This window comes from Prinia subflava, chromosome 11, assembly GCF_021018805.1.
Source record: "Prinia subflava isolate CZ2003 ecotype Zambia chromosome 11, Cam_Psub_1.2, whole genome shotgun sequence".
Taxonomy (NCBI): domain Eukaryota; kingdom Metazoa; phylum Chordata; class Aves; order Passeriformes; family Cisticolidae; genus Prinia; species Prinia subflava.
The window spans coordinates 20,871,307-20,932,254 of NC_086257.1; the positions used below are offsets into that span (position 1 = coordinate 20,871,307).

At 41.4% G+C, this 60,948-nt stretch overlaps 2 protein-coding genes and 1 long non-coding RNA gene across 7 annotated transcripts; 1 reads left to right on the forward strand and 2 right to left on the reverse strand.

The window, feature by feature from the left end:
• Window positions 1–10,037: 10,037 nt before the first annotated feature.
• ECT2 (epithelial cell transforming 2) lies at window positions 10,038–40,771 on the reverse strand. 5 transcript variants are annotated; one of them, XM_063408396.1, is made up of 26 exons: window positions 39,582–40,771; window positions 37,956–38,161; window positions 34,108–34,265; window positions 33,033–33,115; window positions 32,839–32,931; window positions 31,777–31,959; window positions 31,172–31,261; window positions 30,160–30,267; window positions 28,980–29,053; window positions 28,726–28,856; window positions 28,447–28,562; window positions 28,206–28,268; window positions 27,632–27,854; window positions 25,973–26,109; window positions 25,150–25,269; window positions 24,049–24,117; window positions 23,015–23,125; window positions 21,976–22,072; window positions 21,193–21,274; window positions 20,191–20,269; window positions 19,896–20,015; window positions 18,477–18,615; window positions 17,383–17,537; window positions 15,347–15,454; window positions 14,580–14,726; window positions 11,386–13,011 (listed from the first exon to the last, which is right to left on the reverse strand). In XM_063408396.1, exons 3-26 carry the CDS (start codon window positions 34,235–34,237, stop codon window positions 12,712–12,714), a joined length of 2,958 nt encoding a protein of 985 aa, XP_063264466.1. In that variant the 5' UTR covers window positions 34,238–34,265; window positions 37,956–38,161; window positions 39,582–40,771; the 3' UTR covers window positions 11,386–12,711. The 5 variants fall into 5 exon arrangements, with proteins under 5 accessions (XP_063264462.1, XP_063264461.1, XP_063264464.1 ...); XM_063408392.1 differs by lacking the exons at window positions 11,386–13,011; window positions 37,956–38,161; window positions 39,582–40,771 and adding exons at window positions 10,038–11,369; window positions 36,641–36,778 and having other exon boundaries at window positions 33,033–33,112; XM_063408391.1 differs by lacking the exons at window positions 11,386–13,011; window positions 37,956–38,161; window positions 39,582–40,771 and adding exons at window positions 10,038–11,369; window positions 36,641–36,778.
• Window positions 40,772–41,086: 315 nt separating this feature from the next.
• Window positions 41,087–60,407, forward strand: NCEH1 (neutral cholesterol ester hydrolase 1). The gene is made up of 5 exons (XM_063408238.1): window positions 41,087–41,381; window positions 49,950–50,178; window positions 52,080–52,149; window positions 54,081–54,252; window positions 55,662–60,407. The coding sequence occupies exons 1-5, from the start codon at window positions 41,244–41,246 to the stop codon at window positions 56,277–56,279; spliced, it is 1,227 nt and encodes a 408-aa protein (XP_063264308.1). The 5' UTR covers window positions 41,087–41,243; the 3' UTR covers window positions 56,280–60,407.
• Window positions 41,392–46,603, reverse strand: LOC134556057 (uncharacterized). The gene is made up of 3 exons (XR_010081545.1): window positions 46,229–46,603; window positions 44,129–44,218; window positions 41,392–42,522 (listed from the first exon to the last, which is right to left on the reverse strand). It is a non-coding gene; the product is annotated as an uncharacterized LOC134556057 (long non-coding RNA).
• Window positions 60,408–60,948: the final 541 nt, after the last annotated feature.

A 60,948-nucleotide genomic window follows, 5' to 3' on the forward strand; every position in this document is an offset into this window, starting at 1 on the left:
ACAGAAAATTATGAATGCTTGGTATTTACAGAATACCTGTACACAGTACTATTATTCCATCTTTTTTCTCTCTTTTTTTTTTTTAGAAATCACTTCTGCAAGGAAGACCAGAACCTGAATATGCTCTCTATTAGGTTAATTACTGTTTTATTTTGGGGAGGATGCTGAGGTCATTATTCTTTTACCGTGTTCTCCAGTGTATTCTATTCACGGGAAAACATATTTATTCAGAACTTCATTTTGATTTAATAGAAAAATGGTTCTTGCCACAGCACTGTGGAATACTCATTTTTCTCCATTTGTTGATTTTTTTGGCATATAAATGCCAGAAGCCTCTGTTCTCTTTTCTTATCAAGAAAAACTTGCCTCAGATTAATTTCCTCATCATCCTTTCCTTTTAAAGTGGCTGTTTTTCAATGCCATTTAAAGGCAGAGTTGTGATAAATTCCTGGTTTCAATGTACAGATTTCAATGAAAGAGTCTATTCCACAGCAGTAAAGTCATTGAATCCAAATAGAAAGAGAAAAAAAATAAATTATGAAGTTGGGTACTGCTAGTGCAGCCAATTGTATGAGAGATGCCCTCACGTGTTTTGCTTTCTAATGACAATTAGTTTTGAAATAAACTGATTTCAAAAGTTTTTAAGATTTTTTATAGAGGGGAAGGGACATTCTTCTGGCACAACTTCTTTATAATTATATATTGGATTAATTGAAAACTACTCAAGCACAGCAGAAGATAATTTCTTAAGGAACAAAAGGATGAGAACAGCTGGGATGGAAAACATGATTTTGACTCCAAACCTGTGCATTTCTGACCCTAACATTTAGCTATAGAGCCAAAGAGAAGATTTATAGATTTTATAGGTATGGGGTACATAGGCCAACCAGAGTCATCTTTCCACTTAATCATCCTTCCCCTTTCTATAGGTTATCTTCAGCAAGGCTTTATCCTGTACTTCATTAGTCTGAGCTGTCTGTGAAAGGCTTATTTTAAACTGAATTAACTTTAGGCAGTATTAATTAAAATTTAAATTGCAATAATTTTCATTACATTTCAATTGCATTCAATTGTGTTGCATTTTAAATTGCAAGTCACACCCAGCCAAAAAAATTCCTGCTGCCAGAATATTCTACATCCAAACTCTAAACCCCTGCTGGCTTCTCACCCAAGCAGCATGGAAAAAAGGGATCCAGCAGCACAGCAGAGGTGACCTGAGCAGGTGATGCTTGTCCAGCATCCCCAGCTGAAGTTCAGAGGCTCTGCTGAGGCTGGCACTGCCTTCTGGTGCACTGTGTTTACTCTGTTAGAAAATAAAACCAGCATTTGGTTCACTGATCTTTCTTATTCAAGGGTGATTTTAAAACAAAAGGACAGAAAGAATGGAAGAATCCAGCCCTAAGATTGGAATAAAAATCCAGGACCTCAAAAAGTAATTAGCCACTTAATTCCCATTATCTGATTATCACAGACAGGAGTCTAAGTTCTACAGGTTTTTGGCTGCTAGAGACCACCTTCCAGGCTCTCAAAAAAGATTTCTGAAAAACAAGAAAAACTGGCAAAAGCTTTGATGGCCCTTTGTTCATTGTTAACAGAATAAAGAAATCTTTTTGAGAAAAATTGGAGCTCCTTAAATATGTAGGACAGAGAAACGAAGAGTTATTGCCCTTTGGAGACAGCATTATTTTGCCATGGAGTTGGTTTTGTCAGATGAAGTTTTATGACACATAGTGGCAATCATCCATCTTTGATGAGCAGACACGCACTAAATCAGAGAGACTGCTCTCCACGGATCACCGAGTCACAGCACACACTTTGGTAAATCATGAGGCTCTTAAATAAATACTCTTAATGTGTTCCAAGCTGGCTTAGAATTCTGCAGTATTTAGTGAAATCAGGTGGTTTTTATCTGGAATGCTGAAAAACAATAAAGTGCACTGAAAGCAGGTGATCCTTGGGAAGAAAAAAGCAGCACTGCCAAGGAAAAGCAGTTGTGTGTGCAACATGAGCACACCGAGAGAAACGTTCCAGTCTCGTCGCAGAGCTTTGTGAGAGACCCAGATCCAAGGCAAGATGTGACATTTCACTTCTCAGATATCAAGTAGGGCAGAAAACCTGTCTTACACTGCAGATCAATACATCACTTAGAGAGGGAGAGAGAGGCCACGGCCCAAATCAATCTGCAAGGTGTCACAAACATCTAGGCCGACACCTGGCCACTGTGCCCTTTAGCCCCCAAGAGAGCCTCAGACGAAAGCAGTTGTCAGGAGATGAAGTCAGCCAGGAAACAACACAAAGCTAACATGAAAGGAGCCTCTTGTCATGGAGAAGGGCATTGCTGTTTTCCAAAAATACCCATCTGTAATGCACTGATCCCCAGGCCTAGTATGTGCATAGGATTTTACTCAAGACTATTCAAGTTGTGGGGGAAAAAAAGGCAATTATTTATTCCATGGGTGTACTAAATTTTGGCTGGGCAATGAGGAAGTTGAAGGAGGGGGAAGTAGATAAACTTGCTTTTTAAATAAACTCCAGACTGGGTTATACCAGTACTCTGGCCACTTAGCTGGCAATTTCTACAGGGTGAGGACATAAACCACAGCTTCCCTCATTCAGGAAATATTATTACAAGCTGGACTTGATTCCTCATCCTCATTTTTTTGCTAAGGGCACATTAAAAAGCCTGGCCCATGGTTTCTGTGGCTATTTTAGTCCCATGCACAAGGACACATCTGAGACCACTCCCCACGAGTTCCAATTCCAGGTCACTTCTCTTTCAAAGACCTGTTCCCAAATGAATGATGGGGGCTTGTTTCCCTCCATCACAGAAATTTTTTTGTCACAGAAATGATTTATCTGTTGACAGCCAGGTTCACTGCCCCCAGGCAACTGATGGCAGTTGAAACCACTCAATGAAAAACAAAAGAACACTATTACCACTTTTGAGAAAGGCAAGGAAAAGAAAAGGTGTAAGTAGTCCTTTCCTCTAAGGCTGCCTTGTAACTCTTCCCTCCAAAAGACACAAGGAAAGTCAACTCCTCCAGGTGCTAGGTATGGGTTACAACACTAATTACAACTTGGAGAAGGTAGGCCAGGCAGTGGTTGTTCTTAAAAAAGAAATTCCACTACTTGTGAAGTCTCTCCTGTCAAAGGGGTGTGGTAAAAACACTTGAAAAATACAAGGTTATGGTTCAAAGTAGGTCTACCCCTAAGGTGTTGCATGAAACACATCACCAGAGGAACAAGATGAGGTGAATTCATGACATCCAACTGTAGGGACTAGACAAGGACATGCACTAATGAGATCCACTGGCAGGGATTAAAGCAGTGCCCTGCTTGTGGCTGAGCTCTGTGGGGTCAGTGAGAGGGACTGCACTCACAATAAATTGAAGCACCTCAGGCACAGTGCAAGTATCTCCTTCTGTCTCACACCCAAGATGAAGGAAAATATAATGGTTACATCAAGTTTTCCTTCAAATTTGACTCTACAGATTGCAAACTCCTGAGACTAGGAATCGTCTTATGGTCCACAACTGAGGGCCCCTTGGGAGCAAGCATATTAATACTTCAAAACAAAATGCCACGTAACAGAAAAAGAGTCTGATATTAAGATATCTATAAGCTAGTCATGAGTTTATGGACACGGATGATATAGAAGGGATATTAGGCACCACACAGGACTTCTAAAACAAAGTCCATGGCTGAAACAAGAAGAATTAGGACACATGATAATAAATTTATAACTCAGCTGAGAAGCCATACAAATGTAACCTGCTGCTCACTCTGTGGCTAGATGTGATCACACACCCTCAATCTCAAAAACCAGACGAGCAGCAGGCCAGAGTTTTACATTTCTCAATTTGAACTACAATTATTGTCACAAGAGCCAATTTCACGTTGGGCCGTTTCTTGTTCTTGTTGTAATTCATCATGAGAAGACGTGAGATCTGAGATACCTCAGCAAGGCAAAGTCCATGAATAATACAGCACATTGCTTTGACCTTTTCAGTTTCCTTTGTGGTGTGATTGGCCAACTGTTCCTGTCCTCCCCTGTTAACCACCCCATTAACCTGGGACGAGAAGGTGGAACGGACAGACAATTAGCCAGCAGAATGCTAAAAAGGTTAATGCAGGAGCTCACAGCCTTGGCTTTCTTGAGCTTCAATGGGTATTAAGATTCTGCAATCTCTTTCCTCTTTCAAAGTCTGCAGGGAAAAAACAAGAATTCGCACAAGATGAACTTTGTTCTCATTTCAGATCATAATCATGTAGCTCCTCTCAGATGTCACACTTGGATGATTCCAGCGTATGCGTGAATAAACCGAGAAGAAGGTTTATTTTTACTCCTCTCAATATGGAGGATACTCAATTAAAGTGGTGAACCTTTTCTCTGGCTATTCTTGAGTAAGGGAAAATGGGAGAGTACTGGCAGAGCAGCTCCATACGACAGCCTTCTTCCAAAGGTCACTCTTGCTACAAGCTGAGTCATTCCAGTGATTTCCTACTCAAAGAGAGCAAATGCTGGAATTTTTACATCCTGTGGGCTGTCAGCTGCAGAAAACTTCATCTCAGTACTCCCCAAGACTACGAGGACAGGCAGAGCTCACATGTTCAGGCACATGGAGAACGTGAGGCACAGTAGGTCTCAGTGAAAGTGCCTGTTCAAAGCAACTGCCCCATTTCTCTGGATAGCTACACATTTTTAAAATCTCCCTATTTTGTTTTTAATTTTTTTTAAAAGATAAAACCATTATGAATGGCACAGAGTTATAGGTAAGTACCAAAAACTGTTTTCTGAAGCCTTGTAGTCAAAAGTCCTAATTTCACAATTTCACATGGGCTTCTTTTGCTTGTAAAGATTTTCTAACCAACACTCCAGTGGTTTGTTTATGATGACCTGGGATAGTTTGTTTTTCAGACACTGCCATATTCTTGTCCTTTTAGAAACGTGTTGCTCTGAGTTACTATTACTAGCAATGCTATGAAATACTTTAGAGGGAAGCAAAGAGAAAAGGACCTCTTTGACACCCTTTGGAACACCAAATTTCACATTTATTACGGGTATTGACTGCAATAACGCAGAGTCCTTTTTATTACCTTCCACTAATAATATATTCTCTATTTTGCTTAAGGTGAACAACGATATTCAGACAGGAAGAATTACTAACAAGGAAAAGATAAAGCTTTAAATTATAAAAATGACTTGATAGTTTCTCTCTGTAATACATTTTAAGTCCAGAAGGGACCATTAAGATCACCTATATGCCAAGGATTTTTACACCGTGCTTTTTGATATATGGGATCTCCAGTATCATACCATTTCTTTTGACCCTTGCTCTTGAGCACTATCTCTGATGGATTTTTACAAACTGCATATTGAAATATTCACATGCTTAGGGGCCTGCTCACAAACTGAAAGAGATTACAGAAGCATAATTTCTTTTCAGAAGAAAAGTCCTTTTCTTATTTTTAGGATAAAAGTTCTGCTGTGTTTCTGTAACAGGTGAAACCAGCATAAATAGAAGTTTATCAGGCTGACATATCTTTGATTTGAAAAGATTGGTGGCAATGTTAATGAGTTCTAATTCTATGTCTGAGCTAAAACTGAATATTTCTGGGCATTCAGCAAGAGTTTTAGCAGTTTTGCCATTTACAGGCTCTCCATTTCTCTACCCACTGCCATTCCGCAGGACAGACACCATCACAAGAAGAATTGCCAACCTCAACAGCTGATCTCTACAGACCACTACCAGAAATTAAAACATATCACAAATTAGGAGAGTACTGATCCTATCAAGAATCAGATTAAATTCTGGGCATGTTGAATAGAAAAGGCAAATAAAGAGAAAGAAAGTCAGTCCATTCCTGCATATGTTCAGCTGTCTGGGTGACCTGGGGAGTCGCTGTGGCTGTGAATGAAATATCCCCTCCTGCAGATAGAGGATTACAACTGTCTTTGTTCTGAGTGCTCCTTTAAGGAGGGCTGAGGTGGTCCACAAGGGAATGAGAGTGGCAGGAACCACGGAGTCCTTGTGCTGCTGCCGTGGTTTAACTCGGCCCCACGCAGCCGCTTGCTCGCTCTCCCAGTGGGAGGGAAAGAGAATCAGAAGAGCAAAAGTGAGAAAACTTGTGGGCTGAGATGAAGACAGTTTAATAAGGGAAGGAAAAGCCATGCACACAAGCAAAGCCAAACATGGAATTCATTCCCCACTTCCCATGGGCGGGCAGGTGTTCAGCCATCCCCGGGAAAGCCGCAACAGTGACTTTCCATCACACGCAGCAGCACCTCGGGAAGGCAAAAGCCATCACTCTGAACATTCCCATTTCCTTCTCCTTCCTCAGTTTTATGCTATCATACAGTCTGGAACATCCCTTGGGTCACTGGGGTCAGCTCTGTCCCCTCCCAAATCCTTGTGCATCCCTCCCCATCACTGGTGGGGTTGAGGTGAGGAGCAGAAGAGACCTCAGCTCTGTCTAAGCCCTGCTCAGCCATTACCAAAACATCCCTGAGTTACCCAAACTGCTCCCAGCACAAATCCAAAACACAGCCACACATCAGCTGCTCTGAAAAGAATTAACCCTACCCCAACCAAAACCAGCACAGCTGCCTTGAAATGCTCCCTCCCCAAAGCCTCATTTATAGCAGGATAGAAGTAACTTTACTTTTGAAGCACATTTATCAACTGATATTGTTAAATGTGCCCAAAGAACTTGTGTTTTCCAAAGGGATGATAACATCAGCTTTTACACATCAACAAACAAGCAGAGAAAAAGCTTTTTTTTGTTAAGATGTGGAATGTCATTTTTTGTGGGGATAATAGCTGAAGGTGCATAAAACCAAATTCTGCCATTTAATTAGTAATCAGCAGTGATCTGTTAGCCAGAGTTACTGTAATTCATGAACTGTTAAGTCAAAGCAAAAACAGCAAATAATTAGACTGTATCCATTAAAGCTTCCCTAGCACACACTCATACAGCCAGGGTTTCAATTGGAGACAGAAGTGGAAGTGTGAAACTCCTTAATATATTCCAGTTTTTAATTAGCAATCAGTGCTGATTTGTCAGCCATGACAGCTCTAATGCATGAGCCATTGAAACACAGAAAAAAAGCACACTTTCAAACCCATTTATGCTTATATTTACATTCCTTCCAGGCTGAAACATTGGAGAAACCACTGAAGTGCCATCAGAGAGCAGCAGAAAGCGTGTAGGAGCTCACGGTCCAACACAGCCACTGCATCACTGATGGAATGGGTGAAGACACAAGCTGAGTATTTACAAGAGGCAGTTGGCATGTCCAGACACTTACAAATAAACATTAATAAGCATTACCTTTGTAAACTGTACACAACTCAAAACCTCCAAGAGCTCAGGCAGTACTGTTTGTATTCCACTCAACTCCATTTTAAAGAATCCATTAATAAAGTGGCAGTGAACTTACCAGGTTGTTGCATTTTGGATGGAGAAGGAGGTGAGGGAAGTGTAAAAAATCCTCCTTTATGTGATCTTCAGAGCTGCCAGAGAAACCTGAGCAGGAGCAGCAGAACACAGTCTGCTTCTGGGCTTTGGGAGGTGCAAGATTTTACTTCCCCCAAGCCAAGCTGGGCTCTACAGCGCTCCTGAAGCTGAGCAGCAAAAATGAGCATTAGGCCAAGAGCCTCTTCCTTCTTCTTCAGCCCTTCAAGAAATTGAGGAGCTGGGGGACGAGGGGAAATGAAGTGTAGAGGTTCTTTCTACCCATGTTAGCATAAATGTCAGAAGTTTAACTCCTTAATTTCACTCATATAAAGTACATGCACTAGACCTCCCTACAGGGGATAAAAACAAAAGGCTGCTTCATGTATCTTTGTAAGAACCTTTTGTTTCTCTAAATACACAAACACACATATATTTTTATATATAATAACTTACTTCAAAAACAGAGGGTAGCTCTCACAATAGTCAGGCTCTGTACTCGAAGCCGGTGTTAGTGTATGGATCAGCAGATAAAGGCTCCAACACAGCTTAAACTAATTACAATTTGCAGGTAGGGTGGTAATTGCACTTCTAACTGCCTAAATTAAGTATACAAAGGCTTGGTTGCATTTGTATAGGGGCTGACAGGATACTCTGTGCCAGCTGAAAATTCTGCCCTCAGTAGTGGTAATGTTCCTAACAAGAAATTGCTGTTGTTTGCCCAACGTCTGACAGTGTGACATCTATTTCTCTACATGTTTAATTAGTTTGTTTTCATGGTGTTCCCGTTTCCATTTCAGCTTTCTTTAGTGACTGGAGAGGGCAGGATTCTGGCTCTGCTCTTAAAAACCAGTCCCAAGGCAAAGAAGGTGGCACCAGTTTGCCTTCCCCTCTCCAATGTCAGCTGCGGAGCACTCAGCCAGCATTTTCAGCTTTCAGCAGTTTTTGTTTTTTTAAAGTACATTCTAGCTGCCCCTCTTTGTCTCTGATGGCTGGCTTTCAGGGGCTGCAAACATCCATCTCGCAGAGCAGTTTGCAGCTCCTGCGTTTGAAACAGCAACTATTTCTCTGCAAAGCACAGGTCAAGCCGTCCTGTTGAATCTACCACAAATTTGCAAACAGGTGCTCTGGAGCAGCTGAGAGATCGCCACCTTTTCCCTTAGGAAGGTATAAAGGAAGGTATAAAGTATATAAGGTATTTTATACCAAGAAGGTGTAAAAGATTAATCGTGTTGGCCCACTAATGCCTTAACAGTTTGTGAATGCACATTTACGAGTTCTAGAAATGTGAATGGCTCCAACCTCTATTCCACACTTGCTCCAGTCTCCTCCTGAATATCTCATTGAGGGTCTTTAATATTTTTTAACAATCTCTTGCTTCCTTCAACATCACCCCACCAAACACCCACCCAAAAGAAGACCCTTTCCTTTGACAGCTGTCCTTCAATTACCAATTTAGAGCAATGGTTCAGAGGATTCTTGTAGCACTGACAGCAGCTCATTAAATTGATTTGTACAGCCCAGGAGAAAAGGTTGTTTTAAATGAAGACTATCCTTTACCCTCCTCTTCAGAATTCCAGTTTTTCTGAATGAAAAAAAATCTGTATGTTGAACATGTGTTGGCTGACTGTAGCACAGAGATGTTAGAAAGGAATGTCCTTCTTATCCCAATTTTTTTTTCCTTTAAAGAGTTGTAGAACAGATCCCACAGCTTTACAATTCAGAAATCTCAACAGCAAGACTCGGGAAATTATACTGAATTCTACTAAACTGTCCCAGGTGAAGTTTAAAAAATTATACAGGAGATGTGAATTGTCTGTATGATGACTGAAGGTAGGTGTTGTACAAAACCAGATGTTTATTGCAACTCAGTAAGTCAAATCTCATGAGGTGAGATGGTAAAAGTAATATTGTTTAAAGTTCAGGTTTGGGGAAGCAGTCTCACCTCAGATTTCAAAGGACACCAGCCAAAATACCTTCCAAAATGTGTACTTATTCCAATGCTACAAGTACATGTAGTATTGGAAATGGCAAGGTGGTGCAAACTTCTCATTTGAAAAAATTCCTTGGTTTTGGCTTGTTTCTGTTACTCTAGATCACCTTTTCAACCCAGAAAGTTCATTTCCACCTCCCAGCCTGTTCTATCATCTTACTCAAGATCTGGTGCTGTGTGACAGCTGTAAAACACTTTCCTTTCCCACCCTGTCAGGAGAAATACTGAGCAGACCCTTCTGAATCCTAACAGTTGTTAATAGTACACCTATTTTTTCCATAAAAGTAGAAGCGCTCTTGCTGAAACTTGATGAACCAGGTTAAGACAATGCATATAAATATAACAAAAAAAAACCAAAAAACAAAAAACCCAGAAACCAAGAACTGTTGTTGGATTTTTAGCATAGTATTTATTGAATATTTATTTTCTAGAGCCACTTTTTGATAGAAGTATCAGTGCATTTTCAGCTCAGATGCTTATTTTGAATGAAAAAAAAAAAAAAAAGAAACAAACCATGGACTGGATATGCAGATCTGGGGGAGATTCATGAATATATTAAGAAAAAACAAAAAAAAAAATCAGGCCTATCAAGTGTTATACTTTTTATTAGGAATAACTACACAGATAATCAGAGTACAGTTGTAGGATGGAGCCCACAATGCTTTTTTTTTCCCCCACATAAAAAAGTAAACTTTCATAAAAGCTTGTTTACCAAAGCTAGAAGCAGTGTTATTTTAAACAGTTTATTTACATTGCGCACATTGGCAAAAAGAGATATAAAAAACAGTGCAGTCTGACACATTCCAAAGCATCACTAGTTACATATAGATACAAGACAAAACACAGGTGGTTAAAAAGAAACCAGAAGTTGTGAACTCCTGCTAATACCAACAGTTGAACTGTTAATGAAATGCAGAAATTTACATATTTAGATAGTTTGTGAGAGTGCATTGCAGGAGACAAACTGTTCAGAGATGACAGAAGTGAACACAGAGTTTAAAGGAAGACATAAATACATGAGAAAGCCTAAAAGCCTTAGGAATAGTACACTGAAATTCCACACGTCAAAATTGGACCCTGAAGTTACAATGTCACACCAATAATCCCATGTATTAAATAATGATTTGTTAACCAAGTATGGGGAATGTGTGGGGGGGGTTTTAACAACCCTACTAAACAGGAGTGTAATTAATTTCCTCAGACTTCCACTTCAAAGCAAGACAAAGAATTCAATCGATCATTTTTGGTGGTCAAGGCTCCTCATAGCACTGTGTTACAGTGAGGCTGCAGGAGATCATAATCACAAAACTCAATTCTATTTAATTATAAACAACTACATTTATAAAATATCTAGAATAAGCAGCTGTACAACAGGGTAACTGTCATACTTGAAAGGTCAGGTACTTCATAATGTATCTCCATTTAAGAAATCCACAATTCAAATATTAGAGTGTTCTGCCAGTAGATGAAGTTAGGCAAGCATAAGAGTCATCCCAAAAAATTATGCGATCATCTTCATTTCAAGATCTGACAAACCAGTTTATTGCCTGGAGGGGACAATTTCCATAGAAAGTGTTTCAGTTTGGCTGGTAAGGAAATAAATCTGTGCAAGGGAATACTGTGTTTAAATGAAGACCATGTTTCTTATTCCACTGATTGGCTGGTCTGCCTCAGCACACCTAAACGCCCCATGTGATTAACTTAGTGTTACCTAACATTCTGCTAATCATTGCTAAGTGCTAATGACTAAGGTACCATTAATGTCAGGAACAGGTCACTGCCCAGCCACCTGCTTGTCAGTCACTCCCACAGAGCAGAGCCTTCCCCTGCCTCATATCAAGTGGGTTGTTGATCGGCTCAGTGTGTGACTCCTCCTTTCAAAGATCGAGGGAAGGCTGACCAGGGAAGGAGAAGGAACACCCTGTTGGACAAAAGAAAAAAAGTTACTGATCACTTAAGAGCCAATCTCAATAGCGCAGCAGTCATTTCTCAGCCTTGACATCTCATACAAGGAATGTGTGAGTGCAGAAGATCTCAAGACTGGCAGCTTTTGAAATGAATGATTCAGCATTTCTAGAGTTTGAACAGGAAACTTGACACATTTCAAAATTTGGAGAAGAAAGGTTTTTTTATCCTTGTTACCACCCTTGAGAGATTTGGAATGCAAGATGTTTTTGAAGAGTAGCTGTTAATAAGTATTAGTGTACATCTTGCAACACATTTTACAGTAATAATCTCCCTCCAAAATGAAGACAAGATACACCACGATAATCTCTTAGAGAAACAGAGCTCCCCCTCCAATCCTACAATCTTCTGTGTTATCATCAGCTCTGAGCCCCAAATGAGATGCTGAACACATGTCTCCTTGGCTGCAGGAGGCAAGAGGCATCCCAATGATTTGTCAGAGCTTGCTTTAGCTCTGCCTGGATGGGCACACACCAGGCAAGAAGCTGACTTTTCTGATGCTTGGAGAATAAGCTGCTTCTGAGACTTAATTACAGTGAAACCAACACATCAATATGTTGCACTAAAAGTAAACCTCTTTGGATTAGCTGAGATTTTATATTCTTTTCACATTAGACCTCAAGATACTTTCACAAGCAATCCTCTGTTGCTCTTAACAGCCAGCCAAGCTTCTCAGCACATCAACAGGTCACGGCAGTTAGGCAGCTTGTGCACCTGCATGCCTCAAGAACCTTTTAAATATTTTGGGCAGGTAAGGATATACACACTTCACTGTGAGCAAGCCCTATGCCTGCTTATGGATGGCATGTCCTCCCTCTGCAGTCTTTGGCCATATCTGAAAATTTAACCCTCAGCTGTTGTTAGACTCAAGTATTTTATACCAGATATTTTATTTTTTGTTTTTAATTTACAGATAGAGAATAAAAAGCTAAAACCGCAGGGAAAATATGCTGCTCGAGACTTTGTTGCAACCAAGTTATTGAAGTCCTCAGAACTCTGGCCAGTGAGCTACATGGCCATTTGGACAAATGAACTGAAATAGTGAAGAATGCAACTGTATATCAATTAAGAAAAAAAAAACACAAAAAAAACCAAAAAAATTAAATTTAAAAATTGCTGACAAAATAAGTTTGCACCCAAAACCAGAAATAGAACCACATGTGAGTGCTGACTCCAACCCTGTGCATTAGAGGATGTTAAAGAGGAACCCAACACCATTGGAAGCCCTTTGTGCATTAGAGCTGTTTAGAGTTGTACCATGCTCTCTAGCTTAGAGAACTCAGGATTTCTGGCTCACTTCAGTCAGGATGTGATGCACAGAATTTCCCAGCACCACGCTGGTTATCATCTCCAGCATCAGCACAGGTAACAACAGGGAAAGCACATGCTCTGTCCAAGGCATGATGATTTAACCTTTCCAAGTTGGAAGAGGCTTTTGCTTCTACAGCATTTGAAAGATGAATATTTGGAGAGCCAGGACACAGCACAGGTCGAGGCTTGGAATTTTGAGAGCTCCACTCAACAGAACTGGAGCGATGGACATTAACAGCACATTTGACAGATCCACTTAGGCTGCACATGGAAGAGGAATGAGCAATCTACAATTAGGAAGGGTTCAAGAGTTAGTTCAAACAAGAAAAACCCCCAATAATCCAAGTTTTATTGATATTTTTACTCTATGGTTTTTTTCTGCACCAAAAATTTCTTACAGAAGCATAAGCCAGCATTTAATTTAAATAAAACAGTATGTCTGAATAACAGCTTTGACTCCTAATAGACTCAGACTGGTTTCCTGCAGTTTTAGTTTCCTATCAACAACTGCACTGGTATTCCAACTTGAGGGGCTGGAATCCAAACCTCTTTTTCCCTCAACCTTATCATTGAACCAAAAAGGCTTTATGCAAGTTCAGTGGTGTGTGGCATTGGTTAAAAAAAACAACACATGATTTGCTGCCAAGCTGCAGCTCATTACTGCAGAGGTGCAAGAGCTCTGGGAAGAATCTGCAACAGGGACGTGGCTTTGCAAGTTTCTTTGTGGAAAACAAGTATGTTTGTCTGGGGTAGATATGCACAAAAAGAAAAGTATATGACTTGCAAGTTCATGAGAAAGGAGATACAGTGCTGTATCAAAATGATGATTAGAATGCAAAAACAATGGTTGCCATGATCAAATAGAAGGAAGAAAATCTCTCTACAGAAAACTAGGCTATAGCCCCATAGGTAGATTTTTTTTTTATTTCCTCTAAAGTGAGGGAGTCTGCTGTGATACTTCCTCCCTTACTGCTTCATATTTTCTCATGTGGGAGAGCAGGGCTATATCTTTATGTTGTACAATTTAATGGCCACTCAAACATACTGAATTACTTCAATATTAAAGTACTGACACATCAGTCAGTAGTAAAAAGATGAACAGGATTCCCTTTTCTTGGCCTTCTGTCCTGCATACTACAAACTATAAAGCAGGTGTTTACTCATCAAATTTACTCAAACACTATAATAAAAGCAAAGATTCCTCCAAATCTAGTCTGCTTTACTAGACTGTGTTAGGAAATTGAGTCTGGCCTAATGTAGCAGAAGAAAGCTGTAACAGGCAGCCAGGCATAGCAGAAGAGTTGCAATATGTAGAACAATATTTTACCAAGTTTTCTTAAACATTTACAAGGAGATAATTCCCTTGTTGTTTAAGAACTTTCAGACTGCAGCATCTATGTTTCTCTACCCTTGCTTCCCAGTTTGCTTCACAGGATGTCTGTCATCTCACTACTTTCACTGAAACATTCACCATACTATTCAGGACTGTACACTACATTTCTATTTAGTATTCAAAATCAAAAGCATGACCCAATATAAGACTTGTGTCGAAACTTTCTCACTCTGTCAGAAGAGGAAACATATTCCACCTCAAGCAAACAAGACTGGTGGGGTTTTTCAATTTAAATGTATAAGGCAACTCCCAGTTTCTAGTGCATCAAGATTTCTCTGCATTTTCAGCACGTAAGGTTTCTCATTAAACAGTTCTTGAAAATAATATCCCTACGAATGCAGTTAAGAATCATTTTTTCCCCAGTGTGGATGCTGGAACTGTTAAAGTGAGAGCAGCAGCAGGCAGGAAAGGGGTGTGATGTGGAGCAGGTTCCTTGCCCTGCCTGCACCGCAGCTCACTCACCGCCAGGGACGAGGTGCTGGTCAGGCGGCTGCCGATGAAACTCTCGCTAGCAGAGCTGGGGCTCCGCCCCTCCGTGGCGCTGTGAGACATCAGAGCCCTGCGCAGAGCTCGCTTGGGTGTTTTGGAGAAAGAAAAGGCTCTTGTGACCTGGGGAGTTTGACACGTGGTTAAACACGGACAAAAACCAGGCTGGGATAGCTACTGTTACACAGGCTGCCGTTCTGAACACCTCTGGGATGTGTATCAAGTGCTGGTGGTGGGATCACAACCAGCCAAACACCCACACCTAAAGTGAGCTGACTTTTAAAGGCTCCTCATCCTCCTTGCTCTTCTCATTCTGTCCAAATATGAGGACAACACAGGAGGGAGAGAGGAGGGCAGAGATTCAGGGAGAAGTCAAAGCAAGGTCTGGTCAAACCAAGGCTTCCCCAAATCCCTCAGTCCTGCACAGTAATTACACATTACCCCTCCTTTAAGTGGCTCTCAATTTTGCATTATATTTAAAAGACACAAAGTATTATACAGCATAAGTTCCATAACAGACTGAAAAATGACTACATAATACTTAGGACTGTAATTCTTAAGACTATATATACAGATATTCCAAAACCTTAAACATCCCTCACCTTCTTCCTTTAAGGAGATTATATTTAAGAGTTTTAGTTCAGATTAAGTTTTTCCTGTCACTACTGTAAATACTACAAACCACCTGAAAGAGGAATCCCAGCACAATTCTCTGACTAAAAAGCACTTTTATACTATCTTACCTTTTTTGATGTTTTCTTTATTGCCCTGGATGCTCTGCTTAAAGTACTGTCCATATCTTTAGTATTTACTTCAACTGAATCAGGATCAGCAACATAAATGAGATTTTCCTGTAGACAAAAACAGTCTTAATAACGGCCAAATATCAGCACTTGCCAAAATATAGTTTTCTAGTCCATTAGATCATATTTAGAGGGTTTAATTGCCATATTCTTCCATATTTAACTCTTTATACAGTCCAGCAGCTATTTGTTTTCAAGCCACTTCATTAGATCAACAGCTGGTGCAATCAGGTTGTGAAACCACTTCATCAGTAGTTTTACATTCAGTTTATCTGATTCAGTTTCAAGTCCAGGGCTGACCAAATTAAAGGCAGTAGTTCTGAGGCATCCCTAGGGAGTTTCCAAGATAAACATTGCTTTATTCCACTGACACGTCCAAGCACATTTCTCAAGTGAAATCTTGAGAGCTCCAGCTGTCAAACCTTAAGACTAAAGACTTGCAGCTTAAGTGCAATACATGTTGCAGAACAGTCACGAGTTTGGGTTTTTTTCATGCCTCATTCTTAAACTCCAGCATGTGCAAAGCAGTCTCTGGCTACCTACTTAAAAACCTTGGGGGCAGAGGGGGCACACATGGCAGTGGGAAGCTGCTGGGATGATTTCTCTTTTCTTTTGCTGTTTGTTGTCTGCATTTTGAGAAAAGACATTTTGCACTTCAAAAAAATCTCAGAAGGACCAGGCAGCAGCTTTATGGCCATTCCCAGGGTCTAAGGAAGAGTAGCCAAAGCTTTTGCTGCCACCAGGTGGCAAAGTCAATGTTATCTTATTCACAAGATGCTCTGTAAGTCTAAAACCAGGCAAAAGTACTTAAATTGAAGCTCAATTTGACATTTAAATCAGTAAGAAAGGAGAATTATATAGTTGGTACAAAGCAATAGGTACAGAAATTATAACTAATGGCATTCAGCAAAGTAGGTTACAATTTGTCATTTGGATGTCTTGGGGCAAGAGGGAATGATACATTTATTACACAAAGGTTTCATTTCTATTAAAAATCCAAGTTATATGTGACACAAAATACTGAAGATAGGCAACACACAGACTACAGTAAATTAACACTTCCACATCAGCACTCTTCCTACTCAGTACCTAAAAGGGAAGGGAAACCACACAGCCCAAGTCTCTTATTCTTAAGTCCCTAGATCACAAGACACACAAAATAAAACCAAGATGCTGTTTTCATTAATTACCTCTCCTGTAACAAGCATGCCTTTAAAAATCACAACCAACTATTGCACTGTAAGAATACACTGCAGAACATGAAGCATTTCTAGTTTACACCAAGTAGCTTCAGCTACATGTACTGCACGTATTTTCAGCCAATTGAGATGACTGATATGCATAGACTTTTACATAATTAAAGCATCAGCTGAAAGCCTCTTGCTGTAATTGGAGAGGATCTACTCCCCAAATTAGTGGTTTTCTGTCTACAGAAAGCCCACACGCTGAGTTTCCAGAAATGTGACAATGCCAGTGCCTCCTGTATTTCACTACTTTTCTTATTTCCTTGGTTTAAGGTTGTAGATTTCTGTCTATGGAAGGAAGATGTTTCATGTCTCTTCCATTATGGTGCAGATATGGCATAGAACAAAGAACTCCGCCTAACACAGAGTCAATCCAACACAAATGATCAACACCACTGGGATTGTAAATTCAAAGATAGCTGTGAAAGAAGCAAGCTGAATACAACTCTTGTTAGAACTACAATGCTGTCCTGGTTGAATCCTACCCTTTCACCATTACAAATTGTTATAAATAACTTTTGATTTTTGAGCACTACTTAGCTTTTGTACAGACTAACTTCCAGGCTGTTTCCTTTTCTACCTTTTAACCATTCACTTTCAGGCAAGTTAGCACAAACGTTTTCTGCTCTACTTTACCTCAGGCATGTCCACTAATAACTTCTTTAGCTTCAGGTGCTTAAAGCCAAAAAGAGGGGAATGTTTCAATCAGCAGCAGAGTTCCAGAGTACTTACTGCATCTGCTTTACAAATAGTGTTGGCCACGTGCCGACACAGCGTCTTCAGCCAGTCCTCCTTGCGAGGCTCCTCAGTTGTCATCTGGAAACTGAGCAGCTTGTTGTTGAGCTCTGTAGGTGGCCTCACTACCAAGGCAAAAGCTTTCTGGCAATCTACAGTTTATTGAAAAACAAAAAAGCAAGGAGTTAATAAAAAGAATAATGATTTTTTCATATAATTCAGGGGGAAAACTTCAGAAGGGTCAACCCTCTGTCTGCCAGGAGCTGGAGTTACAGACAACATGATTTGGCACAATGATTTTGTCTTTATTTACACAACAGCTGTTGTATCACTTGCAAGAGCAGAGTTCCACACCCATCATCAAGAGGCTGCAATCAGCTGTTCAGGCAATAGCTGATTATTCACCAAATCATCTGCAGAGCAGTCTCACCTACCCTCTTTGCCATTTTTCTCTTCTCTAATTTCATTTCTGTGTTCAGGTGCTTCAGAGAACATAAAGCAGAACACAAGATGTGCATATCATCACTTACAGTGTAGCACCAAATCTTGCCAGGATAGAAATCTAGAAATAGTGTGACTAGATTCTTTATAAGTCACTATCAAGGCTGGAGCAGTATGGCAAAGCAGACAGAGAAATTAAGTCATCTTTTAAGATGCCAAGCACAGCTCCTCCTGAGAATTATCATCACCAGTTAGAAGAAAATTTGGTTTCACACCAACAGCACTTTTCTCTGGCCAGTCTAATGCTCTGGGCTGAAGTCTGAGGTTTGGTTTTTATTTGTAAATCCAGAGCTGTCAAGTGTTTAACTCTGTTTATTTCACACTGCCAACTGGTTGGCTTATGATAATGCCATCTAGTAGTTCTGCCAAATTCAGCATCCTGCAGCCATCCTTGAAAAGCCAAAAGGCATCAGTACTAGGAATTCTCAAGCTCATACAGAGATTCAAAAAGAAGCTTTTACTAAAATCACATATCTAACATATCATACAATAAATACACCTTAGCATTCCAGCCCACAAGAGCAGAGCTTCCTCCTTCACACTCTGAAACACTTCAGTTTAATTAGTACAGCACTTCAAAACACACAGACCTTCTGTCTCCCTGATGTCCAAGACTTTCTTGATCTGGGAGAGAGGCATGAGAACAACATGCTTGAGAGATGCAGGAGGCCTAGTGTGGCCATGGGGACTCTTGAAAGCTCCAATAACTTTATGCCTTTTCCTTGCAATCTGCAGTTAAATAGAACAGAAAGGGTCAGCTGGAAGATCTCTTGCCATTGCTTCCTTCCCTTTTGACATTTTTTACCTTCTGCTGTCCAAGGAGGCACAGAAAATCTTGCCAATCTACAGCATAAATATTAAAGAAATTCACTTATCTCACTATTCACTGCCTACAGCCCAAATGGCCCAGCAATATTTGTTACTTGGCATCAAAACACCCAGCTGAAAAATACAATAAATTTTTAAAAAATACCTAGAGAGGAAGTAATTTTGCATTTCAGACCTCAATTCTGCCAAGCATAACAAACAAGGGTCCTTTGAAATCTACCACAAGGCAGTCTAGATTTAAACAGAAAAGACAACATCTATATGCATGAACCAAGCTAAGGTGTGGTGTGTTATGTCCTAGAAACATCACTTGCTTATGCATGCAGCCATTGAGCAGGCTTTGCATAAAAACATATAAGGTACTTGTATGTTAAAGTAATGCATCTTATTTGTCTCTTGTCTATGAGAAAAGCCAAGAAGCTTTATTAAAAGTGGTTTTATTTCCCTTTCCTTCCTTTACAAGAAGTGATGAAACTGAGTCAGCTTGACTCTCGGGGAAAGTTCATCACTAGTCACAAGAACAGGCTTTTGTCTCTAAGTGCTGCTTAGGACAGCACTAATTTGGAATTATTTTAGAGTTGGTCTTCCATGAAGACAATGTTCTTCACTGTTGCAGACAGCAACAAGTACTTTATGAAAGTGTTCTTTATAAATTCAGTTTTTCCACATTAGTGTCCAAAGCCCAGTTTGATTATTCTTCCCCTCTAGTTCTTCCTAACATATTTTTAGTTTAAGACGTTTATTATTATTTTGGTTTTTTGGTAGCCTAAGAACAGACAGATCTACCAAGGCCCACTATTCACTCCCATTATATACAACTAAACTTTAAAAGGACAAACAACCTGATGAGCCAAGGACTCCAGCACTTTTTCATCCATTGGTGCTATGCAAAGTACCATTCAGATAAGCATTTTTTAATATATTAAGGTGCTTTTATTTTTTTACTCTGCAAGACATAAAGGCTACATTAACATGCCCCAGTCATGCAGACATGACTTACTAACTATGTTAGCTAATACAGTAGTTAATGGAAAGGAAACATCAGCATGTGCTGACCTATCAGCAATCTGTCACTTAGAATTCTGCCTCTGAAGTTCTTAAATTTTACTTATTTATATTCATGCGTAGTGTGCAGCCTTTTACAATTCAGTTCCTGAGGTGTGCTGGTACAGTCACCTTACCTCCAGGCAGTCATTGAACAGGAAGAGCGTGACCTGCTCTCCCCTGTCACAGAGGTCATCGCCGAGCGCGACGGTTTCTAGACGCTGCACCAAGCTGCGGTGGGAGGACAGGAGATTGGCCTGGGTGACAGAAGCAAAAAGCTCATTAAGCATTGACTTCAGGGGCTGGATTACAGCTCATCACTGGCAATCTGTTTAAAGCAGCACCGTTGCATTGCAGCCTCACACTCTTCTGCAAAGGGAACAAAGTGCTGCAGTCGTTTAACAGATCTGCAGCTTGGGAGGAATTACTTACTGGACATCCATCCACTTCATAGACAACGTCAAAGAACTGCCTTTGTGCCTCTGTTTTTCTTTTGTCTTCATTAATGTGTCTAAGGAAAACACATATTAATCTTCAATACCGTGCAACACTAAATGGATGCACTGCATTTAAGACATACAAAAATGATAAAGCTAAACATTCAGGGATAGAATTTATACAGCAGTAATTGCTACATTTGCCTGAAAAAAAATCGCCAAATACCACATGAAATCACACAGGAAACTTCAGCTCTAGAACACTGTTCTTGTCACGTTTAACTGATTGACACACCAATCAGTTAAAATAGAATTCCCCTCCCCTGCCCTGCAAGATTTTGAACCAGAGACTGACAAAACTCAGTTCTTTACAGCCTGCATTTTGCCTCCCCCAAATCAGGACTACAGCTCACCAAGCAGCAGATGTAAGAATAATTACAATTTGAAAGTTGTTGTTAAAACTGGGCAAACATTTACCCAATTAACGCAGCAGTTCTCCTTGCTGGAGACATATGCTACACTTCAAAAGAGGTGAGACTTACAATCTAAACAACTTCAGCTTTCAGCTAATTAACTCATGGAACCGTGCCAAGAAGAGCTAATACAGGACCAGAAGAAAAACTCATTCCCACCAGAAGTCTGTCCTTTCAGTAGATATATGTACAGAAGTAAGATTTAAAGACAAAATCCACCTGTTCCATTCCAGAGGGAAGAGATGGAAATAGGAGCTGGAACAGAACAGAGGACTGGGGACAGTCCCTGCTGGGGCAGGCAGTCAGCAGAGGTTCAGCTCCAAGCGCTGGTAATGTCACAGACTCCTTCAGGGCTCTGGCACAGAACACCCAAGTGGCAACAGCCAAAAGGAGGCTGAAGAACATCTACAGTTATGTTTACTTACTGCTCCTTGTGGCAACAGAACACTGACAACTCAGGAGTAACAGAGAGATCTAAATGCAGTATGTTTAACAGTATGTTCCATAAAATCAACATGACTTACGTCATCACCTCCTTTAATGACTCAATAGCTCTCTCTAGAGTTATTTTATCTGGGTTCTCTTCTGCTGTATGTTTCTTAATATCTACAATTAAAAAAAAATAAAGAAATAAAAGCTCCACACATATTACAAGTGCCTGAAAAGAAATATGAAAAACTCAAATTTAAACTGAGTTAAGATAAGCTGACTGAAGAGCTACCATGGAGTCCAAGTAACACTGATTAAGTGAGGAACTAGGCTCAACAGAAGCTGTCCAGTCATCTCATTAAGGAAAAAAAACCACATACAATACAGAACCCAAACCCTTAAACTAATAATAAAAGTTAAATTGAAGTGCAAAGACAAGCAGAGAAGTCTCTTTCTACCTGAAGCAAAGGGTGACGTGGATTTTTTATTATTTTTATTAACAAAATCATTGTTACAGTAAGTGGTTGATGCCAGGTGGAACACATGAAACTGTGAGCCTTGTCAATATGAACTGCTCTCTAGTTTATGTTAGTTTCATTTGAATCTCAATTATACTCTTGTTTGAAGAGACAGAATTGTCAGTGCAAACTGTTCCTCTATCTGTATCCTGCATACAAATGTATGAACAAGTGGAATTTAATCAGAATTTATGCTTTCTTCAGTAGTGGGTCTCACTGACTGCCAGGAATCATGGTTAACTCACATAACCAGGCTTGTTTTAGATGAGAAAACATGTTGCTAATGATGACAAAAAGTAGACATCTTGTGGTTTTTACACCTTCACAGACAAACTAATAAAGATTACATCACTTGGTTACCATTTAGTAGTAGGGCAACACTGGGCAGCCTTTGAACAGGACGGATAAGGAGCTCAGCGAGGCTTTGGCGGCCACATTCAGGTTTAGCTTGATTTATCTGGGGAAAAGAAAATAACATTCACTTTTTTTTACATACATACACAAGAAAAGCACAAGATCAGAGAAAAATTGCCTTCCTTGAAATTAGCATTGCTATACAAGTGTGAGAATCATTTACCACAGTCATTAACAGAGCGTGTTAAAAAAACACATTATATTCAAAACTGCACAGTGTTCTCAGAATGTCTTGTTTTAAAGGGTCCATATCAACCCTTCAGCTCTTGTTCCAGCTGCTAATGTAGAGTGGGACGGGGAATGGACTGTTCTCTTGTTTGTCCCCAATCTTTTAGAGATCAGTACTTGGATGTAATTCCTAGTCCCTCAAAAACACAAGTTAAAACTGTCAGTGTGATTACTTGACTATTTAGATATAGCTACATGTGACCATTTAGTTGAAGCTACACTGCACTATTAACAGTACACACATATCTAAAGAGATCAAGAGTCTTAAGCTTCATCTTCAGATAACTTCCTTTGAAGATCATCTTCCTGCTAGATCTCCACTGTTAGGCTCCTATTCATTAGTCACAAGAATGCTGAGAAATTCTCCTTCCCTGGGGCTTCACAGCTGCCCAAGGAAAGTTAAAAGCTGTTTCAGAGTCTCACAAACACAGGGAGGGGACCAGTCAAAGCAGCAGCTCCAGTTATCTTTATAGAAAAGAGGAGACCTCTATTTGGGAGGAACATTTTCCAGCAACAAATGCATTTAATCAAACAACTTTGAAAGCTGTTTAACAGAGGAAGAACTCAAACTTTTTCTGAAAGTCTTATGAGGAGCTTGAGGGATTGAAGTTCAAATCCTTCCTATTTCTGTCTCACCAAGAGATGTTTGTATTCCTTCAAGCTTTCAAAATTTCACCTTCTTCCATCTACTGCACTCAGTAGCACATGGTAACAATCCCTATGTTCCACTCATAAACTTAGTTCTGCAGACATTTACCTTTAGGAAGGCATGAAACCTTGGTTTCTGCTTCTCACATCTTGTAATCGTCTCCTTGCTCATTTCAAAGAAATTCACAAACGGAGGGTATGTTTTCAACAAGTCTTTTGACTGAAAGAAACAACTGTTAGGGTTCTGCTTTACATATTATGTATCATTGCACATATGCTCATATGCCCTGAGCCATACAAAGCTGCTCAAAGCCACATTGCAATAAAGAATAACAAAAAATGTGTTGTAAACCCATACGTGTTCTCAGAAGAAGTTAAGACATTTTTGCATGCCAGATGCCCCAGACTGATGCTGCTGATTAAACGCAGGCTGCTCTCAGCAGCACCAAGCAAACGTGACAATCTCAGAAGCTGCTGAGCAGCTCAAGGGGGAGGCAGGTTCTCACCTAGCAAGAGGCTTTTGGTGAGAATTTTGGAAGTTTAGACAGGTGTTTTTGCCAGTTACTGCAATCACCTTTAAAATCACCAGAAGCAATACCTTAGACTGAAAACTTTTGAATGACAAGAACTATTTGCCTCAAAAGCATCAGATCAGCAAAATGACAAGATGCCTAGCAGCCTATTTATATTAAAATACTTTGCAGTCCCAGACTTAGCTTTCCTGTTCTACACAGGACTCCTTATTCACTTACATGTTTCAAGTCCTGAAGAAAGAACATAAGAAGTTTTCATGAAAAGTTATTTTCCTGGTTCTTTATTATTGATTAGAGGCAACAGATGGCTAAGGGTCCAGGAAGTGGCTTTTAATGTCTAAGTAAAAAGCATGTTGTGCTGCAAATTACAGCTCTCAAACTGTAGTTATTTGTAGTTTTAATCCTTCAGACCTGTGAACAGACATATACACTAAAACTTGACATGGATTGTATCACCTAACCCAACTGAAAAGTCTAAATAAAAAAGACAATTATAGAAGTTGGAGTTCTTTCTCATCAGTTCTTTGCTTGTGTTTGCTAGCTCCTAGCAAAGGATTGTTTGTAAGGCAAGATAATAGCTGTAAGCATAAAGAAAGAAACAGGAACTCACATATTTGAGAATGATATCACCAATACTTTTACTTTCAGTCCAGTTTATCATAAGATCTTCCAGGTCTTCCTAGAATACATGCAGGGATGGGGGGAGAAAACAAGCTGAACATACACTGCATAAAGCCATTAAATGGGATCAGTATTTTGTCAAACACATCATTAGGTGTGTTTTTGTGCTGAGCAAACAGGCAATCCTAAAAGCTGTACAATTTCACATCCAGCCCCTCCAGTCTACTGAGGGCTGGAAACAAGAGATCTCTGGCATCCTGAATATGTATATATAGCTGTAAATCAATGCAAGTAGAGCCTGGCAGCATGTCAGGACTAGCCAACTCTGCAGCAAGATGACACTGCTGCATCCCACACCATACACAGCACAGCCATAGGAATATTGAAAAAGGATACAGAGAAGGCAGCTGAACCAATTCTAATTAAGACTGCACAACTTATCTAGGACTTAAGTCCATAAGATAGGATTGAAATAGAACTAGGATAGATTGCACTTACTTGCTATACCAGGGTGTCAAGGAAAGTGAGACCAAGCCTGTTAAGCCTATATGAGCTTGATAAGGATCAAGCTCAATCACCTTCAGATAATAAGAGGGACAGGAGGGCACAGCTGAAGGTTCAGGATTCACCTTAAGTGAAAAGGATTTATCCCTAATATTGGTTTGTTGCTGCCACCGCTCATATCTTTCTAACACCAAAGATGAAGGAAAACACAACAACTACATCAAAGCAACCCTCACTGCACTGCATGCTGCAGGTGACTGATCTGCCACAGACACACAGCTCTGCTTTCATCTCTGACTCAGTGGGCACACATCAATAGCTGCTCTGACTAACCAGACTGACCCCACTGGTAGGAATAAACAACAACAACTGTACAAACAAATCACCAAGTTGCAGGTAGCCTGCAAGTCTCTCTATTTTAAAAGTCTCCAGTGAAATGCTGCCAGGACAGGCAGATGCCACTATTTGAAAGAGTATCAGCACCAGGAAGAGTTTATAGCTATCCAGCAGACACAACTGAAAACGTGCAGAAAAGATTCGAAGTCTCTAGGAAAGCTTCCCCTGCAGGGGAGAAGGTGCAGCTTGCCTTGATTTTAGTGTGCACGTCAAGAATATCTGGAATGCTGCCAAATATGGTCTTGATCTCTTCCTGGGCAAGGATTGGTCCCCCAAGTTGTCCTTCCTTCTCCAGTGGAACTTGAAATAACTGATGAATTAAGAGGAAAAAAAAGTCAATGCTCTCCCAACTACCAACATTGTGTTAGAAACAGCTAAGAAATCAACAGTGTTTTCCTTCTAGATCATGATTTCCTGCAGTCACAATCTTGAGATGTCTCCATTCAGCAAGAGTGGGTTTTGGAGAGTGTTTTGAAGATACAAACACTTAGTTTGATACATCTCTACAGCATAACCCCCTTTCATCTCTTTCTACTCACACAAATCTTGGCTCATTCTTTAAGTAGATAATCAGCTGCAATAGAAATAAACTTTGAAGAAATTAAGCTCTTCCTGTAAGTTGTTTGCTATGCTGCTCTTCTTGGAATAATTTCAAAAAAAAAAAAAGACTTTTCTCTCTGCCATCTCTCTCTATTTATTAATATCTAAAATATTAGTCATAAAGATCCTATTTTCCTGACACTTCCAATTTCCATAAATATTGCAATACTACTGCAAGTCCCAGATTAGAAATTGTATTTTACAACCTGAAACTGCATATTTGTTAAATATGTCAGTATTTTTACTATATTTCAGTAAAATTACATGAGACTGTTTATATTGTCATCTTCCTATGAAGCTTTGATGCATCCAAGCCCTCAAAAGCCTGCAGATCACAGACTGAAAATAAAAATTGATGTAAACATTGAATATCTTATTACAATTAACCTGCACTGGCTTTATAACCATCTTACCTGAATAATTGTTGTCAGAATATCAACATAGTTACTTTCTGTCTGATACAATTCCTTTGCAACCTGCCACCTTGCAGACTGCTTGAGAGGAAGAGGAGTTGAATTTTTGGAAGGTCTTGCACAGGATTTTGGTGTTTCTGATGAAGAGATATTCCCAAAAGAAAACAGAGCTTTATTATAATAGAGTCCTTAAAAAAAGCTCACCCTCAAAGGAAAAAAAAAGAAACAAAAAGCCAAATTCAGAATTTTTAACTTAAGATAAGTTTGGGGGTTTTTCTAAAGCCTATATTGTAGTTACCAGGGCTCTTTCAAGAAAATAGCTCTTTATTACAGCCTACTTATAGAACAATAGTAATATATTATTCATCCAAATTAGACTGAAACTAATAAGCCATTTATGGGCAGGTCAATGACTTGACCCAATTATTAGTACCTTATACAGCAGGAAGCAAGGATTTAGGTGCTGAACATTACTTATTTATACACTAGTACAAAAGTGCTTTTCTACTTTCACTTTGTCTTGTAAACAACACTCTCAGCTGCCTACCATCTTTGCATTAAGTGTGTAGCTCAAAACCATTTACTAAAATCAGCCCTTGCACACAATTCTTACATTTCATCCCATAGCAGGAACAGGGAAGGCTCAAAAGAATCATTTCTCTTAAAACTCAAGCCAAGCTGGACCTGGAACAGTTTATGAGTTTTAAACACGTGCTCATGTACTGGATCTCAGAGACCTACATTGACTTTTTTGATATCAAAGCTCATTACTGCCATAGTTAACAATGGAATAAGTACCTTATCTGTTGTTTCCAAAATAGCACGTTCTGAGACTGCTGCTGTTGGATTAGAAGAAAATTCCCTACCAGGGGTAACAAGAGCACTAGCATCATCTAAGAAGGCTGATCTTCCCTAAATTCCTTCTGAATTATGACTTACAGGTTGTGCCTCATTGGGAGCTCTTATGTGATTTGAGTTTGCCTTTTTAAAGCAGTAGCAGCTCCTGATACCTCCTCTATATGATGGAACCAGACCTTTTAAAAACACTTGGGGTATCAGCTTTTGGCTAACCCAAAATTTTGCAATTCCTCTCTTCACAAGAGCCATGTGCAGAGATATTTAAAACTCTGTCCATTTGCTCAAAACCTACCGATGATTTATATTCTTGTGAAGTTTTAGACATGACAGTTTGCTGGCACAGTGTTGCCTTAAAAGAACATTTCAAAGACCTAGGAGTGGGCCTTGAAGGCATTTTCCGTTTAACTTCTCTAGAAAAGGATCTTTGTCCTCTTTCCTCCAAGTATCCTGTGGAGAGTGTTTTGGATGATTTACTGTTGACTATGCTGCTAATTTTCTACAGATTCCAACAGAGTATTTGAAGTATTTTGGAGTAACACACAACTGTACTCCCTATTTATCACCTCTGTATCTAATACTTCAGCTATGAGCACAGTTACTGTGATGACAAGAGGCAGCTCGGCCTGTGTCTGAACTCTTCACTCCAATTTTTTCCCCCACACTTCAAAAAGGCAAAAGCCTGGAATTATTTTACAGATGTGTAGCAGAACCTGTAAGATCTCCCTACCACCACCATTTCCACTTGCATGCAAGGGCTGTGAAACACCGTAAGTGTGGCTGAATGGAAGGTTTGAGCTCTACCTCCGTTGGCAGTGCTTGACTCGGGAGTGTTGGAAATATCCAGCAAGGAGCCAATGGAGAGGGAATGCTCGGCTGAGGGGCGTTTCCGAGGTGGGAACGGGGACATGTCTGTCTCCCTGGTCAGCTGAGCCAGAGTCTCTTTCAAGCGGCGCCGCTTGCGGTTGCTGTTGGGAGTGCTCAGGGAAAGCAGCGACACCGACTTCTTGAAGTCAGGGCTCTCCGACTGCAGGCAAAGAAAACTTCCTTCAGTGGGTTTATCCTCTCAGCTCAGTGCAGAGATCAGTGAATTACAGAGATCCACACACAACACAGAAAGAAACTTCTTACGGAAGACAAGGCAAAATGGGTGAAGCTATTTTCCCTCCCTTTTTATAACAGAAACCACAGTATTGTTTTGTTTGACTAAAAGTAAAATCTTTGGGAAGTAGAAAAAAGCTTCTATTCCAAATTAGTATGGATTATCTGGAACTTAAATGCTGCTTTAAACCATCTCATCTCTGGCCCCACACACACAGTGTTGTATGCTCATTTTGCCACCAAAATATACTGTGCATTGTGTGAGTGTTCAACATACCTTCTCAAATAAATACATCGACTCTCCAGCTCTGGCATCCATTTGAATGCTTCCCCAAAACCACTAAAGGAAAAAAGAAAACACACATTACACAGCTTCACCCAAAGTTAAAAATACTCAAATAATCTGTAATAGTAACACAGTTGAGATGGAAGATGTTTTTTCAGAATAAGCCACATGCTTGCATGTGGCACACTCCGTTCTACACAGCAGCATTCACTAAAGAATTTTCAGCACTAACCTCTTGCTTTACAACATAAAGCTTTTTTAAAGGTTCAAATGGAAGATCTTTCACTGTACTTTCTTCAACCACCAAGTGCGTACACCTTTCATCGCCAACTGGTAAATAATGTCCTCCTAGATTAAAAAAAAAAAGGAAAATTAGAAAGAAAGAATACTCTTGTTAGAAAATAGAATCTCACTTAACAGTTCTGTTATCTAGCACCTATCATTATCTATTTAGCACCTATCATTATAGACTCCATCCCTTTCTTCCCATAGTTTTTTCATGAACAACCACCTTGCATTTCTGTCATTTCTTCCATGTTAGCTTTCTCATCATCAGAGAATCCCAGGAAACTCAACATGCAATCCTGAAACGGAGGAACCTTGAACTGGTTTCTAAAGTTGTCATCAGCTGCACAGAAACCACTGAAAGAAAGAAGATGCACAAAATGGTCACTTAATACGTGACTCATGTCAGTATTTAAGCAGAAGCTCACATTTCAGGTGAACAGGATGCAAGGTGAAAGCTGAAGGAAAATAAACACCTACATTTCATTTCTTTTCTCCCATGCCTTATAAATCCACTCAGCTTTCACGATAGGAATACCAAGACTCACAGCAATCTACAAAAGAGGAAAAGCATAAGTTGTACCAAATATTTCCATTTAAATCTTTCCCACGTCAAGAAAAATTTGTAACCTTCCTTTTACTTTTCAAGACAGATACTGCAAAAAGTGAATATATTCCTTCAAGAGTCATATACAACTGCAGCTCCCCAGAGCTAGAATGTATGAATTCAGTGAGGAGATCAGATCAATAGCTATTTTGACATTTCCTCAAAAGTGCACCATTTTGTCAGTCTGATATCACATCACTCACAAAAACACAAAATCAAATCTCTGTTCCAGTGGAATATGGGATCTTTTTTTCTCCTTTTGATACTTTGTATGAAGAAAAATACCCCTTCCTGCTTTTATCAAAGAGAAAGTGACTATTTGAAAGAGGTAACTGCTATGACTGCTTGAGAGATTGTACAGTTTTCCTACATTTTCTCCTTTGAGCTGGCAGAAAAGAGTGTTTGAACAAAGTAGGACTTCTCTTTCAACTGCAAGATTATAAAGACAAACAGGGGAAAAAAAAAGGCAACATCCTACCAACAGTTCAAACAAGGGAGAGTCAAGGGGCATAGACACTGCTACATCATATTAGATAGTACAAAAACCTATAATCTGTTCTTTACTTCTCAACTGAACAGAAATGTCCCAAATAATTCTCTTTTAGAATCAGAAAAAAAAGTACACTCGTTTCTGTTTATGCATAAATGAACATTTGAATCCTCACTCATAACAAGTTAAAAATAACTTTTAAAAGATATGCACCAATTAAGGACTAAAGGTTTTTGCAAGTTAACTCAAAGCTTATTGTGTGAACAGACAAAAGCAGGCATTTGTTCATCACTGTCTTAACTACTGGTAGCATCAATATTTAACCATTTTGAATCTTGTTATTTACTATACTTGTCTATTTCAAATTTATGTTATTTAGCTCTCTCACAGAGACAAAAACATGCCAAAGCTGGGCACCAAACAGAGATGAATTCACCATTAGAAGTTATTGCTGTTAGTACAAGAAAAAACTGCAGCTTCTGCGCTGAAGTATAATGAACAAATTTAGTCTAAAGAGTCAAATTCCAAAGGTTTCTGTGAAACACCAACTCAAGCTTACATACTCTGAATTTGTCTCCATGTGTTGAGTTTGCCACCAGATGAGTAACTTTTGAGCTGAAGTCCCTTCGAATAATTCCACCCATATGATGAACCAAGGTCACGAGCTTAACCTGGAAAATGGAGATGAAAAGTTGTCAGGATCTTTTGAGGAGCGAGTTCAGTACAAAAGGGGTTTACAAAGCAAGTTGCAGAAGGTTACATTAAATGTCTAGAAATAGAAATACTCTGATCTGTTCTTAAAACAACTTGTTTACATCGACAGAAGATACAGCTCACAGATCAAGAACTATTAAGATTTATTTTTATTTCAACATTTAATACAGCCTTGCTGTGTAGCCTGAAGACTATCCAAGCCACCAGTACCCTCATGATCATAATACATAATGCCTTCACCTTTTCACACGTTAGATTTTATGTTTTCCTTGCTGATTTAGTCAATTCGAAATCAAACCTAAGTAACCCCAACACCAGGCAAAGGCTTTTGGTTTGGATTTCTTTTTTTCAGATGAAAATGTGGAGCCATATTGTTGACTCCCAGGAGTCCAGCAGGGAAATTAGATGGCAAAAGCCTACTGAAATGGAAAAGCCAAGTGCTAGGGTATCAAACAAGGAGTAAAGTCCTGATAACACAATATCATGACATGCCTGAGAATGCTCTGAACAGAGCTTGATTTATAAAGATTTACTTGGCCATTCTACCACTTGTACAAAAAAAGAAGACACTGTTGGGTAAACATCTTATCTGAAGCCTCAGCTTACAAATCCCTAAGCCCTGTTGAATTAGAGCAGTTTACGTCACTTGACAAAAAAGAGACCAAAAATGACACAGATAAAATGACTTGAACAAAGTTTTGTTCCCATCCTCAAATATCACTGCCTCTGGACTTACAAAAGAACAAACAATTCATTGTCCCCATACAAGCCTGAGCCATGGTTAAACCCTACAGGTGATAGAAGAGTATCTTGAAAATATACTTAACATGGTTTTACCAATCCAAAGAATAAATTACTTACTAATTCCTCTTTCTTTCTGAATCCTGTAAAGCACAGTACCAAGTTTAACATACTTGCACAGTACAGTGGACGGCAGGAGAAAGGTAAAGGCTGAAAACAAGAAGAAAGCTCATGAGTCAACAGCATACTGCTTTCTTTAATGCTGTTATTTCTAGCATTAAAAATGCATCAGACACTAGTCCAGGTCTGTTTATTCAGCTATACCTTAGCTCCAGGCCTACTGAAAAAGTAACTAGAGCATCCCCAAGTTCTACACCTAGAACTCCATCCTTTTATTCCCTCCCCAATCCATCTGCTCTACATTACAACTTTTGGAAATATAAAGTCATTACTGGAGAATCATTTGTATGGTGCCATTCCTAATGGCACAATCCCAACTGGAAATCAACCACTCCCACAACTACAGCAGCAATTGTAGCTTTATCACTGCCTGCCTGTGCTCTCTCACTACGTGCAATATTCTAACACAGCATTAGAAACATTGGCTTAAAATGCTCTTGCTAGGAATGTTTATAACCGATTGGAAAAGCAGGAGTTTTACTGTGAACTCTCAGAGCTCACTGCAGCAGGGAAGTGTTCATGTGATTTCAGCAGGAAGCACACACCTCTCCTCTCTGTGCACAGTGCAGCACCACCGGCGGCCCGATGACTCGGCAATCTGCCTTGCAGAGGTTGCTGAAGATGGGAGCTTGGAAGTCTGACACGACGAAGATGGTCTCAAATTCTGGGGAATCAGAATCTCCCAGCTCTTCTATCGTGTCTGTCTTTATGTAGGGCATTTTAATTTCCTTGATGCACAGGGGTGAAAAGGAAAGCATTACTCAGGCAACATACTTGCACAAGTGTAAAATTCAACTGATGTTTATTTTGGACCATTAGAAAAATGTGTGAGTCACATTTCAGAGACAGAGTTAGGATTTGTGAAAGCTGAATGCAATGCACTGTTCTCTAGCATAAGAATAGCTATGAACTGCTGCATGCTTTAAGACTGAATGTCAAAGTAATTCCTGCTTTTGAAGAATCAGACTTCTGGTTGCTTTAGCAGTTTACACTGATATGTAGTATCAGTTCACACTGATAATGTAGCCCTGGAAGTAGCTAGATAGAAAAATACTCTAAGTTCAGAAGAAAAATGAAATTTCAGACTGTCAAAAGAGCTTAGGGTACTTTGGGATGCTGCTTAAAAGTAGCATCCAGTTTGCACATCTACAGAACGGAAATAGATTTTGTTCATTGCTTGATATTTTTAAGAGGTTAAAAAATTTGGTCCATTCCAATTTCAAACATTAGTTCCAAACTTTATCACTTATGTCTTTCACATCAAGAAACAGAAAAGCATTGCAGCTTTCAAGTGAAAGAAGTCCATTGACAATTACAAAGTCAGTTCATAGCACAGACTTATGTGTGACTGAACAGAAGCATGCAGCTGGACAGCCCCATGGATGTTTTGATGCCCCTGTTAGAAAACACCACTAGGTAAGAGCTGCAAGTATTACTCCACATTTTTAAAAAGTGCTAATTTTGATGAGCTGTGACACCATCAGAACCATTAGCATATATTATGACCATTATGCCCAATTAACACAAATTAAGGAGTGTGCACATTCCAGACCCAGTGAAGTGTAACATGCTGCATGCAATTACGTGAGCTGAATTGCATGACATACCATATGAATAATACTTTTTATTAGTTTTTCTTCTGATTTATCAGGACTACTTTCCTTTATCTTTATAACAGGTACTTCCATTATCTTAATGGTCTGTGGAAGAGGAGAACTTTAGTACAGGAGCAAATTGGTTACTAGAAGTCTGAAGGCATAACATGTCCTTCCAGTGACTGTTTTATCTCAGGCCCACGTACCTCCAAGGCTTTCAGAAGCTCCTCACGTTTCCCTGCTTCCTGAACCAAAACCACTCTTGTTTCTATTTGAGGCATTTCTTCTGCTTAGAGAGAAGCAAGGATAATATTTGTATTTTAGCAGAAAAATCCATGTTATGTCTAAATCAAGCAATAATGCATAGAAGCACACAGGCAGACAGTAGCCTTTCAAGACTCCTTATCGGGAACAATCCTGAAAATAAATGTTACTTCAAGAAGAGTGTCCTCTAATTAAGGCATACCCAATTTACTTAAAGCCCAAATTTTCTAGTATCAGGTGAAACAAGAATCTGCAATTCATGACCAGTCAAAGCAAGAATGTAAATCAAGGACTGGGGAGGAGGAAAGACAAGCAAATGAAAACCACCCAAAAATATTCTTCTAGCAGAATTAGGTACCAAGATTTGCTGGAAAATAGACAGCTGGTGTCATTTCTGGTTTCTGTGTTTCTGACTGACAAGGTTCATTGCTTTCTTGGTAACTGAGCAGTTACCAGGAATATCACAACTGAAATTAGATGTCTTGTTCTTTTTTTCCATGTATTAATAAGCCTTCAAAATATTAGGAGGAAGAAAAAGTGTTGCCTCCACGTCACTTGCATCAACAGACCACCAACAGATTTTGGCTACTACCTTGGAGGAAAACATTGGAGGTTGTCTTTTAATTTCAAGATTTGTTCTTGAATTAATTTTGGGCTCAAGACTATTAATCTCTCCACCTCTCTACCTTATACCTGTTGTTCTGTCCACCTGTACACAACAGAGCAGCTGCAGTTTCCAAACACTGGTGTCAAAATGTCACCTGGAGTGATTTGTTCCACAGAAGAGGCACCAAATGGAACTGACAGCTTTCTGTACAAAAGCCAGAAAATTCATTCAATTTGGGCTGTAACCCCAAATCTTCTTAATGAAAGGATTCCAGATCAACACCCTTTTCCCTACTGTACATACAATTTTAGAGGTCAAAGTACTTTTAGTTTTACAGAACTACTAAATCCCAACAAAGCAATCAGTCATTGCAAAAACAGAGGAACCTTAAAATAAACTTCTCCCATTACCTTCAACATCCAGAACAGTTGCACGGAATACATTCTCTTTGGAGGTTTCTATAATTTTTGAGTCAAGAACAGAAGAATCAGCCAAGAGGCTCCTCCCAGTTTCGGACACCAGAGCACTGCTGTCAGCCATGATTACGCCTTGTTTCTTTCTTCAACAGCTGCAAGGTGAAGGAGCCAAACTCAGTTACAGGTGCACGAAGCTCATTCAGAAGAGCCCTACGACCAAGGCTGTCAGAAGTGACTTCAGAAAACAAAACATTCAGGCTCTGACTGAACTCCCACTCACACTGATAGAGCAGCTCAGAAAGAGCATCAAGAGTAGCACAACTGATAGAAAGGACTGACAACAAAGCTGTTAACAGAAATGGTTCTGTAATTCATCTGCAAGAGAGCTGCAGAGAGAATTTCAGCTCTGAGCACAGGCAAGCACAAACTCAAGTGCTCCTTTAAAAAATCTTAACCACAAAGCACCAAACTAAAAGCACTTGTTCTTCAGTGAAAAAATGTTATAAGCTACAGTTAAGACTAAAATTAGCATTGTTGATTTGAAACATTAGCAGAAGAATTATGGTAAGCATAACATCTCGCTAAAATCTGATTTTTCAGAACTGGCCATAGATACTGTAGTTAGAAATGAGTACCCAGAGAGCAGAACCAGGACTATTTACTCTTAGAAAAATTAAAGAAGCTTGAGAGTCTCTGCAAAGTTGTTATGCATATGTATGTCTAGCTGCATGGTCTGGTCTAGTGTCCTGCACTAACTGTAACAGAGTAGAGGGACCCTTTCATCATCAGACAGAGGCCTTCTCTTTTCTCAAACAGAATGACAATCTCTTCCCTGCCCATCATACTTGTCACCTACTGGAAAAGCAGAATCCTTAACCCTCTCATTTTCTGGGAGCTTCCTACCCAAATCCTGCACCACAAAGATTGTCCTAAGACCCCTGCCCAACACGCAGCCCGTTTTCTCTCCCACACGAGGCAAGCAGGGTGCAGCTCCTGTGACTCATCACACACCCAGATTGCAATGTTTGCATGGTGATATCAGAAGTTACCTAGAGCAGCAGCTGCAGCTGAACTGCCGTCAATAATAACCCTTTGTAGCACTTAACTGAAATTGTTCTCGTGACTGTAAATGCCCTTTTAAAAACCAGCTACTCAAATACTGCACTAGAGCATTGTCTGGAAGAGGACTCTTGAGGTAGCAAAACTCCTAGAGAACAGCACATATTGTTTCTCAAATTGTGTAATCACCATCCTGTTACACAGCAAAGTCAGAAGACAAAAAGCAATGGGCACTTTGGCATATCAGCAATACAGAAATTATCTTTATCTTCCAGAGATCACATCTGGGACTCGTGGAAAGGATTCAATAATATACAAGTTCCTAATACAGTGATGAGCAATAATCAACACTACAAATCTATCACTATTCTAGACATATTCAGCTACCAGACTTGCCACTTTTGTTTCAATTCCCAGGTCACACACAGCATTGCATTTCCCAGACCTAAGTCCCAGTCACCCACCTAGTTTTTCTCAGTGCAGTTTAAGACATAGCAAGAGAAGAGAGTAACCTCAGTCATAAGGAGTCTTTGGGAAATCACATGGCCAGAGTGTTACAGTGTCAGCACCAGGAACAGTTACCAATTTTTTTGGCAGTGGTGGAGGGAATTATAATCTTGGCAGACTCAAACCATATTGTTAATAATGATTACCACAAGGACAGGTAAATTCTGAAGAAAACAAGCCCTCCAGTTAAAGGCACAACTAAATTTAAATCCTAGAGATTATTTCCTAGCAGTCTGAGACATCCGTATGATTACTATTATACCAAATAAAATGTACATGAACTTATAAAGAACTTCATGGCATATTTGAAGAAGCCCAGACATTAACCTGGGCATTGATTTTCTTTACGGATTTTCCACTTTATTTATTTTTGAGGTTCCATCCTGAGTGTACTTAAAAATATTCCTTGTTTTAATTATCCTATAATATTAACAATTTTTGTCACTAAACTTACGGACTGAAAGTGCAAGGATACAGAGGAGAACAAACAGCACACACAGACACGAACACAACAGTTTTCCTCACTTAAAGAGCAAAAGTCAGAACACCACCACTAGAGGCTTCAGGCAGAGCTAAATCCCCCACAGCATCACACTCAGAAATGACCTCCCAATCATTTGTGGAAAGCCTGAAGGACACAAAACACCCACAAACCAAAATATGTTTGTTAAAGCAAGGAAAGGACAGTAAACACCTCCCACGTTTCCCATTTCCCTCTCGAGGAAGGTTCCCGAGCCCTCTGCAGGGAGGTGGCCGAGGGCAGGGCAGGACGAGGGACCGCCACAGCCTCTCCCCTCACGGGCCGGCAGGTGCCGGCGGGCCCGGGGCCCCGCCCTGCCAAGGAGCACGGCCGGCGGCCTGAGGAGCCCCGGAGCAGCGCTGGGGCCCGGAGGCCCCACAGGTGCCCGACACCGGCCCCGCTCCGAGCCGCCCGCACCCCCCAGCCCCGGTGTCCCCTCACCGCCGGTGCCACCCGCCGCCATCCGCCATCAGCGGCCGCCGCCAATTCAAAAAGCGAGCCGCCGCACTCACGCCGCCACCCATTGGCTGCCGGCCCCACCGCCCTGCTGTAAGCCGCCCCCTCATTCGCCACGGCTGCGAGATGCCCCGCCCACTTGCCCTTCCTTTTTGACCAGCCCTGCGCCCCTGTCCCACTCGGATTGGTCTTTGAACCTGCCACTCAGACGGAACGAGCTCCCATTGGCTGTGAGAGGTTTCCTGGACAGACGCACAGCGCTTGTTGCGGTACAGAGCGCAGGTTACTGAGTGGGCGGGAGGGAAGGGCTCTGCGTTGATTGGCTGTTTAGAGGGGCACGCTTTCGCTGATTGGCTGCCGCGGGGTTTGAACGCTCCCAACGGCCACGCCGAGAGACCCGGATGGAGTGGGCGGGGCGGGAGCGCTGCTGCCCTCATCGCCCTCATCGCCCTCATCGCCCTCATCGCCCTCATCGCCCGCATCGCCCGCCGCACCAACCCAGGGCACCAGGAGAAAGTCGCTGTGGTCACCGCAAAAAACATTAATGCTGCCAAAAAATAAAAAGATATTGGTGTGCATCTCTTATATTGAGTTTCAGAATAATCAGTTCGTAGGAAACAGAAGCTGCCAGGAAAATACATCTGGTCAAGAGAAAATCAACCAGCTGATCCAGGGCATCAGCTCCGAAACTAATTAATTATGCCAAAAGCTGATCCAGGGCATCAGCCCCGAAACTAATTAATTATGCCAAATGCTTAAGCCGTCCTTTTATTTTTAATTTTCCATAATACGAAAGCTTACTGGTACAGAAAGGAATTCTGTTATAAGGGCTCAGCATCCTGGAACCTGATTTAGCACAATGTTTCACTGAAACTCCCAGCATGAAAACAATGAGAGATATATTTTCTATTTCTAGAAAGTTGTACTATCTGCCACACTGAGTTATTAAATCTTCCAAAATTTTTAATACAATATTTTTTTTTCAGTTCAGGCTTTTTGATGACTGATCTAGCAGCTGTAAGCCCATAGACTTTTTATGAGTTGGAAGAAAAAATAGGAAAAAGTGTAAGAAAATGATTACAGGTGTTCTTCATGTGGATATAGATTTGCTGATGAAATACACAGAAATTAGGACTATTTTCCTGAGGAAAAGATTTCAGAGTAACAGCCTGGAAAACAAGGAGGTCATTTCCATGTTGACACTTGTGTCAAATTATTACACAATTACACAAGCCCTATAATTAGTTTGTTTCACATTGACTAATTTCAATAGTAACTTACAGTCAAAACACACCCTTACCTGATATCCTTTTGTCATCTTTAAGTACCTGCGTGGGCCATCATTTTGCAGTTCCAGGCCAGGCCAACTTTCACTGGCTTTTCCACTGGCCTCTCCTTTCTCTACACTCTTAAAAAAGTCCTTTTCAGCCAGGTTTCCCCCACACCTGGAACCAGGGGCCAGGTTTCTTCTAGGTTTGCAACATTAGGAGTCAACATTACTTGTTTCTGGAAAAGATATTGGTGATTACATATTAATTTTCATTTAATGTCAAGATCTTAAAAAAAATGTATAAAATGTTGTGCCTGCAAAGACAGGAAAACCATATTTATTTGGACAGGGGATTAAGAGGTGATAAGATGCATCAATTCTCAGTTAAAGGATTAAAAAATAATATAATCAATACGCAAATGTTCAGCACAGAAATGGAAGGTACCTCTGCATTTGGGAGTGACTTGCATTAGACATTTTTTTAATATACTTGAAAATCCAAAATTACAAAGTAATAAAGCAGTTTGGTTATTCTGGTGAACCTGGAGTCCCAGGAACAGAATGTAGATAAATTTTAGGTATTAATCACTTAAAAAAACGTGTTGTTGAGTTTCTTTAAACCAAATAGCATTTATCCTTACTAAAGATTAGTACGGGACTGATGACAAAATAATTACTATTCTCCATATGTCTGACATTTAAACATCAAAGCCCTTTTCTTATAAAACGCTCTGAAATAGAAACACCCATTATTTTGCCTTCTGTAAAATGTTAACATGCAGCTGAAACCTGCCCTTCCTTCCAGTTACCTAGGCATCAGTAACACAGGAGTATAACATTTATTTTGTAGCTAAACAGTTTCTTCAAGCAGTGACACCCACGAGGAGAAAGTTTCAGGAGATGAAGTCATTAAGTGAATCCTGACAGGACGCCCACGTGAGAGCAGGGATCTCACACCTCAGAAAAGCTGATGGAACCCAGGAGGCCCGAGGAGACCTCGGTGAGCTGGGCTGTCTGGAAAGTTTGGATCCACCACCTCTTTCTTGGCTTCAGGGTGTGAGTTTACATAGGCAAACTGCCCCTAGATGCCTTGCAAGCACCCTGGGGTTTCATTTATCTCTTTTATTTTTTTTTTAAACAAAGGGATCTTTCTCAAATCACAGTGGTACATTGTTGGTTTGCTGCCTTTTTTTTTTTTTTCCAATCAACTGACTTCTTTTTAAGCACCTGGAAAACAACAGATTCCTCAAAGAGCCATTGATTCCGTTTAGCCAGAGCAGCAGTTTTCAGAATGTGAGGAAGGGGAGAGATTAAGCACCAGACGTATGTGGGGGGTCAGCGGGAGCATGAGAAACCTCAGATAAATTCCATCCAAGCTTTTATATCTCTACTTTGAGGAGATAAGTACCTGAGAGAGGAGTGGGGCTCAGTTTTGCCAGAGATTTGGGAGCAATGAGTTTTGTTGGAGGAGATGGGAACCAATTATTACACTTAGGATGCTGGGTATGGGGTTTAGGGGCAGGAGCTCAGGAAAGTAAAGGAATGGGGATATGCAAAGCAAGGGAGGCAGGGGAGTGGGGCACAAGATGAAAGAGAAGGTGTGAGCACAAAATAATACAGAAAGGCACAACTTTGTTTAGATAAAAATCTGGAGACCCTGTGCTGCTTTCTTGGCAAAGTTTCTACCTTCTGTAGTCTACCCAAATGGACTGTGAAAACCACAGAAAATCCATCTGCTGTTGTTAAGGTTAAAGATGCTTGAGGATCTGACTTCCTCCACTCATTCCAGAAACTTTCTTCTGCAACCTTTAGAATCAGTGAGGTGGTACTTCAGTTCCAGGAAAGCTGGACTAAAAGCTGACCTTTTACTTCTTAGAAACATATTTTTCTTATATTACATTTTCATGTCAATTTTTAAAGGAAACTTGTGCTTTCCAGGACTGTATTTATATTTCTGTGTGACTTTTTAGTATTACGAATTCATTTTTAATTATTGTCATTGTTAAGTTTGGTGCTTTTTTTTTTTTTTTTTCTGCACTGGATTCATAATGTACGTGAATCTGGCTATTTAAATATTTTAATTTGCTGACGATGGGACTGTGACTAAGTAGTGACTTGTGTAAAGGCTGAACTCTTTAGTGTTTGGGATGAAAAAAAATCTATTTAATTTTTTTTTCTTGTCTTAGGTACAAGAAATATTCCTGTGTTAACCCAAAATTTGTTACTGACCCATGGTAAAAGAATGAAAACCCCAACAAACTCCCAGTCCAAAACAAAATTACAAAATAAACATACCTTAAACAAATAATCTTTCTGGAATAATTTTGTGATGGTTTCTTCAGGTAAAATAAGGGTGTCCCTAAGTTCCTGGAAACACCTTGAATGTGAGATCCTCTCAAACTGACTAGAACTGATCCGTGTTACAGCCTTCATCTCACCTCCTCTGCCTCTGGGCTCAGTGGAGAAGAGCAAACCCTACCTGAACATTGATGTTCCCATTCTCTGCTGGCAAAGAGCTGCCACCACGCACATCTGCTGCTGCTACAACCCCTAAATATGAAAATTAAGGCCACATCTGACAGGGCTTAGAGCAACTTGCTCTAGTGGAAGGTGTCCCTGTCCATGGCAGGGAGTGTGGAATAAGACGGTCTTTAAGGTCCCTTGCAACCCAAACCATTCTGCGATTCCGTGAAACCGGTGGGGTTTGCTTGGGGGTCAGGCTGGCTGCTGCCAGGCCAGCCCCCACAGAACCACTGAGCCCGAGGTGGGCAAAGGGGTTGGCTGTGGGTACAGGGGTCAGGTGTAGGCACGGGGTGTGAGCAGTGGGTGCGGGGAGTCAAGAGTGGGTATGGGGTGTGAGCAGTGGGTGCGGGGAGTCAAGAGTGGGTATGGGGTGTCAGCAGTGGATAGGGGGTGTCAGCAGTGGGTGCGGAGTGTCAGCAGTGGGTGCGGGGTGTCAGCAGTGGGTGCGGGGTGCCAGGAGGCAGCATTGCAGATGTGGATGCCTTTGTTAACCCAGCTCGCGATGGCGGAGCTTTGTCACCCCACGCCTCGTGTGTCTGCACAGCCCCTTCCCCCGGGCGCCCCCGCGATGCTCCGGGGCTGCTGCCGAGCGTGCCCGGCCCCGGGGCGCGGCGGCTCCACGGGGCAGGCGCGCCCGGGCGGGGCGGCGCCGGGCGGGCTCTGGGCTCGGGCCGGGCACACGGCCGGCGGCCCGGGAGGAAGCGCCGGGACTTCCTCCGGGGGAGGCCGGCCCGGGGGCGGTGCGCGCCCCGCGGGGAGCGCGGCGAGGCGGCCGCACACGGCGCGGAGGAGGCGATGCGGGCCGCCTGGGTGCTGCTGCCGGCGCTGGCCGCCCTGTCCGCCTACTATGTGTACCTGCCGCTGCCCAGCGCCGTGTCCGACCCCTGGAAGCTGATGCTGCTGGATGCCACCTTCCGGGCGGTGCAGCAGACGGTAAGGCGGCCCCGGCACCCCGGCTGTGGCTCCGCGGGCGGACAGCCCCCGCTCCGATACCGGAGGCGGGGGGAAGCGCGGTAACGGTGCCGGCCCGGGGCATCCGCGCAGCGGGAGCGGCCCCCGCGCAGCGAGAGCGGCCCGGCCCCCGGGGCTGGAGCCGAGCGGGGAGCCCCCGGGACTGGAGCCGAGCGGGGAGCCCCCGGGACTGGAGCCGAGCGGGGAGCCCCCGGGCCGGTGACATCGGTGTGCGGCGGGCCGGAGCTGGGCCGGTCCCGCATGCCGCAGGAGAAGCGGGCTCGTGCCCCTCTGTTACGCGCTGGCTCCGCGGCGACAGCGGCAGCGCCGTGCGGGACAGCCCCGGGTGTCGCCGCTGTCCGCCCGGGGCTCCTGGCACGGCCTCACCGCATGGGGCTCGGTCTGGTGTGCGGCTTGCCGGCTCTTGGTCAGGAAAAGAGAATTAGTGGGTTTTAATCTGATCCGTTACGTATGCCTTAGGGAAAGAAGACATATGAAGCTCTTTCAAATATTAAACTGCCTTGATTTAGAGTCTTCTTATTAAAGAAGACTCTGAATGCTTGCTTTTTGTCACAAAGCAGTTGTCACTTAATGATTTCTCCCTTATTTTCTGCCAGTGTTTTTATGCTGACGTGAAACAGAACAGAGATGGACAAAATTTCTGATAATGGCTTTAGCTGTGAAGTTTGTTTTCTTCCAATATTATCAGATCTTTCACAATGACTGATCAGTCATGGACAGGACTGATGTAAGGCACTACGTATGTGAAAATTGAAAGTTGTTTTGATTCGCATTTCAGTTTACTGAATTGTTTTGAAATGTCCAAAAGCTTGTATTTTGAGCAGATGATGATCCCTTCAGAAAGGGATGAAATGAGTTAGTGGACAGAGGGATCATTAATGGACATGAGGGGAATGTACCTGCTACGTTCTTTATGCAGCAGCGGGGGATAGTGGGGAAGCATGAGGACAGTGGAGCACACAGTGTCCAAACTTGTGTATTCTACCTGAACAGCTCCTCGGGTTGTCACCTTCGGAGACAGAGGCTGGAACTAAATGGATCACTCATCTGATCTCCTGGGACATCTTATGGTCCAGTTGTATAGCTCAATCAAAGCATACCTCTAGGGTGAAATGATAAAACCTGGTCACTTGTATATCCTCCTGTATGATAGAAAATTATGCAATACAATAGCTTAAGGTCTGCAGTAAAATCTATGGCTTGACATTCACATGCTCCATGTTTTTACCTCGAGTGACTGAACTGCAGGTGCTCAGCCTGCCCAAATTCATTGGTAAGTAGGGACAGAAGGGCCATGGTGCCTGCCCAACAAAACACAGTGTCATGTTTGTACAGGAACACCTGGATCAAGGCCAGAACCTCTGGCTGAAGGAGACCTCACTTTAGAAAATGGTATGACTGTGACTATATATATATTTATTGCTGCTGCCTCAGCTACACGTTCAATTTGTTAATGCGATGAGTTGGGTGTAGGTGCATTCTGGTGTCTCTAGCTTGGAGGCTGAGGAATATCACTTTTGAAATATTCCAGATAATCCCAGGAGGAGCTGGCAGGACAAAGCCTGGAGGGTGCCAGCTGGAGCAGGCTGGCAGCAGGGCTGAGGTGTCCACATTTGCCCCGCTGTCTGGGGCAGGGAAGACTTTGTTAGGGGAAAGTGGTCATTTCTTAGTTGTTTACATCTCTGGCCTTAGAAATAAAAACTTCAATAGTGAGAAAAACTACTAAGCAACTAACAGTTGCTGTAATATCACTTGCAACCCAAAGGGACAAGTGAGTTTTACACAGAAGCCTGAAGGAGGTGAGTTTTTAGAAGTGCCCCAGTCACACTGCAGGTGAGCCTTGGGGCATTGGTTTCTGGAGAGAAGGAGAAGGTGCTTTCCAAGTGTTCAGTGTCTTTCTAACACTGAGGCAGCACAGTCAGGAATAAATTACTATAATGTCATTAGGAAGGAACTCTTGTGAACGAAGCTAAAATAAAAGGATTGTAAAAGTTACGCTTGTATTTACTTTGATAGGCAGCTTTTGTGTGTGTGTATATATAATAAAGTGTATGTCCTTTTCTAAAGCTCAGCTTCCTCTTTCTTTCTCTATCAGCTATTTCAAGGCCAAATGGTGTAACATTTCTCTCAGTGTGACTGTTGAACTTTCACCCACTTGTGAATGTATTTCAGCTTGCTATTTATTACTTCACTTTATAGATCTGATAGCCAACAGAAATACCTTTCTAATTCTAAAATCCTGAAATGGACTTTTCCCCCACAAACTTCACATGCTTCAAATAAATTAATTGTCTTTTGCTTGTTTTGAAATGGATTTGGATGACTCTGATGATTGTGACCATTTCTTGTTAGGGATAATTTGTTTGTTTGCTCAGTGCATTAATAATCACTGTGAATGAAACACAACAGGGCTGTCACTGGCTTCCAGCATACTAATGATAAGGTTTTTACTTTTCCATGTAGAGAGCTTTGTCCCAGTCAGCTATAAATTTCTTTACGAGCTTGGGACTGAGTCAGTGTCCTGGCTCAGTGTGGGACTCCCAACAAGTGTCCCACCACTCCCACCAATCAGGTGATTTAAAAAGTGTGTAATGTTTATAGGGCAGTTTCTTTAAGCAGGTTTCAAAACATACTACAGAAGGGAACTGATACTGCTAACCTAGTCTTAAACTGGGCTGAACAGATGTAGGAAGAGCTGGACTGCTCACCTGAGGTGACAAAAATTCCAGTGAAGGAGCTGAAAACTGAGATGACTTTTCAGAGCATTGTTCCTGTGCCCTCTGTTCCAGCATTAAGCCCTGGAAAGAAAACAGAGAAACTGAGACTTTAATAATATTAATGAATTGATGTGAAAATGCTTGCATAAGAAAGGGTAATTTCCCTCTCACCTGTCTCAAAATGGAGCACATGGTAATATTTTTACCTAAAACTGTGCTATAACACAATTTGAGATTAGAAATTAAAAACTTTTATACGTACATATATATATACAGGTACATCAGAACTCAGCTGCACTGAAATTTGGGAGCCACATAAAGTTAATTACAGGATTGAGCCATAGATATAACCATAGTCATTTTTTCAGTTGGTGTCTATTTAGAAGTGTCTAGAGCAACACTTGGTAATTCTGCTGTAACAGCAGAATTGATAAGAGGCATTTTCACTTCTTCCTCTAACCACTCTCCCTTAGAGGAGGAAAGAGAGCAGCACATGTTTATTCAAGTCCTTTGAAATAAGTTATTTCTGAACACCACTGTCAAGACACGTGCTATTCTGGTGCATGGCAAGGAAAGAGGGATTTTTTGGAATTGGGACAGCTGTTAGCAAAGGTTTGGAAGGGTTGGCATACAGGCCATGAGATGTATATGGAAGAAGGCAGGCAGCTGTACAGGGCAGGAAACTTCTCATCAGCCAAGTGTTTCCTTTGTGCTTCTTTTCCAATCACGTTTGGAATAAAATCAACCATGGGATATCGACATTCAGGAGTAAAGAAAGCAGTGGTAGTTCTTTCTAACATTTTAATACTCTCTACCCTGGTATTATTTCAGAGTTTGTGACTTCTGGACAGATGTAAATCATAGTTGTAGGCAGTGAAGTAAGTTGTTGATGGTTGTTGATGGTTTTGGACGCAAGAACAGTCTTAGGATTGATTTACAGTAAAACAGATTTTTAATTATGGTAGGTAGATCTCACAGCACTGGCACCTGAGCAGAAACTGAACCACATTGTAAGTCCTTTTTGCAGGAACAGGTAACTTATGTTGCAGTAAAAGCAAATCATCATGATTGAACAGGTACATGCACAAAACCTTACATTAAAACATAATCTAGATTTTGCTTCTAATTAATAAACTGAAAAACAGTCTTCCTGATTTCTTTTTAGTTCTAAAGGACATTCATGAAACTAAGAGCACATGTCTCTGAAAACTGTCTAATAGTATTAAAATGACATGTTCTTTACTGGGCAACAAGACATTTGCATTGAGAAATCTTTTTGTAAAATCACCCTTAAACAGGGTAAATTGCCCGAAACACACAGAAAGCAGTATGTTCCACACACAGCTAAATGTGGAAATGATACTGACTACAGACATCGTGTTGGCGTTTTGGCCTCTGATGTTTATAGAAGTGTCCTTTTCAAAGCAATGCCAGAACTGACTATAGTGTCTGTGTCTTTTAAGGTAGGAAGCTGAGTTTTAGACAGTTCAGCCTTGCAGTTCTCAGTTGAGTCATGAGTGAGATTTGGCTTGGTCCCAAGTAGTGCTGGATGTAGAGAGATCCTGAGCTGTTTGCCCAGTTCCTGATCCCCCCAAAGCCTGGGAGGTCAGTGCAGGGCCTTGGCAGTGCCCTGCCTGGGAGGGCACTGCAGGGAGCAGTGGTGCCTCTGGAGGGTGTTGCCTTTGTGCGCTGCAAGCGCGACCTGTCGCAATAATTGCGCGGCTAAAGGGCAGAGCCGCGGTTAGCCAAGGGGGTCATCTGAGGACAGAGTGTCCCAGTGTGCTGTCAGAGGTCACTGGACACTTGCAGCAAAAGCTTTTGGGTTACTTTTTTGCAATACAGAACACATGAGGACTATGGAATTCAAATCCTTGAGGGGATGAGTTTCTTCATGTAATTATCAGCTGAGGAGCCAGTAGAAGAAACCATATAATTTAGGGACAGATATGGGTGGTTAAAGGTGAAGTAATGGTGCCTCACTGGTGCAGTACTTTGTTCATTCTGCCCTAACTCCTTTCTTCATTTACTGAAAAATTTCTCCTACATCAATTAAATCTTTCAGTATTTGGCATCCCATATCAAAGAATTTACCAGAAGGAAGTCGTCGGTCGTGAACAGTTCAGTCTGTAGGGAGTGCCTGCACAGTCCTCACCTTAAAATCTCTGTCGTGGGAGTGACCTGGTGAAAGAGAAGAAGATTTTGCTGTAGTGAGGAAACTTGCAGCTGTGACCCAGAGTGATGTGCTGTGCCTGTGGCTGGCACGGCAGTTCTGGGCCAGTTTCCCACAGGCTTTTCATCTTTATACTATCTCCTCTTTCTTTCCTGTAGTCTCTTTACTTCCCCCTTTTCCTTATGCTTTCTCTTCCTTTCCGCTAGCTTTTAGTATTACAGTGCTGTTGGCTCTCCCTTTTCACCAAAAAACACCTCTCCTCTCCTCTCCTCTCCTCTCCTCTCCTCTCCTCTCCTCTCCTCTCCTCTCCTCTCCTCTCCTCTCCTCTCCTCTCCTCTCCTCTCCTCTCCTCTCCTCTCCTCTCCTCTCCTCTCCTCTCCTCTCCTCTCCTCTCCTCTCCTCTCCTCTCCTCTCCTCTCCTCTCCTCTCCTCTCCTCTCCTCTCCTCTCCTCTCCTCTCCTCTCCTCTCCTCTCCTCTCCTCTCCTCTCCTCTCCTCTCCTCTCCTCTCCTCTCCTCTCCTCTCCTCTCCTCTCCTCTCCTCTCCTCTCCCACATCCCCACAATCCCCAAATATTTTGAAGTGTTACATTTGCTAACCTGCAGGAGCCCTGCAGGTTGTAACTGGAAGGGCAATAAAAATCACAGCTACCAGCAAAGATCAAACCCATTGTTGCTCACATGAGATGAGCAGTTCCAGTTTTATACTGGATTTAAGGCTGGTCCCATCCTTTCTCCTGTTCCCTCTTTCGTGCTTTGGGTATCAGTAAGGCGATGACATGGCTGAAATTCAGTGTTTCTCTGGCTCTGCTGGGTTTGTATTGAGCTGGAGCAGTAAGATCATGCTCTGAGGCTTCCAGTGGCACCACAAGAAAGGTGCCAGGGAGCAACAGGCATCAGCATGGGCAGGGCTGTCCTTTGAGTGGCAAGGCACTCCTAGAGGAGAGTTGGCCAACCACATCTTCTGCCAGGAATATTAGTACAGACTGTTAAGATATGATATTTTTTTTAATTTTTTTTTTAATATTTAGAGAGAGGAAAAGAAAAAAATTGTATGTGAGAACTTTGGACAAGACCGGCTCTTTGCCAGCAAAAAGTGCAATCCTGGTGCCTTATAAATAACAAGCCAATAGGCTGATTAGGCAGATTGACTAACAAGGAATCTGTCTGATAAATGCTTGGCAAAAAAACTGCCCACGTCTGATAAATAATTAGGACTGTTGCCTTTGTGCCCTGATGTAGAAAACAACTCTTCCAGGTTTATGGATTCGTGGAAAGAGTGGTCTATTCTAGGAGAGACAGGCATGAAGAGGGCATGGTAGGCTGCAGATGGCCAGGGTGCTGTGTGATTTGAAGAACAGGGCACAGTACTTCTTGGTAAACACCACTAACTAGCCTTGAAAACAAAACATTCCTGATTCCAGGGAACATGTGGTAATCTTGTCTACAAAGAATTGCAAACCAAAGTGGGAGAAAACAAAAATGAGATGTCTATTGCAGCACAGTCAGGCTAAATGAAATCTACAAAAACATTTTTTTCTTTAGCAATATTTCTAAAACTGCTTCCCAGTGGTTACCTCCCCTGGGAGCTTCCACAGGGCACAGAGAGGATCAGACCTTTATGCAGTTACATCACTGGCAGCCCCACAATTTGTGTGCTGAATTATTAATAGATCTATTGCTCTTCAGATTTCAAACCAGGCCTTGGCTTTCCTGTGGGAATTTTAAGTAATGGTGGGAGAAAAACACGGGGTGAAACTCAGAGATACAAACAGCCTTGTGAGTTCTGCATTTCTTCCTGCTGGGTGGATATTTTGTGTTTCTTCTCCCAGAGAAAAGACTTGCAGTATGAAGAAATGACATCCCGTCCAAAAAGCAGCAAACATTTTAAAACTTGTCTTTCTACCAAACCATCTCAGCAGGGTGATGGTACCACAAGTTAAAGCAAGAAAGGAAAGTAATTTTTTAAAATGCTTGTTTTGGAAGTGGATTTCTCTCCCAGGTCATGTAACAGCCCATTGTATTTGGTGTAAATATGGGGGTTTTTTTAAAATATCAAACTTGACTTTTTTTCTACACCAGTCTGCAGTGGAAGCTGTGCAGGGCCTTTTCTGTACAGAACCTGGATGAAAGCAAATATTTCAATTCTTTTAAAATTCAAAGTAATTAGGACAGAGAAAAAAATAAATGTAAGAGATTGTGACTGTAAGATCTTGGGAAGAGAGAAAGCTGAGTGCTTCAAAGCTTGCTTGTTTTCTGGAGGGGTTGTGTGCAGATTTTGTACAGATTAAACTGGCAACTCTCTGTTCTTCAGCAGGTCAGTGTGGTTAGACCAGTTCTTGGGCGACCCTGCTCACTCTGTGTCAGCATCTTGAATTCTTTGCAGCAGGTTGGATTAGTGGGACTGGCAGAACTCACACTGCAAGGTGGGCATGTGTGGAAAAGCCCTGTACAACTGGACACCTCTTGTCCCGAGTATTTGGTACCTGGACATAAAATAAAAGGTCCCAGCTGACAGTTTTCCTCGTGGTAGTGTTCCTACAGGTATATGTTAAGTATATGTGTTAATTTTACCTCCCAACTCCATTGTCTTGACTGAGAAAGTTGTACAAAAGGCTTCACTGGTTATCCAGTTTCTGAGCTTAAAGGGCAAAGACCTCCACTACTTTTTCTTTTAAATGGTCACTCTGGAGACTGTATTCCCTGTGGTCCTTTGGCTGCCCTTTTGTCACCCCTGCTGCACCATCCAGGGTATGGGAACAGGTATGCACTGCAAATAGTGAGCAGGTCATGTGTGGGGAGCAGGTCAGGACCATTTCAAGTGGAGGAGTGCCTTGAATCCCAGTAGTGTTTGCTAAGAGAAACAAGTTTCTAATCGAGTCAGGGCAAAATTTTAAAAATAAACATGAAAATATAAGTCCTGGATAGCTACGAGGGATAAAATCTGTCTTCTTCTACCATACAGAGACAGAAGGATCAGATCATAGTGTGTTAATCACTTGAAAAAGTAACACACTTGAGTCTCTGGGGCTGGAAAATAGTGCCATTAACCTACTGTTGTTCTCAACTAGGGTTTCAGATCCTTCCCAATTCAGAAGGTAAACACAGGACAAGCCAAAACCCACCACTATATTCCTTTAAGACTATTCCTGTTTCCAAATTCCTTTGCAGTCCTTGGGAACTTTTCTTAATTTGGAAGTAGAAAGACTTACGCTTTGCGGTGGAACAAAAGAAATAATCTGCATTTTTGATGCTTTTCCACCAAAAAAAATCGCCTGTGTAGTATTGCCCTCTGCTGGCACCAGTCTGAGGAGCTTCATAGGCCCCTAGTGGAAGACAAGGTTTGTCCCCTCCAAGGTGTCTTTCAAAGGATCCGAGTGCTCGTTCATGGTTGAGATCCACAACGTGCTCATGGTTTAATTCCATTTTTCCACAGAAAATCATTTAAGGGCAGTGTTTTGTTTTAATCCAGCTTTTAAAAACATTAGAGGTTCTTGATAAAATTCCATTTTCCAGTGAATATGGTAAGAATCATGCAGGACCTGCCCTTTGAAGGCAGGTGTATTGCACACCAGTGTGGTAGCTAGCGTATGATATGCTCTGAAGTAACAGAAATTTCTTTTCTCCTCCTTTTCCCCCCACTAGTGTCACCTGATTCACTATCTGAGACTCAGCCATCACTTGATAGTTCTGAATTATTTGATCTGCACCTTTGACAAGCTGAAGTCTGTCTCCTCTGAGGACATTAAAATCACGGATGCTGTTTTTGACGGCGTGGAAGTGCGAGTGTTTGAACCCCCTGCCAAGGGAGATGAAAGCCTCAAGCGCAGCGTTGTTTACATCCACGGAGGGGGCTGGGCCCTGGCAAGTGCAAGTAGGTGTCTGCCTGTAATTAAATAGGATTCCAGTCTGCTCTTCTCCTAGCAGGAAAAGCCAAAAGCTCTTTTGCCTGCCAGGAATGGCAGTTTTGCTAAGATGTACCTGAATTCAGTAGTGACTGTCTCCACTCTGGTGAATCAACTCTAAGGAGAGAGGAGAAAAATTTCATGAACACACAGCAGAAGTGCATATCTTATCTGTGTGTGAGCTCTAAAAGGACCAAGAGGTTAATTTTGTTACATCCTGAAAGGGAAAAATAGCTTATTGGTTAAATTTCTGTGATGCTTGCTGGGCTGCTTGGGCCAGTCCCCCACTTTCTGAGGTAACGTGCAAAAGTCAGCCCTTGATGATCAGGTTCCAGTGGCTACGTATAAGGAGATTATGTGGGTTTGCCCCATTTTCAGAGAATAATTAGCAGAAGACTGAGGTGATCTACACTGCATGCAAGAGCCATGCTAATGTTTGGTTAAATAACACCTACCTGGGATTACACACTGCTGAGCACAGACAGGAGTGGGAGGGAAACAGGTTGGCTCCTCTTTGGGTTGGTCCTTAGGGACTACAATCACCACTAGCATAATTACCTTGAAATTTAATGCTGATTACTCCATTAACTTGGAAACCACAAACATCATCAGAGGAAGTGAGGTACAGCTATAGGCAGTGATAAGGTAACCACTGGTTCCTTCCACATTGTACAGGAGGAAAACAGCCTTGGGAGAGGAAAGGGCATGTGGTTCCTGTGGCTGCTTGAGATCCAGATCTGAGGAGAGTCTTCTCCCTTTTCCTTCCCCATTGTTCCTTACAGCCCTGATGCATTCTACAGCTTCCTCCACAGAAAAAGAACTTCAGTGCATTTTTACAAAATATGAAACACAGACTGTATTGATTGCATTTAGACTCTGGATGTACAAGTCGTTTAGACCATGATTTGAGTGAGATTTAGGTTTCTAAATAACTTTAGAATGTGGCCTTCACATGCCTTTGGAAATTCCAGACACTTTGTCCTGTAGCAGTTAAACACTTTATTCCTCTTCCTGCAGAGGAATTGTGCTTTGAGATAGGTTTTCTTAACCCTGCCTACAGCTTTGGGTTTTTTGGGGTTTTTTTGTTTGGTTGGTTTGGTTTTGTTAACCTTTTTGTTTGTTTTGTTTTGTTAACCTCCTGCCTGCATCATTTGTTCTGTAATAGTTTGCATATGACTCTTGTTGAGCAAAAGTTTATATTGAATTGCTGCACTTTGTCAGGATGATTATAGCTTGGCTTTGCCAGATGTATCCCTGAGTCCAAGGTGCAGAAGTTAATGACACAATTGCTACACCTAAATATTAACTTATAAGACTGGATACTTTAGAAAATGTTTCATGTCCTAGTATATTTCATAGTACTGGGAACCAACAATTAAGTAACTGTAAAGGAACAGAATTAAAGACAATCAGTCCTCTGATAAATAGGATAGCTGTGATTAATCCTCCCTTAAATGAGTAGCTCAGCTGACGTTAAATAGGGCACCTCATTTGAATCAAAGCAATGTATGCTATAATAAAATGAACCACAGTGACTCATACAGCAGTAACTCTCTCTGGATGTTAATGCCCCCAAACCACTGGGTGCCTTAGATTTTGGCCAACAGAGAAAATTGTGATAGGTGGGTGAAAAGACATGTCTGAAGTCACCAAGAAACAGATGAGGAAGGAGGCATTAGACTGCAGGATTCTGAAGGCAGAAATTACATTCCTTCTGCTGTACTGTGGATCTGGCACTTGATCAGTTGCAGGCTGATCTCATTTGCTTTCCTTGTATCTGTGTGATGGCTGTATGTTTTCTGAGAAGGCTTAGGGACAGCTTTGTGACTATTGACTCACATGTCCCTAACATCATGTCCTTCCCTTCCAGGAACAAGCCTTTACAACAATCTCTGCAGAATCATGGCTGAGTCTCTGAACGCTGTTGTTGTCTCTGTTGAGTGAGTAATCTAAAACTGATCAAGTAGTTTTAAGGTATTAGAAATATATAACAGTTCTTTTAGCTTCTCCTTCACGAGTGGCATCTCTACAAGGCTTTAACTTGGACAGCAATTTTCTATACCAGTCTGGTACCTTTATCCTTTTAAAATAGCAACAAATTGGAATGCTATCAGAAATTCATTTGGGTTTCTAATTATTTCAGAATACACTGTGGGGTCTGGCAGTTTCCTGCTGCTTTCACAATCTCCCACTGTTCCAGTCCTCTCTTTTAAGCCTTGTGCTTCCCTCAAGAGCAGAAGACTGCCAGACAACAGAGAAGCAGGGCTGCTTTTCTAACATGTTGAACAATTCCAAGGCAAACAAACCTCTTGACTAGCTAAATACATTACCTAGACAACTCCAACTTGATTGGAACTGTTCTCATCTTTATTGTCAACTTCAATATTTTCTTTTGCAAACCAAACCACTTGATAAAATTACTCAATTTTCCCACCTGCAGTTCATTACATACCAAGCTTTGGGATCTAATTGCAACTTAATTATATGGAGTTGATGTTACTCATTTAATGCTTATTATAGTGTACTTTAAAGAGTTGGGGGTGTTGATTGGGGTTTTTTTTACTGTTTTGGCTTTTATTAGTAGAAACAAGGAAAACTACAAAAGCAGCTGTTGGTTATGCCAGACAAGCAGCAATCACAATATTGAAAAATTCCTTATTATTCCTTTTCTGATTTATGCTGATATCATTCTGTCTATTGCTCTGAGTTACTATTGCCTCTTCTCCTTAATCATTATATCTTTCAGTCAAGGTGTTTGTATTCAATTAGTCAAGTCTAATTAGATTCCATGTTGGTCTAATTGCACATCTCACTTTCACAATCTATGCACAATTTACTGTTACGCAGTTTTGCAAGGAGCTCCCAAAGGACACTCTCAGATTCCTGTACATACAAGATACACATTGCTTTCTGACAGCAGGTCACAATTGGAGTTTGAAAGTTGTAATCTGAAGTTGGAAATTTATTCTGCATATGAAACTTCTTTAGCTTATAGTCTAAAGATGTTTTGAGTCAGAGAACTGACTTTTGGGTTGCTAGGCTCTACTGAGAAAGTGTAAAATCTGTAGTTTGAAAAGCTGAAAACTTTGTACCATAAGGCCCAGTAACAACTCTTGGATGTCAAATTATTCAGTAAATACAGATTTCTCCTGCACTGTTATTTAGAAGCTGAGAAAGCCTCGTGTCTGGGATTCAGCTGCTGGCTCTTCCTGGCAGACTGTTTGCTCTCTCTGTGCCTCCATCCCCCACCTGCCCAATGGGTGCATTTCCGCTCCTCTCCTTGATAAAGGAAAGGAATTATTGTATCTGTTGCATTGGAAAAAATTGGAATTACCTAATTTTTTGGCTATTGTTCATTTCATGGCACAGAGGGATGGCAAGGTTTATTCTCTCCTGATATCAGTAAAAATTTGGGAAGCAGAAGTGTTTAGGTGTTTGGCTCAGCCAAACAGGAGCATGTTGGGTGTGTACGATTTACTCACCCTCATACTTGGTAAGGTGGGAATTTGGATCAAAACCAGGCAGAGTGTAATGGCTCCCTTGGCAAGGGTGTTGTAACTATTGATTTTTATAATGCATGATGAAATCCTCCATTGGGAAATCCTAGGAAAGTGCTGCATAATTTTATACTATCTTGGTGTTATTCATGTCTAGCCGGTTAATTTTAATTTTTCCAAATTAGAACATTAATTGTAAGATTAAGTCTTACATACTTATTACACACCTCCTACTTCTTCTGTACTAACGAAATACTTACTTCCAGTAAGGGTTATCTGATATCACCTGTGAATCCTAAAGGAGAGGTAAAACATAAAACACCAGTGCAATGAAGCAGAGGTGAGAATTGTTTCTCATCCCTTTTCTTTTGCAGATACAGGCTGGTGCCCGAGGTGTGCTTCCCCGAGCAGTACCACGATGCTCTTCGTGCAACAAAGCATTTCCTGCAGCCTGATGTCTTAGCTGAGTATTCAGTGGACCCCAGTCGAGTTGCAATCTCAGGGGACAGTGCAGGAGGGAATTTGGCAGCTGCTGTGTGCCAGCAGGTAACACCCACTGAGTGTTCTGTATTGCATTACAGCAGTCCAGCCCAGAGAGGCTGGCAGCTTCCTGGTGCTGCACCATCACAAGGTGATGTGCCACCCCCAAAACAGAATGGTAGAACGCCAGAATCTGCTCATTTTTCTTCTGTAAAGTCACTAGAGTGCTGAGAAGCACTCAATGAAGCACTATATGAATCACATAGGTTGTGATGTGTTGTTACAGTCACAAGTTGTTATGGACCAGAGTTTAAGAGCAAGTAGCTAAATGACTTTTTTTTTACCTCTTTTGCTGGTGAACTCCTAATTTTTCCAAGTAGGCATAATTTCTTAATATGGTTGCCTATTTTTAGATAATTGTCTCTGGAAATATGCTTTTGTTTCTTTCAAATACAAACGAAGGACAAAATATACAGTAAATGGAGCTTAATTCTTCTGTTAAATTGTCTTCCTGTAGCATTTTGCAATCTTAAGGAAATTTCTTTTGTGTATCTGCAGTTTAAATGTAATCTGAATTTGATCTAGTAAAGAATTTAAAGGAAACCCGAGGCAAGTAATATTTTTCACGGTTGAAGGAAATATTATTATTACTTATTCCTATTTCCATAACCATTAGTGATAAGAAAGCAGATACCATGTCCAGACAACTAATTATCATGACAACCTTGCAATATTGAATTAGGGTGGAAAAATTAATAAGAGACAATTACAATAAAAGCTTCAGTATCGAGGACTGATAAACAAGATAGTACCACGTTTTGGAAAGAGCATTCCTAATTTGATTTCCTGATGCATAATTCTTTTTAGACAAGATGAGACACAATAGAGCTCTGGGTATCTTGTGTAGAAGATGGAACAAAGGGTTTGCTGACTCTTCCAATAAGGCACTCAGGGGATACCAAAGGTGTAATTGATAGACTCAAATCAAATGCTGGTTGAGTCACACACAGGGAGGTGCTTCTGCACCTGGTGAGTCTTTGCTAGAAGAAGTTGTGAATGCCAGCAATCTGCATTGGCTGAAAAAAACCCCAATTAGATCAATTCATGGAAGAAAAATCCATTGAAAGCTCTTAAGAGCAAGAGTAGTTCCCTTGATTCAGGAAATCCTTCTGTTGCCACCTGTTCAACTGGGCACTGTGTTAGAAAAATGTCACTTTACACGTTTTTTTCTTCTTCCCTTCAATAAACTTATGTCAGTGATTTCTGTTGGGAATGGGATCTGGGTCTGCCTGAACGGCCAGCTTACGAGAGGAGAAAAAGATCAGGCTGCTGATACTTCAGAAAAAACCACATCACCTGTGTAACAGCAAATTCACTCTAGAACTGTCAAACGAATGTTTGCTTTTCTAAAGTTCCACACTGGCACATGCTTATCTCCTTTACAATCCTGATTCTGCCCCGTGTTTTTCGTGCAGCTTAGCAAAGACGAGGATTTGCCCGTCAGGCCGAAGCTGCAGGCCTTGATCTACCCAGTCCTGCAGGCGTTCGACTTCAACACGCCCTCCTACCAGCAGAACAGGAACATGCCCGTGCTGCCCCGCCACGTCATGATCAACTACTGGATCGACTACCTCAACGGCGACTACGGCCTGGCACACGAGCTGCTGGTCAACAACCACACCGCGCTCAACGTCGGCCGGGCGCTGTCCTTCCGCGCGCGCCTCAACTGGACCTCGCTGCTGCCCGCCTCCTTCCAGAAGAGCTACAGGCCCGTGGTGCAGCCCACGGGCTCTGCTGCTATCGTGGAGCGGCTGCCGGCGCTGCTGGACGTGCGGGCCGTGCCGCTGCTGGCGGACGACGCCACGCTGGCGCGGCAGCCGCGCACCTACGTGCTGACCTGCGAGAACGACGTGCTGCGCGACGACGGCGCCATGTACGCGCGGCGCCTGGAGCGCGCCGGCGTGCCCGTCACCCTCGACCACTTCCACGACTGCTTCCACGGCTGCATGATCTTCACCGTGTGGCCCACGGATTTCTCGGCCGGCGTGCAGACCAGGAGCAGCTACATCAAGTGGTTGGATGAGAACCTCTGAAGGGAGGGCCCCGGCAGAAGACAAAACAATCAAAAAGTGCACTTTCCCCAATTCTGACTTCACTGACGCCTGCAGCTGCTGGGGGTACAGACCACTAACTGCAGCGTTCTCCAGCTCCATTGGCCTTGCCCAGTAAAGCATTTTGAGAAGTTTGTATTTTTTTTCAAACCTCAATTTTTTTCCCCGTTTTCTCCCAGATGACTATTGCCAAACGCAGTGTTGAGCAGGGAGATCAGGATTCCTGCAGGATTCTTACCTGGCTGCAACTTTCAAGGTTTGACTCTTAATTAGGTACAAAGGCCTTGGCTTTCAAGTGATGTGAGATAAATCCTAACACCTACATCTGCTTCTGAATATGTAAAGATGTGAGCTGTTTCACAGCCGTGCTGAGCATCTGATGTCACAGTGAGAACACTCACCTTGGGCAGCAGGGCCATGCATTTGAATGACAAGCACAGATTTAGGTGTTGGCTTTTTGCCATAGACAAAGGGCTCATTTAAATTTTAAAAAATATTTTTACAAAAGCTCTTCTAGACAGTTAAAATGATGCTAGATGAGTCTCTTAGCCAAACCTGTAATTCAGCTTTGGAATTTGGTCTTTACCACCTTTTAATAAATGTATTTTTTAAAAGGTACAGGACTAAATATATTCTCAATTAAAAGTATGATAGCATATACACAAATAGGTAAGATAAAATATTCCGTGTAGCAGCAGAATCCAGGTTTCCTGTGTGAGTGACCTTCAAAGCTGACTACTTACTTGGCTAAAGAATGTGACTTCACCTGTGTTTAAAGCCTCAATTGTACAACCTCCTTACAGAAAATACTGACCTTACTACAAATAGTCTGCTGTGTGGTTTGCACTAATATTTGTAATTAATAGTAGAAGTTTTTGTTCATTGACTTTTCTTTTGTGTTTGTAGTTTTTACTGTATTTCTTGCTTTGTGAAAGGAGGAAAGCAAGCGAATAGAAGTGAGCTCCAATCTATAAAATCTTCTGTTTAATTCTGAGCTTTGCAGCTGAGCTTTGTCTGTCTTGTAGACTGCTCTAGGTAAGGTGATCTGTAAGCAAATCTGTGCAGTTTGAGCCAGTCCGTGAAGTTCAGACAGGCAGGACAGGGGAGTGAAACCACTTTGTGTCTGAATTGTCCAGGCTGCTCACAGCTTGCAGAAATGAATGTCAAAGGCCCATAGGCACAGAGGAGAGAGTGGGAGGTTAAATTCATCCTCAGTTTTACCACAGACTTCCTGTGGGTCCCCAGAAGAACAACTCCTTACTCCCCACTTCTGCAAGGGAGGGAGTCATTTCCTACCTCACAAAGGAGTGGTGAAGCTGAATTCTCAGCGTGGCTGAAGCACACGGATGTGAATGTGACTGCAGGCACTCAGCAGCTCCCAGGGCTTTTGGCTTCCCATTCTTCGCCCAGAGCTGGCTTGGAGCAGCCTGTCCCACATCAGGGATGCTGCTGGGCTTGGGTTCTGCTGAGCACTTTGCTCCCCTCTGTCCTGGGCCTGTCAGGAACCCCAAGATGAGGCTTCTTAGCCCTTGGAAATCATGACAAAAGCAATTTCATTAAAGCATTCCTTATAGCAGGATTCTGAAAAGTTCCTCAAAAAACCCCATCAGGTACTGGTAGATCAAACTGCCTTCTGACATTTAAAACATATACAGAACAGTCCCCTTTCACTGGGATTTAAATTAAATAGGAGAATGGCTTTGCTGAATCACTGCTTCCTGGAAACACCAGGTTGTTAACGTGGTTGTGTGGATTAAGGAAAACCATTAATGAGACAAGGCCTGGATGTCGGCTCAGTCATGCAGGCCAAAACTCATTCCCAACATAGTTCACACAGATCACAAGACAAAGCTTTTTTCAACTGTGGCCCAGATTCTTCTTCCACTTAGCATTTACAAAGACTTGGTGGAATTAGAGCAACCAAGTGACATTCTGAATCAGAATAAATTTTGATCAAGAACCCCAATTAATACTGCAGAAGAAGTGAAGCTTTTTATCTAGATTTAAACCCTTTCCTCCTTTTCCCCATAAACACAATTTCATAGATTGTATGCTTTAAACAAACGGTAACCAAAGTTATGTCCATTCAAAAGACAAGTTACTAATCTGCTCCAGAATCCTTTCCCTTTATATGGAGACAGCTACATTTACCTGACTTTAAATGACTAAAATAGTAAAAAAACCCCACACTATACTGAGTTATAACAACAGGCTTCTTCCTAATTTTCCTGCCTTAAGAGTAACCTATGTCAGAAAAGATATAATTTATATGTGCTTATTGTCATTAGCATAATATGTAGATATACTATGATTATATGTCATAGTATAACTGTAGTACTGAACGAAACTGGTTAATATTCCTATAAATCTTACAATAATTAAGTTTTCCTGAGAGCTTTCTGCAAAGCTTTAGGTCAGCATTTGTTTATAGCTAAGTTATAAATATCTGTTATGAACCTAAAATATAATTGCTGCTGGTTTTTTTTTTTTAACTGAAATGAAAGGGAGAGCTGGAATATATATATACATACATATATATATATTCATGGAGTTGGTTGTAAATTTCCTTCATGCACTGAAGCACATTAAAGTCTTGGCACAAGAAGTGGTAGTAAGTTTATAACTGGACTGAACGTGTTTACGAAGCCGTCAGCAGCCTGGTGTGATAGCTGAGATCGCAGCACCACAAGGATGTGATTACAGTATTAACTGCCTCTGTCAAAGCATCTGGACTGCTTTGATCCTGCAGCCACGTGGTTTAATACCTGAGAGCTGCAGAGATACCCGAGGGATGCTACAACATGGCAAAAAAGAGGTCTGAGTTCCAGCTCCAAAAAGACCTTTAGCGCACAGCCGCACAAGGCACTGATGAAATTCAGTGTAAACCTTGAAGTGGGTGTTGGTCCCAGCCCAGCTTTCCTGCTCCTGTGCTTTGTTCTCCTTTGCCCCATGCCCCAGATTGAAAGTTTAGGGTTGTTTCCTGCTGTGTTGCTACAAGCTCCTGGGAACTGACTCAGGGTAACAAAAAGCAGATGCCCAATAGCAAGGAATTAAGATTAATCCGTTTCACAACACCTGGATTTGTTCCTGTGTTTTCCTACATCTTCAAGTGTTTCCCCAGGCACATCTTGCACCTTCATCCCTTGGTTATTTCACAAAGCAGTTTAGGGCACTTTGCACGATGTAGGATCAGAGCAAATGTTTGTAGCAGTATTTCACCTGTGCGTGGTAGAGCCTTTTCAGAAGAGATGTTCAATAACTTTGTTTTCTTATGATTTTGGCTAGATACCTTTTGTAGGTAGATTTTCTCCCCCTTCTGCAGTTAGACTCTATCTCTCTGTGGCAAAAATATCTTGTTCCTGACGGCTATTGAAGCATTCAGATGACAGTTTAAACAAAAAAGGCAAAATCTTGCATAACAGAACCTATAGTCATTCTTATCCTGCTTTCATAGACCTGAGAAGTATATTAGTGTGTCTCCAAGATTTTGGCTGATATTTGCAGGAATAGATGGAGGTTTTGTGTCCCTAGCTGAGGACCTCTTAAAGGATGGGTGTTCAACATTTCTGGAAGCCCAGACCTCTTTCAAGAGGTTTCATGATGCATAAAATCATAAATAAGTTGAATTTCCTAACCTTCATCTAAGTAATTCCAGAACTGCATTCCCAATCAAATCAGAAAGGCTATTGTGAGTTTTAAGCCCTACAAACTAAATAGAAATGTTTCATCTTTAAAGCATTATTTTGTAGTATTTGGGCCTCTATATTTTTTTATCTCTTACCAAACTTTACTAGAAACTTTTAAAAATAAAAATATTGGAAGCAGGTAAACTTGAGTTAAACCTTTTAAGCTGCTATGATCTGTAACAATGATATTGTTAAAAATAAATCTAAATAAACACAAAGCTGGTTTAATGTTCTCATATTTATGATGTTCAAAAGCCCAGAATACAACATACTTGATGTGAATGCATTCAATACCTTATGCATGACTGGTTTTTGCTTTTTGTCACAGAGCAGAGGAAAGATTTGTAAGACCTCATTACCAAGTGTGATTTGAGATGTGCTATCAAAATGAAGAACAAATAAATAAAGTGAAATATACCTGTGATTTATTTTTCCCAGGACTGCTGGTTTTGTATTTCTGAGCATTTCCAATCTGATTTTTGATTGTTTTCAAGGCAGGAGACTTCTGTGTGTCCGTGGGCTGTGAGGGTCATTTCTGCCAAATGGTTAATGGTGACCACATCTGCTGGTGCTGAGACAAACCTGCACTGCTGCTGTTTTTCTTCTTGAAGATAAATATCAGAACTCCTATTCTCCATTGTGATGTATAAACACATTTTTAGGTGTTGATAGATTATGTGTATGTTTGAAATGTGGTTTAGCCAGCAGAAGTCCAGGTTCATTTTTCATTCCTGTTTGCCTTCTTTTCACATTCTTTTTTTCTGATCTGTAACCCATTTTCTGCCCCTGCTCTCTCATTTATTGATCACTGCAGCATTGCTTTTGAAATATCCCAATGTGGAGGGTTTCCCATTTTGCCCAGCAGGCTCCTGTGCCTTTCACAGAACACAAAGCTTTTCTCCTGCTGAAAAAAAAAGCAGTGGGGGAAAAAATGCTTCAAAGGACTTGCATCCCATTTTTTTAAG

What these genes read in the sequence shown, in the direction of transcription:
- ECT2 (XM_063408396.1), bottom strand. Translation starts at nt 34,237, where the DNA reads ATGGCTGACAGCAGTGCTCTGGTGTCCGAAACTGGGAGGAGCCTCTTG. An exon ending in TCAGAAAGAAAGAGGAATTA is followed by an intron (nt 30,268 to 31,171) that starts GTAAGTAATTTA and finishes TCCATTTTCCAG; the next exon opens with GTTAAGCTCGTGACCTTGGT. An exon ending in TTTATGTTGTAAAGCAAGAG is followed by an intron (nt 28,269 to 28,446) that starts GTTAGTGCTGAA and finishes TTTTTCCTTTAG; the next exon opens with TGGTTTTGGGGAAGCATTCA.
- NCEH1 (XM_063408238.1), top strand. Translation starts at nt 41,244, where the DNA reads ATGCGGGCCGCCTGGGTGCTGCTGCCGGCGCTGGCCGCCCTGTCCGCC. An exon ending in TCCGGGCGGTGCAGCAGACG is followed by an intron (nt 41,382 to 49,949) that starts GTAAGGCGGCCC and finishes TCCCCCCACTAG; the next exon opens with TGTCACCTGATTCACTATCT. An exon ending in GCTGTTGTTGTCTCTGTTGA is followed by an intron (nt 52,150 to 54,080) that starts GTGAGTAATCTA and finishes TTTCTTTTGCAG; the next exon opens with ATACAGGCTGGTGCCCGAGG.